This window comes from Pristiophorus japonicus, chromosome 9 (genome assembly GCF_044704955.1).
Source record: "Pristiophorus japonicus isolate sPriJap1 chromosome 9, sPriJap1.hap1, whole genome shotgun sequence".
NCBI lineage: Eukaryota > Metazoa > Chordata > Chondrichthyes > Pristiophoridae > Pristiophorus > Pristiophorus japonicus.
Window position 1 is genome coordinate 96,845,371 of NC_091985.1, and position 72,089 is coordinate 96,917,459.

A 72,089-nucleotide genomic window follows, 5' to 3' on the forward strand; every position below is an offset into this window, starting at 1 on the left:
AAAGCCTTCTCGTTCTTCCTTAAGCCATGAGATTGGGGTATTGTGCCCTCATCAATGGCTGTCTTGAATGGCACTCTGTGGATGGTTGGCATGTGGCTTGCTTTTGTAGGGCATGGCTGATCTTGCCAGTCTCCCTTGAGACTACAACAACAACAACTTGTATTTATATTGTGCCTTTAATGTAGTGAAACGTCCCAAGGCAATTACAGGAGTATTATGAGATAAAAATTTGACATCGAACCGCGTAAGTAGAAATGAGTGCAGGTGAGAAGTATGTTTTAAGGCGCATCTTGAAGGAGAAAAGAGAGATAGAGAGACGGAGAGGTTTAGGCAGGGAGTTCCAGAGCTTGGGACCTCGGCAACAGAAGGCACGGCAACCAATGGTTGACCGATTATAATCAGGGATGCTCAAGAGGGCAGAATTAGAGGAACACAGACATCTCAGGGGGGGTTGTGTGGCTGGAGGAGATTACAAATATAGGGAGGGGCGAGGCCATGGAGGGATTTGAAAGTAAGGATGAGAATTTTGAAATCAAGGCATTGCTTAACTGGAAGCCAATGTAGGTCAATGAGCACAGGGGTGATGGGTGACCGGGACTTGGTGCGAGTTAGAACAAGGGCAGCCGAGTTATGGATCACCTCTCGTTTAGGTAGGGTAGAATGTGGGAGGCCAGCCAAGAATGCATTGGAATAGTAAGTCTAGAGGTAACAAAGGCATGGATGAGGGCTTCAGCAGCAGATGAGCTAAGGTAAGGGAAGAGACGAGCGATGTTCTGGAGGTGAAAATAGGCGGTCTTAGTTATGCTGCAGATATGTGGTCGAAAGCTCATTTCAGGATCAAATATGTGAAGGTTGTGAACAGTGTGGTTCAGCCTCAGATAAAAGTTGAGGAGAGGGATGGAATCAATGGCTAGGGAACGGAGTTTGTGGCGGGAACCGAAAACAATGGCTTCGGTCTTCCCAATATTGAATTGGAGAAAATTTCTGCTCATCCAGAACTGGATGTTGGATAAGCAGTCTGACAATTTAGAGACCGTGGAGGGGTTGAGAGAAATGGTAGTGAGGTAGAGCTGGGTGTCATCAGCATACATGTGGAAACTGGTGCTGTGTTTCCGGATGATGTCGCCGAGGGGCAACATGTAGATAAGAAATAGGAGGGGGCCAAAGATAGATCTTAGGGGGCATCAGAGGTAATGGTACGGGGATGGGAAGCGAAGCTGTTGCAGGTGATTCTCTGGCTGTCATGTTTCTTACATTATTATATATAACTGTATCCTAACATGCTACACATGACTGTAATAAGATATGACCTGTAACCACCAGCATACCTTACCACCAGGGGTGCACTTGCAAGAGACAGGTATATAAGGACAGGTCTCAGGCAAGTGCAGCATTCCAGAGCTGTGAAATAAAGGTGTAGGTCCAGAGTGACCTTGACTTCACTACCTGCCTCGTGTGAATCTGTACTGAGGGGACAGGACTTTACAGTGGCGACGAGTTACGGGATTACAGAATGCACAGAATGGCGAACAACGGATCAGATGAAAAGTACAATGCGGGAGACAATTGGGAGGATTTTATAGAAAGGCTCCAGCAAAGCTTTGTAACCAAAGACTGATTACGCGACGATAAGGCAGGCAAGAGAAGAGCCCATCTCTTGACCAGCTGTGGCTCGAAAACATACGCTTTAATGAAGGATCTGTTGGCACCCGAGAAACCAGCAAGCAAGTCGTTTGAAGAACTGAGCACACTGGTAATAGACCACCTGATGCCAGCGAGCAGCCTACACATGGCCAGACACAGGTTCTACAACTATAGACGCTGTGTGGGCCAGAGCATAACCAACTTCGTGGCGGAACTTCGGAAGTTGGCTGGTTTATGTGAATTCTCCGATGAACTGAGGAGAGAAATGCTGAGAGACTTTTTCATTGAAGGAATACACCATGCAGGCATATTCTGAAAGCTCATAGAGACCAAGAACCTGACCTTAGAGGCAGCAGCACTGGTTGCACAGACATTCTTGGTAGGGGAAGAAGAAACGAGATTCATTTACAATGCAGGAACGACAACTAACGAAATATCGGAACAAGAAGTTCACAGCACTAAACAAGCTGCTACCCCCACACATAGACAAAACCGGGAGAACAGGCTCTTGACAGCAGGCAGAAGCCATCAGGGGCCACAGGAACGGCTGTTCACAACTCATCAACCCACAATGCGAGCAATCAACTACAAACTGAGAGAAGCTCACGAGAGATCAGCCAGACGCAGCTCATTCTTTGGGAACACTTTGAACAATGGAACAGGTCTGTGCTGGAGATGTGGGGGTGGGCACTCATCAAGAGGATGTCGATTTCAGCAGGCTGCTTGCAGAAATTGTGAATATACAGGGCATTTGGCCTGCATGTGCAAAAAAAGGGCAGGTTTTGCCATTGTCCATTTGTACTACCAGTAGCCTGATTCCTTCCTTGCCGTTACTGTCCCTGCAAGCCATTTGGGACCCCTGCCATAGTTTAGTACAAACACTTTGTCCCCTATCTCAAAAAAAAAAGAGTCCACAGGTTCGCCCATGACGGCTCGCCAAATCAGTGCCTGGATGGCCAGCGAGCCCACGTTATCCTTAGTAAAAAGATGTGTCCTAACCAGTGACTGGGCAGAGGCTCGCGATGCCTGCCCTGAGGAATTAAAACCCTTTCACCGGCGCATGCATGAGCTATCACTACAAGCAGACTGCCTGATGTGGGGCAGCCGAGTAGTCATGCCTCTGCGAGGCAGAGAGGCATTTGTCCGGTAGCTCCACCGCGAGCACCCGGGGATCGTTCTCATGAAAGCCATAGCCAGATCCCACGTCTGGTGGCCTGGTATTGACGCGGACTTGGAGCTCTGCGTCCGAAGGTGCACCATTTGTGCCCAACTCAGCAATGCCCTCAGGGAGGCTCCACTGAGCCCCTGGCCTACCAAACCATGGTCGCGGGTGCATGTAGACTATGCGGGCCCATTCATGTGCAAAATGTTCCTCGTAGTTGTCGATGCATTTTCAAAGTGGATCGAATGCACCATTTTAAACTCGAGCACAACCTCCACCACTGTGGAGAGCCTCGCAACCATGTTTGCAACGCACGGAATCCCTGACATATTGGTCAGTGACAATGGTCCGTGCTTCACCAGCGCAGAATTCCAAGACTTTATAATTGACCACGGCATAAATCACATCAAGACGGCACCGTTCAAGCCGGCCTCCAACGGCCAGGCGGAGAGAGCAGTGCAAATCATTAAACAAGGCATGCTTAAAATCGAAGGTCCCACGCTGCAGGGTCACCTGTCACGACTGCTGCTGGCATACAGATCTCGTCCGCACTCACTGACTGGGATCCCCCCTCGTGCAACTGTTGATGAAAAGGACTTTAAAAACAAGGCTCTCATTAATCCTCCCAGACATGCACGAAATCGTTGAGGCAAAGCGTCGTAAGCTGACTGAGTACCATGACCAGAAATTAGAGGGGGAGATGTAATGAGATAGGGGACAAAGTGTTTGTACTAAACTATGGCAGGGGTCCCAAATGGCTTGCAGGGACAGTAACGGGCAAGGAAGGAAACAGGCTACTGGTAGTACAAATGGACAATGGCAAAACCTGCCAGAGGCATGTAGACCAAGTCAAAAGCAGATTTACCAACAACACTGCGGAACCATAGGCAGACTACAATGTGGAACTCGCACCACACCTGGTGGACAGACAGATGGAACAACCTGAGGAAAGGGCAATCTCAACAGACAGCCCAGGCGAGTCAACAACAATCACACCAATGGAAGCAGACAGCCCAGGCGAGATACCAGCAACCACACCCAAAGAAAAACAGACACCAAGGCAAACAATTGAACCACAACTCAGACGCTCCACGCGAGAGCGTAGACCACCTGAGAGACTGAACCTATAAAGACAATAAGACCTTGGGGGAGGGTGATGTCATGTATCTTACATTATTATATATAACTATATCCTAACATGCTATACATGACTGTAATAAGATATGACCTGTAACCACCAGCATACCTTACCACCAGGGGTGCACTTGCAAGAGACAGGTATATAAGGACAGGTCTCAGGCAAGTGCAGCATTCCAGAACTGTGAAATAAAGGTGCAGGTCCAGAGTGACCTTGACTTCACTACATGCCTTGTGTGAATCTGTACTGAGGGTACAGGACTTTACACTGGCTATAATTTGATAGATAAGAATGGAACCAGGCAAGTGCAGTCCCACCCAGCTGGACTACGGTGGAGAGGCGTTGGCGAAGGATAGACTTGTCAATCGTGTCAAAGGCTGCAGACAAGTCAAGAAGGATGAGGAGGAATAGTTTGCCTTTGTCACAGTCAAAAAGGATGTCATTTGTGACTTTGATGAGAGCCATTTCGGTACTGTGGCAGGAGTGGAAACTGGATTGGAGGGATTCAAACATGGAATTGCAGGAAAGATGGGCACGGATTTGGGAAGTGACAACACGTTCAAAGACTTTGGAGAGGAATGGGAGGTTGGAGATGGGGCGGTAGTTTGCAAGGACGGAGGGATCGAGCACAGCACTTCTGCAAATGCAGCCCCTGTCGCACTTTAGCTGGAGAGCTGGTGAGATTGGTCATTGAAAGGTTTTTCTACTTTGACTGTCTATTGAGGCAGGTCTTCCAACTGATGGCCTCTGGAAAGGAATTACGGACTCCATGGCTAGAGCTATAAGATCTAGCAACTCTGAGATGTTATATATAGGCCTAGAAATTGGGCCACGTAGTGCCCGTTTTTCAAGTGCTGCACAGCCATCTAAGGACTGAAAATAGCATCTAAGATGTGCGTGGCATGCCATTTTGGTGAAGAACTTAATGCTCATGTGAGGAACGCACACCAGCTGAAAGTAAAGGAAGCAGAAATTATTCAGGTGGGTGTTCCAACCTATGTTCAGCATGTGCCCACCATTGTTGACCACTCATACAAATTGGACGTCATGTGCTGCCCTCACTCAGTAGAACGTGATACTAACTGGCACAAAGGCCCCCTCTTCAGTGCTATTTAAAGGGATCATGCAGGGCCTGCGGGTTAGTTGCTGGTTTAATACTTTTGGCTGCTGTTTGATTTCTCGGCGTTATTTTGCAGAGTTCTACCACTCTTCAGAGTTCACTTTATCTGCACAGGGAAAGATTTGTCTGCTTTTTTACTGTTGTTGTTTTCTCCACAACTTATCTGACTGCAAACATGGGTGGCCTGATTGGGCTGCCTTTGGTAATACAGCACAATTGGCAGTAAGAAGGAAGACATCTTAGAGCAGGACAAGCTGCCAGAAAAAGGAGGAAGAGCAGGAGGAGGAGCAATGACCAACAGCTCCCTTTCGGCTTGAGCTCGAAGAAACCAGCTTTTTGAGGAATGGTTCAATTAAGTCAGAACTCTAATTCTCCATTCACCAGGAGTCCCATACTCCTTACTTTTCTTCTTACAATCACCCTTGTCCTCTTTCACTCAACGCAATAGCCTTGGCCTCATTTGACGACAAAGATTAAAACTAACACCAAATCCAAAACAAAATTTATCAAATAAATAATCTCATCCTTCACAATAAAATACACTATTAACCCCATGTGCATTCCCTTTGTGCCTGTCTTAATCCTTTCCCTAACCTGATGCACCTACGTGGTGCTTTCCCAGTGCCTACAGCTTCGGAGGTGGAAGGCTGCTGAGCTTCCATTGAGGACAAGGCAGGCAGCCTTGGAGGTTGACCTTTAGCAGCTCTGTGCCTAGACAGCACCATCTCAGCCCGGACTACAGCAGTCTGGGCCAGTTGGCTTGACAGACAACAGCCAGAGCAGTGGCAGAGTGGCTGGTGGGGGAGTAGGCAGGCTGTCATCCTGAGAAAGGACAGCAGGTTCCTCTCCCATGGAGCCAATATCACCCTCTTGGGGTGGTGCCTCAGCGCTCCTGGTATTCTGTTGAAGAATAGAGTGCTGGAATGATCTGACACCCTGGAAGCCCCTTTCAACAATGCCACCCAGGGCTAAAATGGGAGCTATCAGGTGCATCACGAGACACTCTACCATGGTGGGTTCCACTGCAGTGCTGATGGAGATGAGCACTTGTTCCATGTTGGAAAGGATAGGCACTCTGCTCTGCGCTGAGCCTTGCGCCAAATTGGAAGTAGACTATTCCATGCTCCATGGCAGTGCGCGCAAGCTCTCCGGCAAGTTACCCAGTGCACCAAGCATTTCCCGCTGTACGCCCATCAACTTTCTTCAGCAGTCTGGCCCGTCGAAGTCAGCGTTTGTATGCAACCTCACCCTCCTGATAGCTGTCACCTGTAGCCTCCTATCCCTCTGCCCTGGCTCCTGCACACTTGTGCCCAGTGCATCACCACATGCAGCTCCCTCCTCTAATGTCTGCCTAGAGTTAGATCAATTGATGGTGCATCTTTATGATCACCAACAACTCAGGTACTTCCATATTCTGTCAAGCTGAAATGAAAATGGGACCAGGGTTAGGATGTGGTGTGAGGGAGCGCAGGGAAGAAGAAGTAGGTGCTGAAAGCATCTGCAGCATGTCATACAGAGTGTGTGGGATGAGGGAGAAGTCAGCAGAGAGAAGGAGGATTAGGTATAATGAAACCCTGTTCGATGCATTCTCCAGTGTCGCCAGTGGTCAAGGACTCCACTCTGCCCCATTCCCATTACTGCCAGCACCATCTCCTCAATGGGGGATAGGATATGACAATGTGCTGGTCCTCGATTGGTGACAGCCTCTTCACTCACATTATTCACCACCTTCTCCTGCAAGAAAAAGGTAAGTGTGCTAATGCTAGTCTTGCTGTGTGGGTAATATGGCTGTCATGGTTAAATAGGTGCCATTGTATGTGAGAGCCGATTTCAGGGAGTGAAATTTGCAATAGTGCTGAGTGTGTGAGGGTGAGGTAAATAATATTAAGTGAAGTGTGCTGTACTGTTTGCAGCTGAGTGTAAGGTGGTGGGGGAGAGGAGTTCTTTGAGTGTTGCAGTCATTGAGGCTGTGAGTTGTGCAACTGTGATGAGAAACCAATTGAACAGTGTTCTTACCTTGAGAACTCTTGTCAAATCATTAACCTTCTTCCGGCACTGTCGGGGAGCAATGCTCCTGGAATACACCTTGTTCGCAGCCTCCTTCCACTATCTGTGCATAAGCCCAGATGGCTTCCTGCCCCCTAATTTTTAGAGGTGTCCCTCTTCCTCTCCACTTCCTGGCCTCCAGTGCAGCATCTGAGAACCTTGGTGCATGTTCTCTCTCATCTTTAGCCATCTCATGCAGCAATGATTAACACCACTTCCTGAAACCACAATGCACCTCGCATTTAAGAGTTGCGTTGTGGCCTCCCAAAATCTGGCCCATCATTCATGTGTGTAGCCAATGAATATTACGGGTGGCATGGCTGCACACAGCAATCATTTTAATGTGCAGGCAGCACGGATTTTGTATGCTCGCTGCAACGTTATCAAGTGGCGCGGGTTACTTTTGCACCACAATCCCAGTGCACGTTCTCCTGCGCTATTGAATTTTGAGGCCATATTATTTTAATTTGGCTCAGAAATATTACCATAGCCTTTAGTTCTCATAGATATTCTTAACTTATATATAGATAAATACCACCCACAGTCTCAATAAATTTACTTAGATACTTTCTGGGTAAACAAGTTGGAATATTTTTGGTTTGCGTAGAGCACCGAGTGCAGCCAAACTACTGCTGTTAATTCAAATTGGTTTCTGGACACATAGCTGTAACAGCAGCAGTAAATCTTGGGCATCAGCTCTACATCAGAACTAACCCCTGAGCGCACTAAAGCTGCGACTAGTCTACACTGCATTTGCTTTGCTTTGGGAGTGGTATAATTCCAGTCTGTTGCAATGCCATATTTAAATAGGGGGTTAAGATGGTTTTCAGCAATAGCACAAAGCCCAAAACAGGTGATAGAGAATTAGCAGCTCATTTTACATCTCACCCAACATTCTTTTCTATTGAAGTCAAAAGGTGGCATTTCCAGGAGTACAGCACTCCTTCGTACTCTGCTGGAGTGTCAGCCGAGATTGTGTGCCTAAGTCTCTGGAGGAGGGCTTGAACTGATGATCTTCTGACTCAGAGGCAAGGGTGCTACCATTGAACCAAGGCTGACACCACGAAGTGGTGAATAATTGGATCAGTGAGCACCGATTTTACAAATGCACAATCCTGGCATTGAGATTCACGTTCTGGGATCCCAGAACAGGACATTAGGTGCAGAGGTCAATGAGCCCTGCATGATTTCTGTCCATTTATTTTACAAATTAAATTCATTAATTTGATGGAATAAGCTTTTTGCTATGCAATTCATGGCCTAGAATTTCCAGTTTTAACACCAGTGGGTAACCTTTTTAAATAAATGGGCTATTGTTGGTGTTACAATAGGAAAATCTAGGACCAAAAATCTCTACTTGTGCATAAAAATTTATAAAGTTTTTTAACTCCAATTTAACAATGTCATATGCTCACAGTTTTACCAATGACTTAAGATGCAAGTGCATTGCCATACCATTTAGTAATAAATCTTGCTTTGAAGTTTGATTGGAGGCAATACAACAAATAGAATTAAGATGCACCATCATTTTATGTCTAAACATAAGTGTTACCTAGTTTGGGTGCAGCCTTGAAGAAGCTTATCAGGACTGTGGCGTGTTTTTCTGCCAATGTCAATGAATTGATTAAAATAAATATTCTAGAGACTATCCTATCAGACTCAGTGTTCTGTGTCCTTACGTAATATGCTCAGAATATCACTTAAATTACTCAATTAAACTGGACATTACTATCATAGACAGACAACAGCCGAAAAAACCAATTGGCAAACCTCTCAGATTAAAGCTGAAACTTATTAATGATTGAATCACAAAATGTAGCTTAGCATCAATTAAGATTGATATTTATATACTGGGTGGGGTGAGATTTGTTCTGCATTCCCATAAAGGTATTTTATGGTAGTTGTGGCAATTGTAACAATGACTTGTATTACAATTCATACTGCTCATACCAGCAATTCTGCAGTGATCTCAGTTTTTGTGGTCTGCATCCTCATAGTTTAAACGTTGTAACTGTTTGGTAATATAACATCTATCTATTACATTTTAATTTCGGAATGTGGGATGCCATTTCATTGAAAACCTAATTTGTCCCGGATTTTGCGGTCAGTGGCAAATAAACTGCGCTTACCATTCATTACACTTACACTTGCACACAGAATTTCTGTGGGCCTTTACGCTGTGATTTGTGCTTATCAGACAGTTAAAACAGCGTGGCACCCTCTAGGGGGGATCTGGGACCTGTGTGAACAGGGCAAACAACAGCAACCAGAACTATCACAGAAACAAATGGGTGGGTTGGAGACAGTGGGAAGTGAAATTTGTAAAAATCTAAAACCCGACCCTAATGCGCTTCCAACCCGTCCACTTTCAACTTTTACTCAGATGGGATGGTGGGGGGGGGGGGGGGGGGTAGCCAACCCACAGCCAGGAGGCGGGTTGGTATTTTAAATTTAGGTACGACCTCCCAAATCCGGAGTTCCAAAATCCGAAATGTTCCGCAATCCAGACATCATGCAGATCGGTGAAGGGGTCATCCAAAATCTGTAAAAAAAAAGTCCCGAAATCCAGACATTTTTTTCCCAACAGTAAATAATCCCCCCGCCCCCCGCCCCACCCCACGCACAGGCACACATGCATCAAAAATAAATTGTAAAAAACAAAAAATTAAAAAAATCATAAAACATTCACAAGACACTTAACTATCGAATCGCTGCAAAAGAATTAAAAAATAAAAACTTTAACTTACCTTTTTTGCAGGTCTTCATACCTACCGCTGTCCCAAGGGCTGCAACGCAGGTTTTTCCCAGGTATTTTTTTTCTTACCAACGACGGGTTACCGTTGAGCCAAATAGGTTTCCAGATTTGGGACGTCGGATTTCGTCTATGAAATCTGGAAATACCCGAACCTCGGCCCAGGCGTTTCTGCATTCGCGACGTCGGAAATATGTTCCGAAATCTGGAAATATCCAAAATCCGGAATGGCCTCAATCCCAAGGTTTCCGGATTTCGGAGGTCGTACCTGTATTATAAGCGAGAGCAGAGACAGGGCTCCTGTGAGGGACCAGAGCTGGGATAAAGGAACAACTCAAAATAGGTAAAATTTGAAAGAGTGAGATCAGAGTAAAAAATCTAAAGTGACGTCAGCACAAGGGAAGGAGCCAATTGGTAAGTAGCTGGTGAATGATTTTTTTAAAAGTTTTAAGTTCATTTCTTCTAAGTTAGTTCTTACAGCAACAATGACAACAACAACTTGTATTTATATAGCACCTTTAACGCAATGAAACATCCCAAAGCGCTTCACAGGAGTATTATGAGACCAAAAGAAATTGACACTGAGCCACGTAAGGAGAAATTAGGGCAGGTCACCAAAAGCATGGACAAAGAGGTAGGTTTTAAGGAACGTCTTTGTTGTGTATCTGTAAAGCATGGACTCCCATGTTCCGCCACCAGGGAGCTCATCCTCTGAAGTCCCAAGGGATCCCAGCATCCCTTGGGAGCACTGTATATAAGCCGGCCCCTAAGGCCTGTTCCTCACTCTGGAGTGTGTTATTAAAGACTGAGGTCACTGGTACTTTAACTTCCCTGTGTGCAGCCTCATCTGTGTTCGGAACACAATAACTGGCGATGAGAATACGAATCCAACGCAAAGATGCAGTAAACTGTGGGCATCCTGGAGAAGTTCTCGGAGGGTGAGGACTGGGAAGCCTATGTCGAACGGCTAGACCAGTACTTTGTAGCCAACGAGCTGGACGGAGAAGGAAGCGCTGCAAAAAGGAGAGCGGTCCTCTTCACGGTCTGTGGGGCACCGACCTACAGCCTCATGAAGAATCTTCTGGCTCTGGTGAAACCCACAGATAAGTCGTATGAGGAGCTGTGTACACTGGTTCGGGAGCATCTTAACCCAAGGGAGAGCGTGCTGATGGCGAGGTATTGGTTCGACACGTGCCAGCGATCTGAAGGTCAGGAAGTGGTGAGCTACGTCGCCGAGCTAAGGTGACTTGCAGGACAATGTGAGTTTGATGGCTACCTTGAGCAAATTCTCAGAGACTTTTTTGTACTGGGCATTGGCCACAAGACCATCCTACGGAAACTTTTGACTGCAGAGACACCGACCCTCAGTTAGGCCACTGCGATAGCACAAGCGTTTATGTCCACCAGTGATAACACCAAACAAATCTCTCAGCACACAAGTGCGAGCAATGTTCATAAATTAACTGGAACTGTGTTTGCGAGCAGAAATGTACAGGGCAGAACTCATGAGTCTGCAACTGCCAGCAGGCCTCAGGTGACCCAGATGACTCAAAATGTCCCGAACAAAGGATGAATGCAAGGCAATTCACACCTTGTTGGCGTTGTGGAGGCTTCCATTCAGCCTATTCATGCCGCTTCATAGGGTATGTTTGCAAGAGCTATGGAACAATGGAGCACCTCTGCAAAACCTGCTAACCACCACATGCCAGAGGAAGATCGGTCCATGGTGGATCAAAGCAATTTCGAGCCTCAGAGAGAGGAGGCAGATGCTGAAGTACACGGGGTGCACACATTTTCGACGAAATGTCCACCTATAATGCTAAACATAAAATTGAATGGCTTACCCGTAGCCATGGAACTGGACACTGGCACTAGCCAATCCATCATGAGTAAAAAGATGTTTGAGAGACTGTGGTGCAACAAGGCATTCAGACCAGCCCTGAGCCCCATCCACATGAAACTGAGAACGTACACCAAAGAGCTTATCAATGTCCTGGGCAGCGCCATGGTCAAGGTCACCTATGAGGGCACGGTGCACGAACTGCCACTCTGGATTGTCCCGGGCGATGGCCCCACACTGCTTGGAAGGAGCTGGCTGGGCAAAATCCGCTGGAACTGGGATGACATCCGAACGCTATCATGTACCCAGGTTCTAAACAAATTTCCTTCCCTTTTTGAGCCAGGCATTGGAAACTTTTCCGGGGTGAAGGTGCAGATCCACTTGATCCCAGAGGCACAACCCATTCACCACAAGGCGCGAGCGATACCTCACATGATGAGGGAGAGAGTGGAAATCGAGCTGGGCAGGCTGCAATGCAAGGGCTTCATCTCCCCAGTGGAATTCAGCGAGTGGGCCAGCCCGGTTGTTCCAGTACTCTAAAGTGATGGCACGGTCAGGATTTGTGACGATTATAAAGTAACTATTAATTGTTTCTCACTACAGGACCAATACCCGCTACCTAAGGCAGACGACCTATTTGCAACGCTGGCAGGAGGCAAGGCGTTCACCAAGCTCGACCTGACTTCGGCCTACATGACGCAGGAGCTGGAGGAGTCTTCAAAGGGCCTCACCTGCAACAACATGCACAAGGGACTGTTCATCTACAACAGATGCCCGTTTGGAATTCGGTCGGCTGCAACGATCTTCCAGAGAAACATGGAGAGCCTACTCAAGTCGGTATCACACACGATGGTCTTTCAGGACGACATATTGGTCACAGGTCGGGACACCGCCGAGCACCTACAAAACCTGGAAGAGGTCCTCCAGCGACTGGATCGCGTAGGGCTGCGGCTGTAGAGGTCGAAATGCGTCTTCATGGCAACAGAAGTGGAGTTTTTGGGGAGAAACATCGTGGCGGACGGCATTCAGCCCACAGACGCCAAGACAGAGGCTATCAGGAACGCGCCCAGGCCACAGAACGTCACGGAGCTGCAGTCGTTCCTGGGACTCCTCAACTATTTTGGTAACTTCCTACCAGGGTTAAGCACCTTTTTAGAGCCCCTACATGTGTTATTGCGCAAAGGTGAGAACTGTGTATGGGGAAAAAACCAAGTAATTGCTTTTGAGAAAGCCAGAAACATTTTATGCCTCCAACAAGCTGCTTGTATTGTATAACTCATGTAAAAGACTTGTGCCAGCATGTGATGCGTCGTCGTACGGAGTCGGGTGTGTATTACAACAAGCTAACGTTGCGGGAAAGTTGCAACCTATCGCCTATGGTTCCAGGAGCTTGTCTAAGGCCGAGAGGGCCAACAGCATGATTGAGAAAGAAGCATTAGCGTGTGTGTTCGGGGTAAAGAAAATGCATCAGTACCTGTTCGGCCTCAAATTTGAGCTGGAAACCGATCACAAGCCCCTCACATCCCTGTTCGCTGAAAACAAGGGAATAAATACTAATGCCTCAGCCCGCATACAAAGGTGGGCACTCGCGCTATCAGTGTATAACTATACCATCCGCCACAGGCCAGGCACCGAGAACTGTGTGGATGCTCTCAGTCGGCTACCATCGCCCACCACGGGGGTAGAAATGGCGCAGCCTGCAAACTTGTTGATGGTGGTGCAGCCCGCAGACTTGTTGTTGGTCATGGAAACATTTGAAAATGATAAATCACCTGTCATGGCCCGCCAGATTAGGACTTGGACCAGCCAAGATCCTCTGCTGTCTCGAGTAAAAAACTGTGTACTGCATGGGAGCTGGGCCAGCATCCCCGTTGAATTGCAAGAGCTAATCAAGCCATTCCAGCGGTGAAAGGATGAGCAGTCCATTCAGGCAGACTGCGTGTTGTGGAGTAACCACATTTTGCTACCAAAAAAGGGCAGGGAGACGTTCATCTTGGATCTCCACAGCACACACCCGGGTATAGTAATGATGAAAGCGATAGCCAGATCCCACATGTGGTGGTCCGGTATCGACTCTGACTTGGAGTCCTGTGTACAGCAATGCAGCGTATGTGCTCAGTTGAGCAATGCGCCAAGAGAGGCACCACTAAGTTTGTGGTCCTGGCCCTCCAGACCATGGTCGAGGATCCATGTCGACTATGCGGGCCCGTTTCTCGGTAAAATGTTCCTGGTGGTGGTGGATGCTTTTTCAAAATGGATTGAATGTGAAATAATGTCGGGAAGCACCGCCACTGCCACCATTGAAAGCCTGAGGGCCATGTTTGCCACCCACGGCCTGCCTGACATACTGGTCAGTGACAACAGGCCATGTGTCACCAGTGCCGAATTTGAAGAATTCATGACCCGCAATGGGATCAAACATATCACCTCGGCCCCGTTTAAACCAGCCTCCAATGGGCAGGCAGAGCGGGTAGTACAAACCATCAAACAGAGCCGTAAATGAGTCACAGAAGGCTCACTCCAAAGCCGCCTGTCCTGAGTACTGCTTAGCTACCACACGAGACCCCACTCGCTCACAGGGGTGCCCCCGGCTGAGCTACTCATGAAAAGGACACTTAAAACCAGACTCTCGCTGGTTCACCCCAACCTGCATGACCAGGTAGAGAGCAGGCGGCAGCAACTAAATGTAAACGATGGTCACGCCACTGTGTCACGGGAAATTGACCTGAATGACCCTGTGTATGGACATAGTCCCAAGTGGATCGCGGGCACGGTGATAGCTAAAGAAGGGAATAGGGTGTTTGTAGTCAAACTAGACAATGGACAAATTTGCAGAAAGCACCTGGACCAAACGAGGCTGCACTTCACAGACTGCTCTGAACAACCCACAGCAGACGCCACCTGTTTCGAGCCCACAACACACACCCAAAGGATCAACAACACCACGCCGGATCAGGAAATCCAACCCATCACGCCCAACAGCCCAGCAAGGCCAGGCTCACCTAGCAGCCCTGCAGGGCCAACAACACGCCAACCCAGCGAGGGCACAGCCAACACACCAGAACAGACATTTGTACCGAGGCAGTCCACCAAGGAAAGAAAGGCTCCCGACTGCCTCATCTTGTAAATAGTTTTCACTTTGACTTTGGCAGGGGGAGTAATGTTGTGTATCTGTAAAGCATGCACACCCATGTTCCGCCACCAGGGAGCTCATGCCCTGAAGTCCCAAGGGATCCCAGCATCCCTGGGAGCACTGTATATAAGCCGGCCCCTAAGGCCTGTACCTCACTCTGGAGTGTCTTATTAAAGACTGAGGTCACTGTTACTTTAACCTCCCTGTGTGCAGCCTCATCTGTGTTAGGAACACAATAGTCTTGAAGGAGGAAAGAGAGGTAGAGAGGCAGAGATGTTTAGACAGGGAGTTCCAGAGCTTCGGGCCTAGGCAACATAAGGCACGGCTTGGTGCGAGTAAGGACACAGGCAGTCGCATTTTGGATCATCTCTAGTTTAAGTAGGTTAGAATGTGGGAGGCCAGCCAGGAGTGTGTTGGAATAGTCAAGTCTAGAGGTAACGAAGGTATGGATGAGGGCTTCAGCAGCCGATGAGCTGAGGCAAGAGCGGAGACGTACGATGTTATGGAGGTGGAAAGAGGGGGTATTAGTTATGCTGCAGATATGCGGTTGAAAGCTTATTTCAGGGTCAAATATGACACCAAGGTTACGAACAGTCAGGTTCAGCCTCAGACAGGAGTTGGGGAGAGGGATGGAGTCAGTGGCTAGGGAACGGGATTTGTGATGGGGACTGAAAACAATGGCTTTGGTCTTCCCAATATTCAATTGGAGAAAATTTCTGCTCATCCAGAACTGGATGTCAGACAAGCAGTCTGACAATTTAGAGACCAAGGAGGAGTCGAGAGAAGTGGTCGTGAGGTAGAGCTGGGTGTCATCAGCGTATATGTGGCAACTGACACTGTGTTCCCTGATGATGTCGCCAAGGGGTGATATGTAGATGAGAAATAGGAGGGGGCCAAGGATAGATCCTTGGGGGATACCAGTGAAGCCGTTGCAGGTGATTCGCTGGCTACGATTAGATAGATAAGAATGGAACCAGGCGAGTACAGTCTCACTCAGCTGGATGACGGTGGAGAGGCATTGGAGAAGGATAGAATGGTCAACCGTGTCAAAGGCTGAAGACAAGTCAAGAAGGACGAGGAGGGCTATTAAATAGAGGCATGGCATGGCATCTCAGACCCGCGGAGTTCACATCCTGTGCCATGTGGGAACTTCAGGACACTTTGCATGTCCTGGACAACCACATGTGCAGGAAGTGTTGTCAGCTGGAAGAGCTTGAGCTCCAGGTTTCTGAGCTTGAGCAGCAGCTGGAGCCATTGCTGTGCACCCGTGAGGCTGAGAGCTTTATGGATAGCACGTTTCAGGAGGTTGTTACCCCGCAGCTTAAGAGTGTGCAAGCAGAGAGGGAATGGGTGACCTCCAGACAGAAGAGGAGGATCAGGCAGGGAGTGCAGGAGTCCCCTGAGTGCAACTCACTCTCCAATCATTATGCTGTTCGGGGTACTGGTGAGGGCGATGGTTCCTCTGGGGAGTACAGCCAGAGCCAAGTCCACGGCACCACGTGTAGCTCAGCTGTACAGCGGGGGAGGAAGAAGAGTGGGTGAGCAATAGTGGTAGGGGATTCGATAGTTAGGGGAGCAGACAGGCATTTCTGCAGCTGCAGACGTGACTCCAGGATGGTATGTTGCCTCCCTGGTGCCAAAGATAAGGATGTCTCTGAGCGGCTGCAGAACATTCTGAGGGGGGAGGCTGAACAGCCAGAGGTCGTGGTCCATATCGGTACCAATGACACAGATAGAAAGAGGGATGAGGATCTGAAGGCAGATTTTAGGGAGCTAGGAGGGAGATTAAAAAGCCGGACCTCAAAGGTAGTAATCTCTGGATTACTCCCGGTGCCACGGGCTAGTCAGTATAGAAATACGTGGCTGGAGAGATGGTGCAGGAGGGAGGGTTTCAGTTTCCTGGTTCTGGGAGAGGTGGGACCTGTATAGGCCGGATGGGTTGCACCACAACGGGGCCGGAACCAATATGCTCGTGGGGAGGTTTGCTAGTGCTGTTGGGGAGAGTTTAAACTAATTTGGCAGGGGGTTGGGCACCAGGATGTAACATTAGAAAGGGGAAATTAAGTGCTCAAAGGATTTGGAGAGGCAAAGAGCACTAAAGTAAGAAATAGTAAGGTATTAGGTGGGGTCAAACTAAGAGAGAATACAGGATGGTCTATGATGGGTTTACAGTGTATGTATGTGAACGCACGAAGCGTAGTAAACAAGGTTGGTGAGCTGCAGGCACAAATAGCCACATGGGAATATGGTGTTGTGGCAATAACTGAGACCTGGCTCAAAAAAAGGCAGGATTGGGTATTAAATATTCCTGGTTATACGGTGTTCAGGAAAGATAGGGAAGGAAAGATAGTAGGTGGTGTGGCAGTATTGGTTAAGGAGAATATTACAGTGCTGGAGAGGAATGATGTCTTGGAAGGGTGAAGGGCAGAATCTATACGGCTAGAGTTAAGGAATAATAGAGATGCCATTACACAACTAGGTGAATTATACAGACAACCAAATAGTGGGAAAGATATGGAGGAGCAAATTTGCAGAGAAATTACAGATAGATGCAAGAACTATAGAGTAGTTATAATGGGGGACTTCAACTATCCTAATATAGAATGGAATTTTAATGGTGTTAAGGGCAGAGAAGGGAAAGAATTTCTGAAGTGCATTCAGGATAACTTTCTTGAGCAGTATATTTCCCGCCCAACAAGGGAGGAGGCATTGCTGGATCTGGTTTTGGGGAATGAGGTGGGTCAAGTGAAGCAAGTGTCAGTAGGTGAACATTTCGGGAACAGTGAAAAGGACAGGGAGTAATCTAGAATAAAAATGTTTAACTGGGGGAAGGCCAATTTCAGTGGGATGAGAACGGATTTGGCCCGGGTAAACTGGAATCAAAGATTGGCAGACAAAACTGTAATGGCTGCCTTTAAAGAGGAAATAGTTCAGGTACAGTGAGGTACATTCCCACTCGGGGGAAAGGCAGGGTAACTAAAGTCAGGGCTCCCTGGATGATGAAACAGATAGAGAGTATGATGAAGCAGAAAAAGAGTGCATATGACAGATGTCAGGTTGCAAATACATCCGAAAATAAGGCTATATATGGAAAGGTCGGAGGAGAAGTGAGAAAGAAAATAAGAGGGGCAAAGAGAGTGTTTGAGAATAGACTGGCAGCCAACATAAAAGGTAATCCAAAAATCTTCTATAGGCATAAAAATAGTAAAAGAATAATAAGAGGAGAGATGGGGCTGATTAGGGACTGAAAAGGAGAGCTATGCATGGAGACAGAGGATAAGGCTGAGGTACTAAATGAGTACTTTGCATCTGTCTTCACCAAGGGAGAGGATGCTGCCATAGACATAGTGAAGGACGAGGTATTAGTGACAATTGACAGAATAAAAACTGATAAAGAAGATATATTAGAAAGGCTGGCTGTACTTAAAGTGGATAAATCACCAGGAGGTGATGGGATGCATCCTGGGATGCTGAGGGAATTGAGGGCGGAAATCGTGTAGGTACTGGCCATAATATTTCAATCCTCCAAAGATATAGGGGTGGAGCCAGATGACTGGAGAATTGCAAATGTTACACCATTGTTCAAAAAAGGATGTAAAGATAAACCCAGCAACTACAAGTCCGTGTCAGTTTAACCTCTGTAGTGGGGAAGCTTTTACAAATAGTGATCAGGGACAAAATTAACAGTCACTTGGATAGGTGTGGATTAATTAAGGAAAGCCAGCATGGATTTGTTTAAGGCAAATTGTGTTTAACCAACTTGATCGAGTTTCTTGATGAGGGTTGATGAGGGCAATGCAGTTGACATGATGTACATGGATTTCCAAAAGGCGTTCGACAATAGGCTTGCCAGCAAAGTTGAAACCCATGGAATAAAAGGGATGGTGGCAGCATGGATAAGAAATTGGCTAAGTGACAGGAAAAAGAGTAGTGGTGAACGGTTGTTTTTCGGACTGGCGGAAAGTATACAGCGGTGTTCCCCAAGGGTCGGTACTAGGACCACTGCTTTTCTTGATATATATTAATGACTTGAATGTGGGTTAACAGGACACAATTTCAAAATTTGCAGGTGACCCAAAACTTGGAAGTATAGTGAACAGTGAGGAAGATAGTGATAGACTTCAAGATGACATAGACAGGCTGGTAGATGAGCAGACATGTGGCAAATTAAATTTAATGCAGAAAAGTGTGAAGTGTTACATTTTGGTAGAAAGAATGAGGAGAGGAAATATAAACTAAAGGTTACAATCCTAAAGGGGGTGCATGAACAGAGAGACCTAGGGGTATATGTGCACAAATCATTGAAGGTGGCAGGGCAGGTTGAGAAAGTGATTAAAAAAGCATACGGGATCTTGGGGTACAGAGTACAAAAGCGTGGAAATTATGATGAACATTCGTTCGCCCTCAATCATAGAATCACAGAATCATAGAAATGTACAGCACAGAAGAAGGCCATTTTGGCCCATCATGTCCACGCCGGCCAACCAAGAGCTATCCAACCTAATCCCACTTTCCATCTCGTGGTCCGTGGCCCTGTAGGTTACGGCACTTTAAGTGCACAACGTATTTTTTAAATGTGGTGAGAGTTTCTGCCTCTACCTCCCAGGCAGTGAGTTCCAGACCCCCACAACCCTCTAGGTGAAAAAGTTCCCCCTCATATCTCCTCTGTACCTCCCCACTATTATGTTAAATCTATACCCCTTGGTTGTTGACCTCTCTGCCAAAAGAAACAGGTCCTTTCTATCCACTCTATCCCGGCTCCTCATAATTTTATACATCTCTATCAAGTTTCCCCTCAGCCTCTTCTATTCCAAAGAAAACAAACACAGCATCTTCAATCTTTCCTCATAGCCAAATTCACCAGTCCAGGCAACATTCTTGTAAATCTCCTCTGTACCATCTCTAGTGCAATCACATCTTTCCTGTAATGTGGTGACCAGAACTGCACACAGTACTCCAGCTGCGGCCTAACCAGTGTTTTATACAGTTCAAGCAAAACCTCCTTGCTCTTTTATTCCATGCCTCGACTAATAAAGGCAGGTATTCCATATGCCTTCTTAACCATCTTATCTACCTGGCCTGCTACCTTTAGGGATCTGTGGACCTGCACTCCAAGGTCCCTTTATTCCTCTATACTTTTCAGTGTTGTACCATTTAATGTGTATTCCCTTGCCTTGTTAGACCTCCCAAAATGCATTATCCCACACTTATCCGGATTGAATTCCATCTGCCACTGTTTCGCCCACCTGACCAGTACACTGATATCTTCCTGCAATCCGCAGCGTTCTTCTTCATTATCAACCACACAGCTTATTTTAGTGTAATCTACAAACTTCTTAATCATACCCCCAACATTCAAGTTCAAGGGCTAGATTTTACACCAAAAATGAGCGTTATTTTCGGTGTGGGTGGTAAAAATGGGTTTTCATATCGCCGGCTTCTAGCCCATTCTCAAAGCACCTAGTTTCCATTTTTGAAATTGGGTGTTACCGCGAGTGATATGAAATGGGTGGCAGCATTAAATCTCGCTGACCTTCTGCCATAAAGTGTTGCCGTCCTTAGCAACGACATGGCAATGCTCAATTCCCACGATTCAGGAGGTCAAGGGTCATCATGGGGAAGTCTTGCTACAGCTATATAAGTTATTGGTGAGGCCACACCTGGAATACTACGTGCAGTTTTGGTTTCCAATATTTACGAAAGGATATACTTGCTTTGGAGGCAGTTCAGAGAAGATTCACAAGGTTGATTCCGGAGATAAGGGGGTTGACTTATGAGGAAAGGTTGAGTAGGTTGGGCCTCTACTCATTGGAATTTAGAAGAATGAGAGGTGATCTTATCGAAACGTATAAGATTATGAGGGGACTTGACAAGGTGGATGCAGAGAGGATGTTTCCACTGGGGGGAGATTAGAACTAGAGAGCATGATCTTAGAATAAGGGGCCGCCCATTTAAAACAGAGATGAGGAGAAATTTCTTCTCTCAGAAGGTTGTAAGTCTGTGGAATTTGCTGCCTCAGAGAGCTGTGGAAGCTGGGACATTGAGTAAATTTAAGAAATAGACAGTTTCTTAAATGATAAGGGGATAAGGGGTTACGGGGAGTGTGCGGGGAAGTGGAGCTGAGTCCATGATCAGATCAGCCATGATCTTAATGAATGGCGGAGCAGGCTCGAGGAGCCGTATGGCCTACTCCTGTTCCTATTTCTTATGTTCTTATGTTCTTATCATGACATGCGCTGAAGATGAGACAGAGAGAGAGGGCGCGGCGAGGGACTGAAGGCGTGTGTGGGTGTGGTGTGACTGCTTTGGGGGGAAGGAGGGAGACTTTAGAGCTTTACAGCAAATAGGGAAACAAAAGTTGGCTGTTACCAGCCACATATTTGCCCGAATTTGGCCTATAATGGAGGGAGACGAGGAGGCATCACAGCACGCTGTGGAGACTGATGCCGGAGAGAGCAGTGAGGTGGGAGAGGAGCACATTGGAGGGCGAAAAGAGCGAGGAAGTTCTCAGACGAAGCAAATGCCTCCCTCCTGAAGGAGGTCGAGTTATGCTGGGCTGATTTGACATAGGGAGGGCATGAGAAGCCCACCTCAAAGGCCTACCAGAAGATATGGACCGAGATAGCAGAGGTGGTCTCATCGGCGACCAACGAGGTGTGTGAGGGCAACCAATGGCGCAAACAATGGAACAACCTTGTGGGATCCGCAAGAGTAAGTATTACATTTATTTACATGTACTTATGCATTTATATAATTTGCTTTGTAACAGTCATGAGTGACTATCAGCAGATGTGAGGTGTTTCACTTTTACCAGGAATGTTTTACTCAAAGCCTGCAGTCACGGTGCACGTCTTTAGGTAAAGAATGATAATTATCATAATAAGCATGATTACATCTGTCGGTTATGTGTTATATCGGTTTCTGTGACAGTACCGAGCAATGATATCATGCAATGATCTCATGCTATGTCGTCCTGTCACCTTTTACAGAAGAAGCTATCGACGATGAGGTCCGTGCAGAGGCGAACGGGTGGGGGGCCACCTGTCTCCAGCGACATCACTGAGATGGAGGTGCGGGTGCTTGCACTCATGGGGAAGCACCCCCGGATAGCCACAGAAGCATCTGCAGACGCTGAAGTGATGCCACGTGAGTAAAGCGTACACCATTGCATGATGTAAAGTCAATAGATACCACACCCACTCATATCCGAACAATTATATATGATAGATGATTTCTAAAATTGTCCTAGAAATACTGCTGGCCTAATGAAAATCATTGCAATGTGTTGATTGTCATGAAATGTGATATCTGTGATGATTTTGATAGCGGTGGTGCTTTTGTCATGCATATGCTGTGTGTAGCGCTGGACTCACCTTGTGACCCTAGCACCCCCTTCTCCTCTAATAACCTCATTTGTGTTTTGCAGCTCAGCCAGCAGCGCGGCCCCAGGCAAGACCACAGAGGCCAAAAGGTGGGGGCATGGAGCCTGACTCTCCGGGCAGTCCTACATCTGGTGCTGAGGAGCTCCGATTCTCGCCCGTCAATCCGCTGGGTCTGTTCTCCACGGATGAGAGCGCCGACTTCGAGGAACCTGCATTTCCATGCTCCAGAAGCCATTCCACCCCAAGGCCATCAAGTGGTCCTCTGGTTATTCCCGCCTCCACTCTGGAGGTACTGGCCCCAAGCACCTCACCACAGTGCACTCCATTTGTCCCCAGGATGGTGCCGACCCCACGGAGGCCTCGTGGATGCAGCAGGTCTGGCCCACGAGCGCCGCATGAGAGCGGAGAGATGGTACAGTTGTCCAGGAGGACTGTAGACTTTAGTGACCAGCTCATCGAAGCATTGGGGGGCAAATCTCGACAGCTGGCCACCATGACCGAGTACATTCCGCGGGATGGCAGAGGCTCTGGATGCAATAGCTAGGAACACTGCTGCCACAGACCTCCCAGTGGTCCCAGAGCATGGCACTCCACCCCAAGGTTCCGCACCACCACTGTGAAAGACAGATGAGAGCAAGGACTAAGATCCCGCTTCCGCATCAGAGAATGTTGCCCCCTCAGCACCCCCCGCTCTCGTACCCGTGCAATCACTGCCTCTGCCTTCATACCCCGCAATGAGGCACCACCCGAGGAGCTCCTCAGCCAGGCTCCATGGAGCGAGGAGGGGAAGAGGTAGAGGTGGGGAGAAGAAGGGGAGGGGGGGAAGGAAAATGAGGTGCATGTCTGCAGATGATGGCTGTGTTATATCTCCATCTGGTTGCATGCAATTTGTTGCAATGTATGGAGGGAGGGGACCACCCTTCTGCTTTGCATTTGTATTTCGCGTTGCTGGACATGTTGAACATTTGATTGATGTCAATGGTGGAAAAAGTGGGGTGTGGGCGGGGGTTGGGTGTTTTTGCCCGTGATACTTATGATTTCAGGCCAATGTTGGTATAAAACATTTTTTATTGAACATAACCTTGTTGCGCATTGTCTCAGATAGCTGCACCATTACACACTGGTGATTCATTAACATGAAAGGGTTAAATAAAACTTAACTTCAATCAACGTAAACTTTAACTGACATCAAGGTGATGGGCATCATTGATGCCTGAGCTGCGCACACACAGCAGTGTGTCAGCGTTGTCACTCACAGCAACGTTCTTTCAGGCAAATCATTCAGATACCATAAGAGTCTTGCAGCTGCATAGCCAGCCTGATTGTCTGGCCCTAGGTCAGCATCCAGCCCCTCGTCGTCCTCTTCCTCTCTCTCCTGAGGTGGAGTATCAGTCCCTTCTGGCAATTCTTGGCCACTCCTGATAGCCAGATTGTGCAGCATGGAGCACACGACCATGAATTTACCTACTTGCTCAGGGTTGTATTTTAGCTCCCCTCCTGAATGGTCCAGACATCTGAAGCGCTGCTTAAGCATAGTTATTGTTTTGTGGACCACATTGCGTGTGTCTCTGTGGCTCTGGTTGTATCGTTTCTCAGCCTCGGTGTGGGGGTCACACAGTGGGGTCATCAGCCAGGTGGCTAGGCCATATCGGTTATCACCAAGCATCCAGCATTGTCCCTGTGTCTGAATCTTAAAGATGTGAGAGATAGCACTCTCAAGCAGGATGTGAGCCTCATCGAAGGTGCCCGGACATTTGGCATTCACTGCCATCATGATCTGGTTGTGGTCGACAACTAGTTGGACCTTCAGGGAGTGAAATCCTTTTCTGTTACGAAAACGCTCCTGGTCCTGAGAAGGTGGCCGCATGGTGATATGAGTGCACTGTATAGCTCCCTGCACCCTGGGGAACTTAGCAATGCGGTAGAATGCTCCAGCCCTGTCAGTCTGAGCCTCCATGGTGATGGGGAAGCTGATAAAGTCCATCTTTCTCGCATACAGCGCCTCCGTGACCTGTCTAATGCAGCGATGGGTTGCATGGTGAGACAGAGGGCAAATCTCGACCGCGGAGGCCCGAAAGGAACTGGGACATGTAGAAAGACAATGCCGCGGTGACCTTGACCTCGACCCACACTGATGTCTTGATGGCAGGCTGCATATGTGGCCTGATGAGCTCACGTATTTCATTGATCACCTCCTTGTGGAAGCGCAGTCTCCGAAGGCGGGTGTGGTCGGACACGTCGAGGTAAGACCTCTTTTCCCTGTAAGTGCGGGGTGTGTATGGTCTGGCCCTCCTCCTCATTCTTGCACGTCTTAAATTAGGGCATAATGATGTGCATCACACATTGAGCCATTTGCACTCTGCAGCATCTGCGTATTAATCGATGCAGGCTGAGAATTGGCTGGCCCCATTGTAATGAAAGTATAATAGCGATTGATCAGAAGCAATAATTTCCTCACTAAAATACACCTAGAGTAAACCCCCAATAGTCCAGGGTCTGAAAATATGTCTGTTGAGATGGCCACTTCACCTGAGAAGAACTCCAGAGTCAATGCAAACTCCCCCGAAGTTGAAGCAGCCTTTTGAATGAAGCGAACTGCGATTTAAAAAATGGCAGCCACACCATTGGCTTTAGTTCAGAACAGTTCCACTTTTTCTGGGCAGTTTTTTGGGTGAGCGATATTGTGGGTGATATGTGTGCGAGGTGGTGAAAGTGATGCTGGGCAATCTCTTGGCCATTAGTTTCGCCAAATGTGCTCTTTACGACAAACAAAAATGGATGGGCGGTGTTATTGAATCTCGGCGTTAATTCCGTGCGGAAAGCAACGCTGGGCGATATTATGGGTGTTGATTTCGCCCATTCTGATGATTCCGCCCCAAAAAAAGTGGGCGAACGGCATTATTTTTTCCCGCGCTACGCACATGGGAAAAGTAATGCTCAGTGATAAGTTTCCGAAAAATGCCCGTCAGTTTCCATTTTGTGGCTAAATTGGCGATATTTGGGCGTTTTATGTCATTTCAGCGGTAAAATGGATATTAAGTGGGTGTTAAGCATGCAAAAAATGAGGAAACTCTAGCCCCAAGTCATTGATATATACCACAAAAAGCAAGAGACCCAGAACTGAGCCCTGCGGATCCCCACTGGATACAGCCTTCCAGTCACAAAAACACCCATCAACCATTACCCTTTGCGTCCTGCCTCTGAGCCAATTTTGGATCCAACTTGCCACTTTGCTCTGGATCCCATGGGCTTTTACTTTCGTGGCCACTCTGCCATGTGGGATCTTATCAAAAACCTTGCTAAAATCCGTATACACCACATCATACGCACTACTCTTATCGACCCTCCTGGTTACCACCTCGAAAAATTCAATCAAGTTAGTCAGACACGACCTTCCCTTAACAAATGCATGCTGACTGTCCTTGATCAATCCATGTCTTTCCAAATGAAGATTTATCCTGTCCCTCAGGATTTTTTTGAATAATTTTCCCAACACCGAGGTTAGGCTGACTGCCCTGTACTTACTCGGTCTATCCCTTTCTCCCTTTTTAAACAAAGGTACAACATTAGCAGTCCTCCAGTCCTCTGGCACCACACCTGTAGCCAGGGAGGACTGGAAAATGTTGGTCAGAGCCTCTGCTATTTCCTCTTTTTCTTCTCTTAACAGCCTGGGATACATTTCATCCAGGCCTGGGGATTTATCCACTTTCAAAGCTGCTAAGCGCCTTAATACTTCCTCTCTCACTATGTTTATCTTGTCTAATATTTCACATTGCTCCTCCCTCATTGCAAAGTCTGCATTGCCCCTCTCTTTTGTGAAAACAGATGCGAAGTATTCATTAAGAATCATACCTAAATCTGCCTCCACAAACAGATTGCCTTTGTGGTCTCTAATAGGCCCCACTCTTTCTCTAGTTATTCTCTTGCTCTTAATATATTTATAAAATAACTTTGGTTTTTCCCTGATTTTACTTGCCAACATTCTTTCACGCTCTCTCTTTGCTTTCCTGATATATTTTTTAATTGCATCTCTGTACTTCCTATACTCCGCTAGAGTTCCTGCAGTATTGAACTCTCTGAATCTGTCATAAGCTTCCCTTTTTTTCTTTATCTTACCCTGTAAGTCCCTTGACATCCAGGGGGTTCTAGATTTGTTAACCCCATCCGTTTTTTTAAGGGAACATACTTGCTCTGTACCCTCAGGATCTCCTCCTTGAACGCCTCCCACTGCTCTGACACTGATTTACCATCAAGCAGCCGTTTCCAGTCCACTTTGGCCAAATCCCATCTCAGCTCAGCAAAATTGGCTTTAGCCCGATTGAGAACTTTTTTTCTTGGTCCATCTTTGTCCTTTTCCATAACTACCCTAAATCTTACTGATTTATGATCATTAGCACCAATATGCTCTCCCACTGATACCCCTTCCACCTGCCCCTCTTCATTCCCCAAAACCAAGTCCAGAACTGCCCCCTCCCTTGTTGGGTTTGTTACATACTGGCTAAAGAAGTTCTCCTGAATGCTTTTTAGGAATTCCACACTGTCTGTACCATTCACACTGCTTTTTTTTAACCAGTTAATATTAGGGTAGTTGAAATCCCCCACGATTACAGCTCTATAGTTTTTGAACTACGCAGCAATTTTCCCACATGTTTGTTCTCCTATCTCCCTCTGACTGTTTGGGGGTCTATTGTACACTCCCAGGAGAGAGATTTTTTGTTCTTCAATTGAACCCATATGGCCTCGTTTGATGACCCCCTCTAACATATCATCCCTTCTCACAAATATAATTCCTTTAATTAATACTGCAACCACCCCCCCTCCTTTTTTATCCCCCTCTCTATCCCATCTGAAAACCCTGTAACCAAGAATCTTGAGCTGTCATCCCTGTCCTTTTAGCCATGTCTCAATAATAGCTACAATATCAAACTCCCAAGTGTCTATTTATTCTCTCAGCACATCTGCCTTATTCCCTATACTCCTTGCATTGAAGTATATACCATTTGGTGGTGCCAAACTCCCTGGTTGTCTATTTTCCAGCCCTTGTTTCCTCTGTCTTCCAAATTCACTTTCTACTTTTCTGCTGCCCAATTCCAGCTTTGCTTCTCTTCCCACTGAATCTATTCTCCGGTTCCTGTCCCTCTGCCAAGCTTGTGTAACCCCTCCCCAACAACACTAGCAAACCCTTCCATGAGGATACTGGTCCCAACTCCGTTGAGGTGCAATCCGTCGAGCTGTACAGGTCCCACCTCCCCCAGAAACAGTCCCAACTGGAGCATTGTGTCCAATTCTGGGCGCCGCATTTTAGGAAGGATGTGAAGATCTTTGAGAGGGTGCAGGCAGCCGGGGATCCTCGGCAAAGGGATTCCCGGTAGCTGCAATGAGGCGGCCACAGCCTCGGGACCAATCCTTGTGGGCTGGGAGGAGCAGGAGTGCTTCCTCTCTGCTCCCGATGCTCCCCCACCAGCAGCCCGCAAACCGCCCCCCTCTCCAGGGTTGGGGATCAGACGTCCCCACCCCTGGAATGTGACTCAGCCCTGGGGACAGGGATCAGATACCCTCCGCCCGGGGATCGGAACCCACCCGGGGGATGGCTTGGAATTCCCCCCCCCCACCACAGCTTGGAACCCTTCCCTCAGCACTCTGGGCCCAGCTCCTACCTGGTCCTGCAGCCTCCCATTCCCTGCCCGACTGGAAGCCAACCTGCCAATCAGGAACCCGCCCTTTATTGGCAGACTTTCAATAAATATTTTGTATTGGTCTTCACGGTAGAAGACATTAAAAACATCCCAATAGTGGATAATCAAGGGACATTCGGGAGGAGGGAACTTAATACAATCACTATCACTAAAGAAGTAGTACTCAGTAAAATAATGGGACTAAAGGTGGACAAGTCCCCTGGACCTGATGGCTTGCATCCTAGGGTCTTGAAAGAAGTGGGTTGCAGAGATAGTGGATGCATTGGTTGTAATCTACCAAAATTCCTTGGATTCTGGGGAGGTCCCAACGGGTTGGAAAACCGCAAATGTAACGTCTCTATTTAAAAAAGAAGGCAGACAGAAAGCAAGAAAGTAAAGACCAGTTAGCCTAACATCTGTCGTTGGGAAAATGCAGGAATCTATTATTAAGAAAGCAATAGCAGGCATTTGGAAAAGCATAATTCAGTCAAGCAGAGTCAGCATGGTTTTATGAAAGGGAAATCATGTTTGACAGATTTTCTGGAGTTCTTTGAGGATGTAACGAGCAGGGTGGATAAGGGGGAACCAGTGGATGTGGTGTATTTGGATTTCCAGGAGGCATTCGATAAGGTGCCACATAAAAGGTTATTGCACAAGATAAAAGTTCACGGGGTTGGGGGTAATATATTTGCATGAATAGAGGATTGGCTAGCTAACAGAAAACAGAGAGTCGGGATAACTGGGTCATTTTCCAGTTGGCAAACAGTAACAAGTGGGGTGCCGCAGGGATTGGTACTGGGGCCTCAACTATTTACAATCTATATTAATGACTTGTATGAAAGGACCGAGTGTAATGTAGCCAAGTTTGCTGATGATACAAAGATGGGTTGGAAAGCAAATTGTGAGGAGGAAACAAAAAATCTGCAAAGGGATATAGACAGGCTAAGTGAATGGGCAAAAATTTGATAGATGGAGTATAACGTGGGAAAATGTGAGATTCTCCACTTTGGCAGAAATAATAGAAAAGCAAATTATTATTTAAATGGAGAAACATTGCAAAGTGCTGCAGTACAGAGGGACCTGGGGGTCCTTGTGTATGAAAATCAAAAGTTAGTATGCAGGTACAGCAGGTAATCAGGAAGGTAAATGGAATGTTGGCCTTTATTGCAAGGCAGATGGAATACAAAAGCAGAGAAGTCCTGCTACAAGACTACAGGGTATTGGTGAGGCCACACCTGGAGTACTGCATACAGTTTTGGTCTCCTTATTTAAGAAAGGATATACTTGCATTGGAGGCAGTTCAGAGAAGGTTCACTCGGTTGTTTTCGGAGATGAGGGGTTATCTTATGAAGATAGGTTGAGTAGGTTGCTCTTATACTCATTGGAGTTCGGAAGAATGAGAGATGATCTTATCAAAACGTATGATAACGAGAGGGCTCGACAAAGTGGATGCAGAGAGGATATTTCCACTCATAGCAGAAACTAAAACTAGGGGGCATAGACTCAGAATAAGGGTTAGGATTAGGTGTAGGGTTAGGGTTAGGGTTAGGTTTAAATGCAGCCGCCCATTTAAACCTGAGATGAGGAGGAATTTCTTCTCTCAGAGGGTTGTAAATCTGCGTAATTCTCTGCCCAGAGAGCTGTGGAGGTTAGGTCATTGAATATATTTAAGGCAGAGATAGACAGATTTTTGAGTGATAAGGGAATAAAGGGTTATTGGGTGCGGGCAGGGAAGTGGAGCTGAGTCATCCTCGATACGGGGGACCGCCTATGATAATGATGGAGCTGAGTCCATGATCACATCAGCAATGATCGTATTGAATGGCAGATCAAGCTCGAGTGGCCAAATGGCCTACTTCTGCTGCTATTTCTTATTTCACATAGAAACATAGAAACATAGAAAATAGGTGCAGGAGTAGGCCATTCAGCCCTTCGAGCCTGCACCACCATTCAATATGATCATGGCTGACCATTCCCTCAGTACCCCTTTCCTGCTTTCTCTCCACACCCCTTGACCCCTTTAGCCATAAGGGCCATATCTAACTCCCTCTTGAATGTATCCAATGAACTGGCATCAACAACTCTCTGCGGTAGGGAATTCCACAGGTTAACAACTCTCTGAATGAAGAAGTTTTTCCTCATCTCAGTCCTATATGGCCTCTCCCTTATCCTAAGACTGTGTCCCCTGGTTCTGGACTTCCCCAACATCGGGAACATTCTTCCCACATCTAACCTGTCCAGTCCCGTCAGAATCTTCAATGTTTCTATGAGATCCCCTCTCATCCTTCTAAACTCCAGTGTATAAAGGCCCAGTTGATCCAGTCACTCCTCATATGTCAGTCCAGCCATCCCGGGAATCAGTCTGGTGAACCTTCGCTGCACTCCCTCAATAGCAAAATGTCCTTCCTCAGATTAGGAGACCAAAACTGAACACAATATTCCAGCTGAGGCCTCACCAAGGCTCTGTATAACTGCAGTAAGACCTCCCTGCTCCTATACTCAAATCCCCTAGCTATGAAGGCCAATATACCATTTGTCTTCTTCACCGCCTGCTGTACCTGCATGCCAACTTTCAATGATTGGTGAACCATGACACCCAGGTCTCGTTGCACCTCCCCTTTTCCTAATCTGCCACCAATCAGATAATATTCTGCCTTCGTGTTTTTGCCCCCAATGTGGATAACCTCACATTTATCCACATTATACTGCATCTGCCATGCATTTGCCCACTCACCTAACCTGTCCATACACAAATAAACTCCACTGAGTACTGGCCGAACCTCCGGGTTTCCCGACATCTCTGGGACCCCCCACACCATGCGGATGGGAAACGGGAAAATCCGTCCAGTGTGTCCTTTCAACCAATCAGATTGAAAAATCCTGCCTGAGCAACGCAGGGTCTAAACCATGAAGTATAAGTTAGAATATTTAATTCAATGTAAAATCATGTAAACGAAGGAAAATAAAGAGCGAGAAAGAAATATGGGATTAAGAGAGAGAAATAAAAGAGTCAGAAAGAAAAAGTTAAATTTAATTTTAATTTATAAATGTTATTAAATTTCCAATAATAGTTACAATCTGATGGAATGAGACGCCACACTTGTAAAAGTTAATTTTCAGTGCTAGAGAGGTTGTTCGGCAGTAATTAAGACTCATCACGCCGCTAAAAATTCTCTTGCACTTGAATGCACATGCCCTAACTTTTTATGACATGTTTAGTGGGTATCTAGTGGGTAAGTACCATAACTTCATGCCCTTCATGTGAATGCCGAATCTCTCGGCGAGGTATCGGTGTAGCTTGTGGAGGAGCCAGATAAATCAGACAGCAACTTCCTGATCTCCACGTTTAACTGCGCATGCACAGACACCAGAAGTTGCCGTCTGATTTACCCCTGTATAACTGTGAGTGTTGATATCGTCACCGTTATTCATATCGCACAATCCATGCCATTATAAGGACCTGCAGTACTTATTACTCCTGTAGGTGGTGTTGTGATAGACATTTTCAGTGTTCAAGATATCACACTGTGTGACAGAATAGCTGTTTTTTTATTGAGAGTGTGCTCCTCTAAGATTGTGCAGACTGACCACTAAGTTCTCATAAATTGCTTATCATGCTTTCTGCTAATTATTTTCTAATACTTTTTTTTCCGCAGTAACTGAATTTTTTCTAACATCCAAAATAAGAGTTTAAACAAAAATTAAAAATTACATATTTCAATAAACAAGATTAAATATCCATTAATTGGTTGTTTGTGACTTTTAATGTCTTCATGAAAGTTTGTTCTTGGAGGCCTCAGCCTCTCTGAAATGGCTGGGCCCAGATATATGAGCCTATGAGTTGAATTTGGATTGTGCACCTAACTTCTGAGGCTGCATCAGTTGTGTTGAGTCAAATGTACCATGGGATATTTTTCTTTACTTTTTGGCACTTTCTGCCCTAGTAGGTTTTTTGAAGTAATTTTGATAAATAAAAGGGAAACATTTCAAAATCTTTACTATATATTGACTGTTAACCGAAAAACGCACAGAAAGGCTGTCTCATTGTGCATGTATGTTTGAGTTTGAGAGAATAAGAAAAATGACAGTGTTCAGATTACACAGCTGTTGTAGCTTTTGTTTTGTAAGCCTCAGAGAATGTATTAAACAGAAAGAGAGGAGAAGGAGGGATCAGAAAGAGAATTATTTGAGAAAAAAGGAAAGTGCAATCTTCAAATTTCAGAAAAAACACCAGTTACATTTGAAGCCAACTAATAATCTAATGCTCTGACAGTAAGAAAAGGTCAATGTTAAACATGTACACTCATGAGAGAGAAATTTTAGGGACAATTTTAACTCCCTCCTCCCACAATAGTGGAGTTAAAATTGTAGCATTGTGACTGCCTCGTCACCCGTCTGCCACCATATTTCGAGAGTGTTTTCACAGGTGGTCAGGGTGCCCGAATGAATCAGGCGAAGTCGGAATTCTATGACGTATATACTTTGAAGGTTTACTGAGCGGAGTGTCAGCTGTGATGCTCCACTCAGTAAAACATGGCAGAACAGCAGAATGGGCCAAAAAAGATAAGTGTTGAAATTAGTTTTGAGGGACCAGGAAGATCAGGAGTGCTCTTCTGGGCCCCACAAGAATAATAATGGCTGCTGCTGCCTCAGGTTTCTCTCCTTACATGATCACTAGGTGGAGTGAGGGGAAGGGCGGGTGATTTGGGGAGGGTTTCAGAAAAGAACCGCATTTGACAGCCACATTTTCCCTGCAATGGCCACTCCAAATGTAGCCTGCAGCTATTGGTAGCTCTTTTCCCCTTCATATTACACCATATCACCCACAGCCTCCCACCCAAAAGAAAAGAATAAAAAAGCAAAGAGAGAAGCAGAACCAGACAAAAAGAAGATATAAACAGTAGAGGAGGTTTAATGTTATGTTTATTGCATTGGGTGGGAGATGTATGATGTTCAACATGGTGCGCCACCGCGCTCATAAATGGTGTTGATTGCAGCACAAGGTAAAAGTCACGATCACTGGAGGCTGCAATGAGAGTCAAAATTTTGTCCTACCATTATTTGATATCTCAGATGCTGATTGATGGTTGATCAATTCTGAGCACCCCTGCCAGTGTGCAATATTTCACCTATTGCTGCTGACACCATCCACTGAGCAGTATGTGGGCAATGTCACCCCCTTTTTCCCTAAACCCTTCTCTTCATCCCTTCTTCCTCTCATCAACTATCTTTCTCTTATCTCCCATTCCCCCTCTCCTTTTTCCCTTCTCCTCCTCTCCTGATCACTCCATCCCTCTCCCACTTCCGTTCTCTCCCTACAACAACACAAAAGCAAAATACTGTGGATACAGTATTCTGAAATAAAAACAGAAAATGCTGGAACTTTCAGTGGGTCGGGCAGCATCTGTGGAGAGAAAAACAGAGTTAAAATTTCAGGTCGTTGACCCTTCATCAGCACTAGCGAATGTTCAAAAAGAACAGATTCTTAAGAAGCACTGAAAGGGGGTGGGGAAGAAAGAACAAAAGGGAAGGTCTGTGATAGGGTGGAAGGCTCTCCCTCTCCCTCTTCTCCTCCTCTGCTGGGCCATTATTCCCCACTCTCTTGCCCTGCTTGACCTAAATACTGTATTTAGTCACAACTCTCCGTGAGCAACACAGTAGGAGATCAACTAGAATATTATATTTGGCATGAGGGGCATGCTTTTTATTGAAGACTCTTATAAATATCTGCAGTAGCTGTTGCTCCTGTAGGTGGTACAGTGGTAGATCTTTTCACTATTACAGGTGTCATGCTGTGTGACATATACATGGCCTTCTTCGACCTTACAAAGGCCTTCGACACTGTCAACCGCGAGGGTCTATGGAGCGTCCTCCTCTGTTTCGGATGCCCCAAAAGTACGTCACCATCCTCCACTTGCTCCACGACGACATGCCGGCCGTGATCCTTACCAATGGATCCATCACAGACCCAATTCATGTCCGGACCGGGGTCAAGCAGGGTTGCATCATCGCCCCAACACTCTTCTCAATCTTCCTCGCTGCCATGCTCCACTTCACAGTTGATAAGCTCCCTGCTGGAGTGGAGCTAAACTACAGAACCAGTGGGAAGCTGTTCAACCTTCGCCATCTCCAGGCCAGGTCCAAGACCACTCCAACCTCTGTCGTCAAACTACAGTACGCGGACACGCCTGTGTCTGTGCGCACACAGAGGCTGAACTCCAGGACATAGTCGACGTATTTACCGAGGTGTATGAAAGCATGGGCCTTACGCTAAACATTAGTAAGACAAAGGTCCTCCACCAGCCTGTCCTCGCCGCACAGCACTGCCCCCCAAACATCAAGATCCATGGCATGGCCCTGGACAACGTAGACCACTTCCCCTATCTCGGGAGCCTCCTATCAACAAGCTCAGGCATTGATGATGAGATCCAACATTGCCTCCAGTGCGCCAGTACCGCCTTCGGCCGCCTGAGGAAAAGAGTGTTTGGAGATCAGTCCCTCAAAACTGTCACCAAGCTCATGGTCTACAAGGCCGTAGCAATACCCGCCCTCCTGTATGGCTCAGAGACGTGAACCATATACAGTAGACATCTCAAGTCGCTGGAGAAATACCACCAGCGATGTCTCCGCAAGATCCTGCAAATCCCCTGGGAGGAAAGACACACAAACATTAGCGTCCTTGTGCAGGCCAACATCCCCAGCATTGAAGCACTGACCACACTTGATCAGCTCCGCTGGGCAGGCCACATAGTCCGCATGCCAGTCACGAGACTCCAAAAGTAAGCGCTCTACTTGGAACTCGTCCACAGCAAACGAGCCAAAGGCGGACAGAGGAAACATTACAAGGGCACCCTCAAAGCCTCCCTGATAAAGTACGACATCCCCACTGACACCTGGGAGTCCTTGGCCATGGACCGCCCTAAGTGGAGGAAGTGCATTCGGAAGGGAGCTGAACTCCTCGAGTATCATTCACGAGAGCATGCAGAAATCAAGTGCAGGCAGCGGAAGGAGCGTGCAGCAAACCAGACTCCCTGCCCACCCTTTCCCTCAACGATTATCTATCTGACCTGTGACAGAGACTGTGGTTCTCGTATTGGACACCTAAGAACCTAAGAACTCATGTTAAGAGTGGAAGCAAGTCTTCCTCGATTCCGAGGGACTGCCTATGATGATGATGATGATGATAGGGGAAGAAATTCTGGCCTCCCTGGTCCGTACTGAGCGTGTACAGACCCGGGAAGGCATCGCAATACCCGGTTTTCAGTGCACAATGCGCATGCGCTGAAAACCGGCTTTTCCAATCTGTCAAGCTGGAGCTTGACAGATCTTCTGTATCTCAACAGCCAGGCCATTTGCAAGGGTAAGATTGCGGTACTTACCATATTTTGCCCAGCAAATGTTCTGAAACTCTTATGCCTGATAAATGAAGGCGCATAGCCTACTTTTATAGGCATAAAAGTTTTAAAATACACAAAAACATTTTAAAATAAAATTATAAAAACACATGTTATTGTTAAAAACCCTCCCCACTACGGTAAGTTTATTTTAAACCATAATTTTAAAAACTTTTTTTTTTAAATCGGATTTTTTTTAATAATACATAAATAACTTTAATTTAAATTAATAAAAATATGTGGTGAGTTTTTTCTATTTTTTATTCGTGTTTTGTGTGTTTTTGAGGGGAGGGGGATTCTCATTCATAATAATGGGAACTCACGGAGTTTCGATTATTATGAATGAGAACATACTTTACCTGATTGGCTGCCCAGAGCCATGTGACTGCAGCTCCAGCCCTGCGCACGTCCTGACGTGCACGCGTTGCGATTTGCAGTCAGTGGAGGCCTCAGGACCGGGAACTCGCGTGGGCGCAGCAGCTTCAGGTAAGTGCGCATCTTTTTAAAGTTTTTCCCTCGATCGCCCACGGGAAGCAGCCGACCGGGTTTTCTGGTAATATCTGCTACTTTACAGTGACAATGACTGTGCACTCTGGCCAACAACTTGACACAAATCAGTCAAAATGCATTTTTAATTTTTTTTTTAATTTCTCAATAACTGAAAACTAAAATCCAAAATAAGTGTTTAAAACAAAATTCCAAAAAAATGCTTATTTCAAAATGTCAATAGAATAAAAATCTGATGGGTTGCATAACAGACAGGCAATCTGCTCAACGACATTACAGCCCATACAGTGAAGACAAACATTTTCCCCAGTGAAAACAAACAGCAGTTGAGTTTTGAGCCAGCTAGTTGCTTTTCATTGGCAGAAAAGGTCAATGCTGTGAGACTGGGGTCATCAGTTCTAAAACCTATGAGAAGACAGAGAGAGATAGGAAGGTGGACAGACAGTTTATTTCCATCATTCTAATCTGATTTTGCTGATTTTGATTCCCGGGATGGCAGGACTGACATATGAGGAGCGACTGGATCGACTGGGCCTGTATTCACTGGAGTTTAGAAGAATGAGAAGGGATCTCATAGAAACATATAAAATGCTGACGGGACTGGACAGGTTAGACTGTGACCCCTGGTTCTGGATGTTGGGGAAGTCTAGAACCAGGGGGTCACAGTCTAAGGATAAGGGGTAAGCCATTCAGGACCATGATGAGGAGAAACTTCTTCAGTCAGAGAGTTGTTAACCTGTGGAATTCTCTACTGCAGAGAGTTGTTGATGCCAGTTCATTAGATATATTCAAGAGGGAGTTAGATATGGCCCTTACGGCTAAAGGGATCAAGGGGTATGGAGAGAAAGCAGGAAAGGGGTACTGAGGGAATGATCAGCCATGATCTTATTGAATGGTGGTGCAGGCTCGAAGGGCCAAATGGCCTACTCCTGCACCTATTTTCTATGTTTCTATGAAAGGGATGTTGAAATTTGAACGTAATCAATGCTTCTTTAAGAGAAACATATTGGAGGAGAGTATAGTAGGGGGGGAGGAGAGAGAGGGGCTTGAGATTGACAAGCAATTGAGAGAGGGAATTGTGAGAGAACAGGTTGAGAGAGAGGAACTCGAGAGAAAGAGGGGGCTTGAGAAAAGGAGAGGGAACAGGGCTGAGAGAAACTGAAACTTGCCTTGAGAAAGTGAGACTTGTTGAGAGAGAAGGAGAAAGAGAGTGATATTTGAGAGATAAAGAGAGATTGGGAGCTTGATAGAGAATAGGAAGTAGGCTAAGAGAGAGGGGGAAGATTAAGAGAGGGGGGAGATTGAGAGAATGACGGAGCTTAAAGAGAGGGGATTGAAAGAGAGGGGGTGAGAAAAAGTAGAGAAAGAAGATTGAGGGAGAAGATTCAGAGATGAGGTTGAAGAAGGGGGAAAGAGTGCAGGTTGAGAGAGTAGCGATTGTGGGATAGAGAGTGGTGATTGAGAGTAGTGAGAGTAGGCTTGAGACAGATGCTTCAGAGAGGGAATTGAGAAAAGGGGTTGAGAGAAGAAAATTAAGGTGGAAGTAGATTGAGGGTGATTGAGATGGAGGTTGTATGAAAGAAAGAGATTGTGTGAGTGAGGATTAGTGTGGTTGAGAGAGAGAAAGATATCGGGGAATGGGAGAAAGAGATGGGTTGAGAGAGAAAGAAAAAGACATTTATTTTTTTATTCTAATTTGATTTCTTTAAAAAAACAAGTTCAGTTTTGAAAGCAAATAAAACTTTGTTGTGGAAAAGAGATAAGAAGACACGGTAGGAAGGAAAGGGGAGGAGGGAAACAGAATGAAGGTGAGGGGCCTTCCAGCTTCTCACCCTCTGTCCTTTTGAGGAGTGAGTTCGGGGGAGTTCATGGAGTTTTACGGTTGAGAGGTGAGTGAGAGAGAAGCAAGGATAAGGGAGCAAACAGGAGAAGAGGGTGGAGTACTGGTGGGAGTGAGGAGGTGCTCGGAAGGAAAAGGGGTAGTGGGAAGGAGCAGGAGTAGGGGCCACAATAGGAACAAAGGATTGGGGAAGCATGAGTGATTGCAGGAGGGGAGCCAATGGGAAGAGAGCCGCCGAGTGCCACATTTTCCCTGTATCCCCACTCCAAATACAACCTGCAGCCATTGGTGGCACCTTTCCCTACCACAGCACACCAGACCCCACCCATCCCACCCCACACCATGCACCACCCAAAATCAAAGAAGAAAGTAAAACGTGAGAAAAGAAGAGGACAGAGAAAGAGAATCAAAAATATAAGTTATGGGGAAAGAAGAAGCAATGAAGAAAACGGGAAACAGAAGGGGAAGGGAAGAGACAGAGAGAAACAGCAATACAAAGGTACCAGAGACAGATAAGAGCATGACCATATTTTCTCGCATACTGGGGTAGATTTTACTCAGAATAAATTGTGAGAGGCTCGGACCATTTTGATGGTCGGGCCTCTTTATCATATCACAGGCGAGCTGCCCACAAGGTTTTCGGTTTTAACAGGCAGCTTGCCAATGAGGGGGTTGGGATTTCCGACAGGCCCATTGTCCTAAAACGAGAGTGCTTATACTCTAATGAGCAATGGGAACGCAGCCTTCTCTCCTCCTACTTGCAGCTGAACTATCAGCAGCTGCTGCTGCCCTCACAGCAAGCAAACGGTACTCGCTGCATATTGCTGTTACATGGATGCACCGGGAAAGCTAAGCACTCTTTTTTTGTCGTTAATACCACATATCACCCTCCTGTCACTTTCCTGCTCTGTGCCACCTCCCCATTCTACCCATTATTTGTTCAATGCCACACATCAGCATGCCTCATAACAAATCTCAAACCTTACACGGAGCCACTCCAGTCTCTGCAGGATAAGGTGGCACACAATGTTCCGGAGAGGCAGGAACAGGCAGAGGGCCCACTCATATCCCCGTCACTTCAATGGAGCAGGAATCCCTGGGCATTCAGGGCAGAGGCCTCCCTCTCAGCTTTGGAGATGGGGAGGTGGGAGGAGCAGGTCAGAAGTGTCTGCAATTGGTTCACTTCTATTTGTCCTTGATGTTCATCTCTTTCAAGGGAGCTGCCCGAATTGTGGATTCCATACCTTGTGTGAGACTCTCTAACCTGCCAATACTTGTTATTCATTCATCCTTATTTCTGCTTCCAAGTCTCTCTACAGAATTGGGCCATTTATCCAATTGTAGCGTAGTGGTTTTGTTACTGGACTAGGCTTGGATTAATAATCCATAGAAGGTGAGTTCAAATCGCATTATCAGAATTTTAATTTAGTTTTAAAAAACTGGAAATAAAGATCTGCCATCAATAAAAGTGACTATGAAGATGTCGGATAGTCTAATAAAAAAAACAACTGTTTCAGTAATGTCCTTTAGATGAAGGAAACCTTATCGGGTCTGGCCTATGTGAGTCCATTTATTGAATGTTCAGGAAGGCCTTTGGAGAGGTGCCCTGATGGCAATATGCAAGATGTCTATGACTCCTTGCACTTGGAAAAGCCTGCAATGGTTGCAAAGTCAATAGCCCACTCATGTTGTCCATTGCAAAGTTGATGAAATGGCCAGCCTTCTAAAGATGGCATCTGTAACCTGCTTGATGCAGGTGTGCAGACTGATATGTGCCATGTCACCTGCTACAGCCTGAAATTACCCAATAACGAAACAAGTTAGAGCCATCGTGACTTTGATGGCAATAGGCAAGGCATGGCTACCTGTCATTGTGGGCTCCTGTTCTAGCTGCAGCAAATGACACAGGGCAGTGACAGCCTCGCGACTAAACCGGAGAGTTTTAACACAATGTTCCTCAGTGAAAGTGAGGTCTGTTATGTAATCTCTGTTGCGTGGATATTGACACCTTTATTGACCATCCCCTTTCCTTGGCATTCTTGTAGCAGCCTCCCGTGCACCTTGCCCCTCTTTGGCCTGTTGCTCATGTTCCTCCTCCTCCACCACCACCTCCCATAATCAAGAGGACTCAATTGTTTCAAAATGCTCAGAAACACAAAAGAAACATCTCTCCTAAATTTGCAACTGTGCAATAATCAAGGCTTACTTACACATCTCCTCAATGATGCAGCAAACTTTAAAGTGTCACTTTAAATATTCCCAGTTTACTTCCTTAATTGCTCACTTTCCCGTGCGGATCCTTCACTGAGTGGCTGGCCGTGATTTTTCCTGTGAAAATTTCAGCGGGGATACTATGTATGATATTTGAATTGTGTTGTCGCTTGATAAAGGTGGACGCCTGGACTGCATGGATTCTTCTGGCAGTCAAAATGGTTGCAGAGCCAACAGAGGTGTGATCAGGGTGATAAGTACTGCAACATCATTTTCACTGTCTTAAGCACTACATTAACACCAGGCAAAGTCAGTAAAAACTGATCCCACTGTGTGCAACACCACAGTACATATGAAAAGTTTATACAATCATATTCCTGTACAAAAAGATTTTATTGCTATTGAGCTAGATTTTGCTGAAGCAGGGCTTCTAACGGCATCTGCCGTTAGTTAGACTTACCCTTGTGCCCTTCAGCTCAAAATATTTTTGCCCACTAATTTGCTGAAAGTGCTACCTGAGAATGGTGCAGCGAGGGAAACAGAGTATCTGGGATCTGAGTGAACATCACAACAAACAGAGTATCTCCTTAACCAATGAGATTTAAAGACTAATAAACAACAGAAGGACTGAGAAGGAGGGGAAATGGATGAATTAAAGGGGGTGAATTCAAAATCAAATCAGGTACAGAATTAGAAAGCGAAAGAAAGAAGGAATTAAGAGAGAAAAAAAAGACAGAAAGGAAAAGTAAGAATTTTAAAAATAATTTACAACTTTATATTTTAAAAATCTTCTAAAACAGTTCAAAGCCTGAATGAATGAGACTCCACATTTGTAATAGCTATTTTTTGGTGCCAGAGAGCTTGATCAGCAGTAATTAACACTTTTCACATTATTATTACTAGCCCTAAATATCTGCAGCGGGTTTAGTTTGTATTTACCGTGCAAATACTGCAACTTCATGAAATGCAATGTGTACCAATGTTGAGTCAGACAGCACAAAGCTAACAGTGGAGCAACGCAACTCGGACAGTAACTTCTGGATATTCGCGTTTAACCGCGCATCTGCTCCTTGCTTGAAGTTGCTGTGTCATTTACACATAAATAACGGATAGCGCCCTTAGCTTCACCATTATTTTGACAGCACAATCTGGCCCAATATCTAACATTTGATCATATTAAATTATAAGCTCATCCCCAAGTATTGGATTTATAAATGTAGCATAAAATCAAAATCAGAAAGCTTTTTGAATTCAGCTCAGCAGTAATAGCTCCCACTAATTTCATTTAGGAGCTAAATTTAGCTTTAGTTCAAATAAAACCTTAAAATACATTTATGCATATAAAAAATAGATTATTCTCTGCAGTAAATTCTAGTGCTAGCTCCAACCTTATTCCTGTCAGTAGCTCTGAGCTTAGGAATACTGAACAAATTCTAAATTTGAGGCCCAATTCTTACTGTAGTCTATTTAGATGGAATGCAGATATTTATGACTGAATAAGAATTACATGCACATTCTGGTTACCAACAGACTTATTGTTTGGCTTTCGATGTATGGCATGCGTATCACTTAGACTATTTATGTGGCATCACTAAATGTCAAATTAATTTCCTTTAAATCAGAATCTCAGTAGTTTTCACCTTTTTAGATAGCTTGCAATAAGGAATTTGGCCAAAAATGTCAGTATTTTTTCACTTCCTGTCATGTTTAGCAAGTTCTCGTACAATGAGAGTTTTCTCAGGAGTTTGTTCCTCAAAGGTGTTGCTGAAGTGCTATGCCCTGATGAAGTATGGCAGATAAATCTTTGCTGTCCAACACTTTTCAGAATGTTATTACAAAGCACGTTTTAGTGTGCATCATCGGGCAACAATATCAAGTAAATGAGAATATAATTTCTCTGAAATCCAGGTGTTAATGAATAATTCACCAGTGCCCCAAATTTTTTAAACTGTGCTAATCTTTAGCAAACTCTTCCTCAACTCTTACACAAAACAATGATCAAAATAACATCAATGTACCACTACAAGTAGATCCATTGATAGCTCTCAGATGACCAGTTTCCTTTGGTGCAAGATATGCTTTGTACAGGTGATCAGCTAATTACCGAGAGCAGATTGAACCCTGAAAAATATTTAACTGTAAATTTGATTACTATTGCTTGTATTGCAAAGAAGCAAGTGTTCCATATTAGCTGCAACACTATTCATAATACATTGCAGACAAATGTGCTGATAAATTAAAAGTGGTATTGAAGTATTCACTGCTCAACTCTACAGATGATTAATACCTTTGAAGTAATTAAATTCCATTAGACTGGGTTCAGATGCCCAAGGAATTGGTGCCAGGCTTTAGCAGTTCTCTAGCGAGGACAAAAGACTAATGCCTTCTAAAGCCGTGTTTCACAATTAAAATCCCAGGGAAGTCTGCATTAACTTAGGACATCTGCTTGTTGTGATTGTTTGAGCTATTGATGCATTGGATCATTAGCAGGGCAGCATGAACTAGTGTTTTCCTGTTGACAAGGATCTCTCACCAGGAGCTGGAGCTTTTGCAGGGAAAGAAGCAAAGCAGAGAAGCCAAGTCATATCTTACACACTCGCTTTGACTCGTAGAATTATTGCTAACTACAGTCTCTGATGGTAGGAAACAGCATTTTGCCCCCAGCCATTTTCACCAAGATCAGAGCCAAAGTACCTCTGGCTCCTGCTGCTTTGTAGCTGCAGAATCTTTAAGGCTGGCATTAGTGTAGTCGATGAACAGTTTGCCCCTTCAGATGGCCACAGTAATGACCCACATGGGAGTTGACAGTAGGGCTGCACTATCAATGTGACCAGGTGCTGCAACATAAGCATTTCATTAAATATTGAAAGATTGGTTTCTAGTTACAGTGACAAAAGGAAATTTGGCCATAGTCCAAAAGCAACTATAAATATGTGTGTCTGTTTTTTTCCTTTGGCTTCTTCTAATCACATTCTGGTTTGGTGTGACCTTTTTTGCTGCTAATTAGCTGCCTTCTTGAAGAGCATCATGGGTAATGTGTCCTAGGTATTACATGCTGCCACTGTATGTGTTGTTAATCATTCATAATGTATTAATGATTTATTTACCATAATACTTGTGATTTTTAAATACACTGTAAAATAAAATCTCTATTTTGATTTACTGACATGGTATTCATATAGAATAGACACATAGCTGTAAATGCAAGGAAAAATGAAATTATTAACATTTTAAAAATATTGTTCTGCCTAATATGTATCTATAATTCATCAAACCACAATAGCTCTGTCCTATTTTAAAATGTGCTGCATTTCCGATCTGAAATAACTCATCTAAGGCACACAAGGCTTTTCTTCGGCAGGAGTTAAAAGGACACAGCAACGCATCGTGATTATATACAACTCATTGTATAAACTAGAACAACCAGAGACCTACTGCCTGACTATACCTTCCTTGTGGTGTGTGCCATGGAGAAAGGGACTTAAAAGAGGAAGGAAATAACTTGCAAGAAAAATGGAGGAGGAAAAATTTAACTGAAAAACACAGCAATGCTACTGATTGATTACAGTTCTACAACATTGTCCTTGACATTAGGAGACCTGGACTTGAATCTAGCCCAGTGAGAGGAGCTGAAGTTTCCTTTTCATTGATGTCTATTAGGGAGCCCAATAATTTATTTTAAATAGATATAAATGGTTACTATTCTGTTGGGAAATTAATAAGCACCTTAGTCCAAAAGACAGTAATGAGTAGATGGATTGTGTTTGATCAAAGTGAATGCCATAGGCATGACGCTGATGTAACAGTTTATCTGTACGTCCCATCTGTCTCTTCTGGTCTGTGTAACATAATTATCATTCAGATGTAAAAAATAGTCAATGTATTATTATTATTATTTATCAATGTTTTACTTTTCTAAATATGTCAGCTTTGCTTACTATTCAATCGCACAATTATACCTGTGACAATCTAGGTCAATTTCTTGCATTTCTTCCTGGCTGTATCACAATGGTGGAAGAATATTTAAAATACTGAAAAGACATCCTACAATATCCCTGTGGGTTTTAGCCTGTAACTGAGAATAATGGATGAGAAGTTATTATTAGTGTGTCAGGGATTATCTGTGTGAGTGTTTACCTAGTATGTAACAAAATCTGCTACATTTTAATAGACAGGAGCAAGTTATGTGGATTACCCCTGCACAAGAACGCACAAGTAAGATATTTCTAAGTAAAAGTATCGATGAGTTTGTTTCAGAAGGGTTGTTTTCACTTAATCAACACAAGGTGTTCAAGCCACACGATGGGACAGCCACCATTAATTATCACAAGTTTTCTGCAGTGATAGTCATGGTACTGACCTCAAATCATGGCATCTCAAGAAGGAATTAGAAGTCCGATTGTATGTGTTGGAACTAGTGCATGCAGATAAGCAGCTGTCTTATTCTGATCTAAATTCTATCAGATGGAAAAAAGTTAAGGTCATCACAGAGACAGGTTGTTACTTGCACCAAGAGTCGATTCTCAGCTAAACATTGTCCAGCTGCAGCTAATAGTAAGGTAGTAAATTACAGCAATGATTTCCTTCATCAAGATTGCAAAGTTATGCTTTTGGCCTGTTGGCCTTTTGGGGAGGAATTATTAATTCAATGTGAAGGAGATAAAAATGAAATGAGTTATTGCTAGTGGGATTATTTCAATTTGCTAATACTTTCTAGCATTTTACCTGCTAAGATATATCTAGTTAACATTGTAATTTTAATAACAATGAAAATCTCCACATGAAGATCACTAGTCATACTTAATTGCAATAATGAATGATTAGAAAAATATACTGCATTGTTACTTCACATCATTTTTATGATTAAAACTAACAATATCAAAGAACTCTATGAGATGCTTAAAACATGTTCAGTTTTTTAAATAGCAAACTAATGCAAAGAAACCCTGAAATATTGATTCATAGATGGGGAAGGTAAATGTTTGCCAAAAGCAACTATTTATTGGGAGAAGTATCTGCATAATGCCATCAAAGCAGCACTGACGACTTTTCAGTGATGATGAAATGCTGCTATACAAGAGGTAGATGGCACTGTTAAACACCGTTTTGACCTTTTCAATATACTGTACTTTTATCTTAATTGTGTACAATGGAACGTGATCTAAATAAGAATAGCATTTCAAAATTCTTCAATGATTTTGCCCCAAAAAATTGAATTGTGTCACCATTATATCGGAGAAAGAAAAATATATTTTTTTTTTCAGCAAACTTGTAAACAGCACTACGGTTTGGGACTCATCCCAAGTGAATCTGTTGATATCATTTGCATGAGAATGAATTTATATAACAGTAAAACAATTTTAAAAAACAAGTAACAATAAAATTATTTCATAATTTTTAAAGTAATTTCTAACAAAATACACCTTTTTACAGGGAATTAATTTTCACATTCATTTGATCTGTTGGGATATTTTGCACCTATTTATTTTTCTAATGGTCCGTATAAAAGGTTCTATTTAAAGAATTTACAGATAAAATATTGGTATGATTAGTTTCTATTGGCGAATAATATTAATGTTTGCTTATGTGGACTAAACCTAAAGATACAACTTTAAACTTACAAATTAATGTCACAAGATTGCAGCTATCTATTACATGCACCAAATTAAACCCATTTGGGACAAACAGTAACTCTCAATATGACACAAAGTTTGGATTGTGTAGCTATATGTGATGCTTTTGTCTGTTAATTGCTGAGAATTGTTTTGTAATTTGAATAGCTAAAATTTATACTGGGTTCCATCTGGTGTATGTGTGTATTTTATTCCCAGAATACTTAGCAGGTTTGAAATGTTAGCAATTGAATTAAAAAAAACTCCAAGTGAGCAGAAACCTAGGTTAATGTCATTCACAAGTGAAGCTATTCAACTTAAAATAGGCGTCTGTCATAAAATGGGTTAACATACAAATGTTTTGCTTTATTAGCTTAAACCTTGTTTATATATGGATGGTAACAAATGAGTCATTTCTGTGCATATCAATTTTTCACAAGTCTCGTTGACCAATTCACAAGACATTTTGATAGTTCTGAAATAGCTGGATACTTTACAAGTTATTTGACAGAATGTTTCCATTCAGAAACTTGTAACATTATCACAAGTGACAATTAAAAATGAGGTAACAAGAATTGGATAGAAACTATGTAAAAAAATTTGTGTGGACAAATGATCTTTCATGTAAAATATTCAGTCTAAAATTTGTCCAAACTGCACGATAAACTGTTAAATATGATGTTGATTTTATTTTCAGGATTAGCTGATATATCAGATACTTTATCAATGTCTAACAACAAATAATTTAATGATTATCTTTAAAAAAAATTGAATTAAAATGGAACACAATTTCTTGTCATATAATTTGATATAAATAAATAATACCATGGGGCAACGATAGATGTTGCACATATTCATGCAAATGTGGAATAAAACATTTACATTTTTTATATTGCCATGCAATAAATATAACTAGAGAGACAATGTTAATGTATGTTCAGATGTGTTTGTTTACAGATGCTGCAAAAATCCAAGATTATTGTGACACTCAGCAGGGCTTCTTTTGTACCGATTTAACAGTACATTGTGAGAAATAAATTAAACAATATGAAGTCGGTAAAACGTGTCCATTTTCTCTCCAGTCCCAGGGATTATTAGCAGCCCATGATGCATACTAATCATTAAGTTGGCAGAAGCATGCTTTCACAATCATGCATTCATTTAAAGAACTCTTTGTTTACTATCCCTTTCTGTAACTATAAAATTTTAATTATGCCAGTGACAGGAACTGTGTGTGATACAGTGCTCTACATTTATCACTGGGAGAGGGCCAGTTGCATATCTGTTTGACTTTGGAGAAATCCTGATGTGTCTGCAATGTTGAGCAGCAGGTGCCACATTATTATGTACAGAAAAGCAATTAGGAAGCATATTGGATGAGTGGGGAGTGCATTAATATTAGCAAGTACATTTGTCAGTGGTTTTGATGCAAGTCTTTTCTTTTCTTTATGCAACATTAAGATTGTGGCTATCATAAATTCTGTCCTTAAATTGCCATCTGTTCACTTGTCATGCAGCAGTGAGATGGAGAAAAGTTTTGTTGACAAAAATGTATTTAATTAGTTTTATTTGAAGTACATGCAAGCAAGCATGTAAGTAATGCAGAAGCGTAGTCATGGTGAGTGAAGTGGTGGATATAAAGAGATCAGCATGATGTACAGGATTTTAGTTTCTTTTCAGATATTAACAGCAATGTATCTCGGAGAGCATTTTTATGCTGTAAAACCTCATAAAATGATGCTTTACTTTATCATGAGGCGACTGGAGAATGATGACTAAAGGAGACAGCATGCACGACAAAGCAAGGCAGTTGATTGCCTTAAGACATGGGTTTGAAAATTCTGTTATATCTCTCAGTCTTCTCAAAGTGGCACTTTTCTCTGTTACTTAAAATGTACGGACATAATTGAAATGTGTTTTTTGTTGAATGCCAAATTGTTAGTGGAAAAATCCTAAAAACAGCCAATCATGAAACATCTATAATAATGATCTTTCAACAGTTCTCAATGCAATCAAAGAAGCACTTAACCACTACAAATGAGGTTTTCTTTTTAATCCAGTTATTGGATGTGCAAAATTTTTCAAAACTGTCTGGGAAATAGTTTCCCAGGGCATATTATTCCCATGAGATCCTGCAAGTGCCTATCAACAGTGAAATGTAGAAATGGGAAGATCTTCTTGATAGGAGATGAAGCTCATCCTCCTTTCCTTGCCAACATTTTGGTGAGTCAATACTGTGGCAGAATTGACACACAATATGAACACGGGCTGGAAATTAGGTTGATGGTTTTTTGCGGCGTTAATGTCGGGCAGAGGATAAATTTAGCGGCGGGAAATGGTTTACATCGGCAGCAACAAAATTCAGCCGCTGTGCCGACAGTGGAGCGGAGCGCTAAGGGAAACGTTCCACACTTCTCTTAGGGTGCGAGGCCGGGTGAGCAACTGAATATCCATTGCTAAAGAGCTGGCTTCATTGCGCTCCAAGATAGGCCTCACTGCAAAAAAAAACAGAACAAAAAAGAAAAACTTGCATTTAATACAGCGCCTTTCACAACTACTGGACGTCTCAAAGCGTGGTTCTATTATGTTGATTGAGGGATAAATGCTGGTCAGGGGACCAGGGATAACTTTCCTGCTCTTCTTTGAAATAGTGCCATGGGATGTTTTACATCCACCTGAGAGAGCAGACAGGGCCTCAGTTTAACGTCTCACCCAAAAGACAGCACCTCTGACTGTGCAGCACATCCTCAGTATAAAATGAAACAAAATGGAGCTAGTGATAAAATAAATTTGAGGTAGAAGTAAATCTGAACCTTACCTCAATCACTCTTACTGGTTATATTATATATAAAAACACAAAAAAATATTCCCTATATATTACTCACCCCAAATAAACTTAAATCGCAAAAAGAAAAAAAAACAATATCACTTACCTCATGCAGTCATTCCTTCCCTCACTGCCGCTGGGACAGCTCTGCACGGCAGTTTTCTCTGGCGAGGTCACTGTGGGGCGCTATGGGTTCAGCGCAAAACAAATTTTCAAAGCGGGTCGAAAGCGGGGGCGTTGTACACCGGCGCGACGCTCCCATGCAGTACTCCTCTGCGCCACTAGTACCGGCACACTGAAATTGCGAGCGGCGCGAATGCTGGCGCTCGCGGCTGCCAACCCTTTACCGCCCCTGTTCCGACCCTCACGAAGGGCAGTATCCCAGCGAATTTCCAGCCCAATGTGTACTCTAGTGTCAGAATCTAACAGGTGCTATGGAAGAAGTTAATCATTTTTTTTAAATTATACAAAATTGAAGGAAAATGACATTACTATAGAGTAACAGCTCAGTACGTTTATGGAAACAATAGAAGGTAGTACTTGTTAGAGATACATGTAAAAAAAGCTGCTCAAAGTGCAGTGTTTGCAAGGATTTAAGATGGTAAAAATCAAAAAGTCAAGGTTATGCAAATTACATTACAAATGCCTTGATATCGAAGAGACTGTATTGAAGAACGGATTTTCCATTGTCCAAATCACCGTCTGCCTTAATCCACATGGCTCTTGTGGCTCTATAAAGGCTAAGTCTACTGTGAATGTGCCGTCTTTGCCATCCATTCTAATAGGCTACCCTCTTCCTTGTCTCCTGCTGCACTGCAAGATGCCTTGCAGTGATCGTTGTCCTAATATACTGGGCAGAAAATTCTTCTGTACTATTAATTTCTATCAGTGGTGATACTTCCAAATGTTGTCCTTTCTCGAGGTGACTATTTCCAGGTCAAACCTATAGTTAAATATTCCTTTATGTTTTTGTTTCCCCTGTGTAATTCTGCATGCGTTTTTCGTGATTGATATTTAAAAGGGTCATAAAAATTAAAAGGTGCTTTTTGTCTCTCAAATTTTGTTACGTTTCATAAACCACGTTTGAGAAGGAGCAAATCTTAGAGCAAGACTAAACATAACAACTGTTGTGTATGGAGAAAGAGTCAGACTGAACACTGTGAGCTCAAAGTAAAGTGTGACCTTAATCTTTTATTGCAGGTCTCCAGAGTGCCTCAACAACCTGTGAAGCCTCCTTAAACACCTGTGGTCACAAGGGATTATGGGATCCCCTGGGACTCCAGGGGATCAGCACTCTGGTGGCTGTACAGAGTAAATACAAGGCCACATATAAAACAACACTCCCCGCAAAGTCAATCATGTAACTATTTACAATGTGAGTCGATCTGGGCCCTTCTTGCCCTGGTTGATCGTCTCGGTGTGAAAGCTGGTGTTGTTAAATCATTTGTTGGGCCCTCGCTGGGCTGCTGTGCAGCTGGCCTTGCTGGGCTGTCCGGTGTGTTGGGCCCTGCAGGGCTGCTGTGGATGATGGGTTCTGCTTCGTGGTCAACCGTGGTGCTGGTTGCTACTGGTGTGAATTGGGGGATCGAAAAAGGTAGGGTCCAAGGTGGGTTGCTCAGGATAGTCTGTGAATCTGAATTTGATTTGGTCCAAGTGTTTACGGTGAATGAGTCCATTTGAAAGTTTGACCCGAAACACCCTGCTCCCCTCTTTGGCTACGACAGTGTCGGGAAGCCACTTGGGAACTTGTCCATAATTTAATACAAAAACAGGATCATTGATTTCAATCTCGCGTGACACATTTGTGCTATCATGGTATGTACTTTGTTGAAGCCGCCTGCTCTCTACCTGTTCATGTAGATCAGGGTGAACTAACGAGAGCCTTGACTTAAGTGCTCTTTTCATGAGCAGTTCAGCAGGTGGGATCCCAGTGAGTGAGTAGGGTCTCGTGCGGTAGCTAAGCAGGACTCGGGATAGGCGAGTCTGCAGTGAGCCTTCAGTTACCCTCTTCAAACCTTGCTCAATGGTTTGCACTGCTCTCTCTGCCTGACCATTGGACGCTGGTTTAAACGGGGCAGATGTGACATGTTTGATCCCATTATGGGTCATGAATTCTTTGAACTCAGCACTGGTAAAACATGGCTCGTTGTCGCTCACCAGGACATCGGGTAAGCCCTGTGTGGCAAACATGGCCCGCAGGCTTTCAGTGGTGGCAGCGGATGTGCTAGCCGACATTATCTCACATTCAATCCACTTGGAGTACGTGTCTACAACCACAAGGAACATTTTACCCAAGAACGGGCCTGCATTGTCGACGTGTACCTTAGACCACGGTTTGGAGGGCCAAGACCATAAACTTTGCGGTGCCTCCCTGGGTACATTGCTTAACTGCGAGCATGTATTACATCTGTGAACGTAGGACTCTAAGTCCACATCGATACTGGGCCACCACATGTGGGATATGGCTATCGCTTTCATCATTAAGATGCCTGGGTGAGTACTGTAGAGGTGGTTGATGAAGGTGTATCTGCCCTTCTTGGGGACCACTACTCGATTGCCCCACAGAAGGCAGTCTGCCTGTATAGACATTTCATCTTTACGCCACTGGAACGGCTTTATCTCTTCCTGCATTTCCATTGGGACACTGGACCAGCTCCCGTGAAGCACACAACTTTTGACTAGAGATAATAAGGGGCCCTGGCTTGTCCAGGTTTTGATCTGCCGGGCAGTGACGGGTGATTGCTCACTCTCAAATGGCTAGATCTGCGGGCTGTGCCATTTCCATCCCCGTGGTGGGCATTGGCAGCCTACTGAGAGCATCGACGCAGTTTTCTGTGGCGGATGGCGTAGTTGTATGTGGACAACGTGAGCACCCATCTCTGGATGCCGGCCGATGCATTAGTATTTATCCCTTTACTCTCGGAAAACAGGGATATAAGAGGCTTATGGTCAGTTTCCAATTCGAATTTTAGCCCAAACAGGTATTGATGCATTTTCTTTATCCCATAGACACACGCTAACGCTTCTTTTTCAATCATGCTGTAGGTTGTCTCAGCCTTAGACAGACTCCTGGATGCATAAGTAACCGGTTGCAGTTTCCAAAATCATTAGCTTGTTGCAGTACACACCCGACACCATATGACGATGCATCACATACTAGTACCAAACGCTTACATGGATCATACAGCACAAGCAATTTGTTTGAGCAGAACAATTTTCTCGCTTTTACAAAGGCATTTTCTTGGCTTTTGCCCCAAACCCATTTGCCCCCTTTTCGTAGTAAGACATGTAGTGGTTCTAATAGTGTACTGAGACCCGTTAAGAAGCTACCAAAGTAGTTCAAGAGTCCCAGAAATGACTGCAGCTCCGTCACATTCTGTGGCCTCGGTGCGTTCTCGATTGTCTCCGTCTTCGCATTGGTGGGCCTGATGCCATCCGCCGCAATCCTCCTTCCCAAGAACTCCACTTCCGGCGCCAGGAAAACGCACTTCGAGCGTTTTAACCTGAGCCCCACATGGTCGAGTCAACTAAGAACCTCCTCCAGGTTCTGCAGATGCTCGACTGTGTTCCGACCTGTGACCAAGATGTCGTCCTGGAAGACCACGGTGTGCGGGACCGACTTCAGTAAACTTACTATGTTTCTCTGCAATATCGCCGCCGCTGATCGGATTCCAAACGGGCATCTGTTATAAGCAAAAAGGGCCTTGTGCGTGTTGATGCAGGTGAAAGCCTTCGATGATTCCTCCAGTTCCTGCGTCATGTAGGCTGAAGTCAGATCCAGCTTTGTGAACGTCTTTCCTCCCGCTAGCGTTGCAAAGAGGTCATCGGCCTTTGGTAATAGGTATTGGTCCTGCAGGGAGAAACGATTGATAGTTACTTTGTAATCGCCACAGATTCTGATGGTGCCGTCTCCCTTGAGGACTGGGACAATAGGACTGGCCCACTCGCTGAACTCATTCGGTGAAATGATGCCCTCTCTTTGCAGCCGGTCTAGCTGGATCACTACACTTTCTCTCATCATGCATGGCACTGCTCTCGCCTTGTGATGGATGGGTCGCGCCCCCGGAATTAGGTGGATCTGCACTTTTGCTCCCTGGAATTTCCCGATGCCTGGTTCGAACAGCGAAGGAAATTTGTTTAAGACCTGGGCACACGAAGTGTCGTCAGTGGGCGATAGCTCTCGGACGTCGTCCCAGTTCCAGCTTATCTTTCCCAACCAGCTCCTGCCAAGCAGCGTGGGACCATCGCCTGGTACCACCCAGAGTGGTAGCTTATGCACCGCTCCATTGTAGGAGACCTTTACGGTAGCACTGCCGATTACAGGAATCAGTTCTTTAGTGTAAGTTCTTAGTGTTGTGTGAACTGGAGTTAAGACTGGCCTCGAGGCCTTGTTGCACCACAACCTTTCGAAAGTAATTTTGCCCATGATGGACTGGCTCGCGCCCGTGTCCAGCTCCATTGACACCGGGAGACCATTTAGCTCAACATTCAGCATTATCGGGGGACAATTCGTGGTGAACATGTGCACCCCATGTACCTCTGCCTCCTCCATCTGAGGCTCTGGTTCGTCGTGATCCTCCGTGGATCTGTCCTCCTCTGCAACATGGTGGTTTGCAGGTTTAACAGGCTTAACAGCTCGCCTGCACACTCGTTGGAGGTGTCCCATTGTTCCACAGCCCTTGCAAATGTATCCTTTGAATCGGCATGAATGGAAACGATGATCACCACCGCAGCACCAACAAGGTGTTAATGGCCTTGCCTTGATGGTGGACCCTGAGTCATCTGCGGACGTGCAGCTGCAGGTATGTGTGACCTGCCCTGTACGTTACGATTCGAAAACAACATCACTTTGTTCACACTACTTGTAGCAGCACTTGTGTGCTGAAAGATTTGCTTCGTATTGTCGCTGGTGGCAATGAACGCCTGGGCTATTGCTATGGCCTCACTCAAGATTGGGGTCTCTACAGTCAAAAATGTGCGAAGTATGGTTTCGTGGCCAATGTCAAGTACGAAAAGGTCTCTGAGCATGTGCTCCAAATATCCTTCAAATTCACAATGTCCTGCAAGGCGTCTTAGCTCGATGACATAACTTGCCACTTCCTGGCTTTTTGTAGGTGTAGAACCGGTACCTCGCCATCAGAACGCTTTCCTTTAGGTTCAAATGCTCTCGGACCAGTGTGCACAAATCGTCGTATGATTTCTTCGTGGGTTTCGCTGGAGTGAGCAGATTCTTCATGAGGCCATACATTTGGTGCCCCACAGACAGTGAAGAGGATCGCCCTTCATTTGGCAGCGCTCTCTTCCCCATCTAGCTCGTTGGCCATGAAGTATTGGTCAAGTCGCTCCACAAAAGTTTCCCAATCATCTCCCTCCGAGAATTTCTTCAGGATGCCCACTGTTCTCTGCATCTTTGGGTTCGCTATCTGTATCTGTTGTTGTGTATGGAGAAAGAGTCAGACTGAACACTGAGCTCAAAGTAAAGTGTGACCTTAGTCTTTTATTGCAGGTCTCCAGAGTGCCTCTCCAACCTGTGATGCCTCCTTAAATACTTGTGCTTCCAAGGGATTATGGAATCCTTTGGGACTCCAGGGGATGAGCCCTCTGGTGGCTGTACAATGTAAATACAAGTCCACATATATAACCACAACAATCTCTGGTCAACTCATCATTTCAGCCTGTTCTTGTCCCACAAAACTTATTTTTTCTTATTTCAACTCTATTTTTTCTCCCCTTGTCCAGTCTCTTTCCACCTACATCCGCAACTCTTCCAATGCGCTCCGCCACTTTAACAGTTTCCAGTTTCCTGATCCCAACTGTCTCCTTTTCACTATGGATGTCCAATCCCTCTATACTTCCATCCCCCACCAGTATGGCCTGAGGGCGCTCCACTTCTTCCTTGAACAGAGACCCAACCAGTCCCCATCCACCACCACTCTCCTCTGCCTGGCTGAACTTGTTCTCACATTGAACAATTTTTCTATTGATTCCACTCACTTCCTCCAAATTAAAGGTGTTGCTATGGGAACCCACGTGAGTCCTAGCTATGCCTGCTTTTTGTGGGATATATGGAACATTCTTTGTTCCAGTCCTACTCGGGTGCCCTCCCTCACTTCCTTTTCCAGTACATTGATGACTGGATTAGTGCCGTTTCCTGCTCTCGCCCTGAACTTGAAAATTTAATTAACTTTGCTTCCAATTTCCACCCTTCCCTCACCTTCACATGGTCCATCTCTGAATCTTCCCTTCCCTTTCTCGACTTTTCTCTCTCCATTTTTGGGGATAGGCTATTGATAAACATTCACTATAAGCCCACTGATGCCCACAACTGCCTTGACTATACTTCCTCCCACCCCGCTTCCTGAAAGGACACCATTCAATTCTTACAGTTTCTCCATCTCCATCGCATCAGTTCTGACGATGACACCTTCCATACTAGTATTTCCGATATGACTTCCTTTTTTCTCAATTGAAGATTCCCCTCTAACGCAGTTGACATGGCCCTCAATCATGTCCATTCTATTTACTGCACTTCTGCTATCATCCATTCCCCTCCCTCACAGAACCACGATAGGATTCTCCTTGTCCTCACCTTTCACCCCGCCAGCCTCCGTGTTCAACAGATCATCTCCACCATTGCCGCCAGCTCCATCATGATCCCACCACCAAACACATCTTCCCCTCCCCTCCCCTTTCAGCATTCTGAATGGTCCACTCCATCCACGACACCCTGGTCCACTCATCAATCACTCCCAACACCCCCTCCCCTTCCCACGGCACTTTCCCGTGCAAGCGCAGGAGATGCAGCACCTGCCCTTTTACCTCCTCCCCTCCCACTGTTCAGGGCCCCAAACACCCCTTCCAGGTGAAACAGCGATTTACTTGTACTTATTTCAATTTAGTATACTGTATTCACTGCTCACAATGCGGTCTCCTCTACAGTGGGGAGACCAAACGCAGATTGAGTGACCATTTTGTAGAATACCTCCGTTCAATCCGTAAGCGTGATCCCGAGCTTCCAGTCTCCTGTCACTTTAATTCTCTGCTCCACTCCCACTCTGATCTCTCCATCCTGGATCTCTTATACGTATTCAATGAAACTCAATGTAAGCTCAAGTTACAGCACCTCATCTTTCATTTAGGCATTTTACAGCCTTCTGGACTCAACATTGATTTCAACAATTTCAGACCATAACCCCTGTCCCTATTTTTTTTCTGTTTTTATCTCTCTTTTCCATGGCAGTTGTTAATGATTCTGCTTTTTCCGTTAAAACCCTATCTAGACTCATCTTTTGAGCTGGATTTGGGGCTTTTTGTATTTCGGAGCATTAATCGTGGTGGGGTGTTAAAGTTAGTGCTTGAAAATAGTTTGCGCCTTCGACTGCAAGTTTTGGCGAAAAAGTAAGTTGGAGGAGGGTTGGCGTTATGTCAGGCATTGCACAACGGACTTTGTGCGCCCGAGCCGAAACTTGTGCTGTTAAAGGAGGTGGCCATTTTGCGCATGCGCAGTGTTTTTTAAAAAAAATTCCCAGGTCGCAAAGGCTAATGCAGGGCGCGGCAGCTTCCTATGCACATACGCATATAAACCATCCCACTTCTGCAGAGATGGAGGAGCAGGAGGGAAGGCAGCATGCCAGGCGCTTCAACAATAAGGCAAGTGAGGCGTTAGTAAATGCAGTGGAGAGGAGGTGGTCCGCACTCTATTTTGCTGGGGGAGCCAGATCACTCCCACCTGTTTTTAAGAGACTGTAGAGGGACATTGCACAGGAGATGTCTGATGCAGATACTGTGCCCAGAACTGCCACACAGTGTCGAAAAAAGTTCAACGACCTTACCAGATTTAACAGGGTGAGTACCGTTTGCATTTATGTATGCCTCCATGACTTCTAACATGAATCTCACACACTATGTGAAGTTTTTCATGCATATGGTCCCTCTCAACAGTCTGTGTGGTGGCCTTCACAATGCATAAGAAAGATGACGGCTTACTTCTGCACCCATTGGCTTCTAATGATGGATGCACATAAACTCAATCATTTACATCTTTCCTCACAATACACGCCCACTGCTGCTATGCCTTTCGGAAAGATTACCTAAAGCCCCCATGTTACATCCCTCTAACCTCCTAACAATTCCTCATGAAGCACATGCAACATCCAGTAGATTGAACAGAAGCCTTTAGAACATTCACACAGTATCACCTATTGTACTATGGTAGGCACTATAGGTACTCTGTATGCATCACAACAGGAGATAAACCCTTTCTGAAACCTTCCTATTTTTCTTGTTGCAGTCGAAGCACTCCCACAACAGGAGGCAGCAGCTGCGCAAGGGGGGGAGGGGGGGCTGCCTCAAATACTGCAACTTAATTATGTCGAGGAACGCATGTCGGCCCTCATAGGTGTACCAGCTCGGGCAATTGCCAGGGCGATGCTGAGCCCCCTTCGAGTAGTGAGGGTATGTAAATGGATAGAGCGACTGAAAAGACTCCATTGAGACATATAATGAAGTGGCGGCTGGCCTTCAAATGAACACATTGCAATGCCACCTTCCTGCTATCACCCTGCCCACGTCCCCACTGCTAACCACACGTCTTGTTTTCTGCTTGCCGATAACCAGCCACAAGTGCAACATTCTTCAAGGGAGCCATCTACATCTGGCCATGGGGGAGACGATGAGGGAGGGGAAGAGAGTGTTCTGCCTGAGCCTCAGAGCCCACCAGTTGCCCTGTCGGGCCTCACTACATCTGGGGACATTGCCGATTTCCAGGGGTTTGAGGAGTCAGAGACTCCTGGCCCCAGTCGCCTAAAGCAACGCAGTGCGAGAGGGTAATCCCGCAGGCCAGCTCTCCGGAAGGTGAGTCAGCAAAGTCAGTCTGCTCAACGACAGGCAGACATGGAACTAGACTTGGTGGAAATGTCCAGGGAAACCACAGGAATGCACTGTGAGCTTATGAACGCATTGGGATGGATCCCAGACAGCATCGACAAGCTTACTGCAACTGTTGCGGAGGCAGCGTCACAGATTGTCATTGCGACTTGGGAGTCTAGTGAGGCCATCATTGCCCACGCAGAGAGGCTGGTGGCCTTGAGCAGTGACAGTGGAGTTCCAGACTGTGTGGCGCATGCCATTGATCACGCCGCAGACTCGGGCGCATCACAGGCACAAGCTATGCTTCAGCTTGGTCAAGTGATGCAGTCAATGTCTGCTATTATTCTCTGCATTCTCCACTGTCCAAAGGGGAAGGGAAGGTGCCAAAGCAGACCAACAAGTTGTGGAGGCACACCATGCTCTGAATGCTGAGGCCAAGTCGCATCGGAGAGTCAGTGACTCCCAGGAAATGGAAGGTGCTGTCCTTCCTCAGGATGACAGCATTCTGGCTCCCACCACTGACTCGCTAACTATGCACCATTCAAGGTTGCCACCCCAGCCACCTGTGACTGCTCCCACCGATGATGAGGCGCAGCAGCCCGCAGCCGGGTCTTCCAGGCTAAGAGCTGGCCCAGGGCATCCTCAGATGCCATCTCCATTGTCTAGCCCCCCAACATAGCAGCCCTCTAGCAGCCTTGCTGCAGGCACTGAGGCCTCATAGAGGAGGAGCAGCAGGCATGGGAGGGGGTTGAAGGAAAGGGGGGGGGGGAAGTGTGGCTAAGAGCCATTATGGATGCATATAGAATTGTAAAAATTGTAAATAGTTGTGTGATAGCAATGAACTCATCTTGAATTGACTTGCTGCAGGAAACAGTTTATTGTTTATTAACGTTTTGTTGACTGCAGGTAACGGTTTTGTCTTTAATTGTGTTTTGTTGACTGGAGGACGCAGATTAGTGTTTATTTACATTTTGTTGTCTGCAGGAAGCAGTTTTGTGTTTATTTTCTTTTACTTCAACCATTGTATCATTTGGGTTTTTGGAGGTGGAACATTGTTAATTATTCATATTTATAAAAATGTTTGTTTGACCTTTGCCATTGGTGTCTTGTGTCTCATTGCAGAATTTAGTGTAGATTAGCCGAAATGGTGGCATAGAGTAGCGAGTCAATGCTACAAACGCTCCCTCCCCATTCAGTCAATGATGAGCTGCCTTCATAAGGATCTTTCTGTGGCCACATCTCTACACTGTCTCCCCTGTGGTTGTGGTGGTACCGCAATGGATTCCTCACCAGGCTCCTCTTCCTCGTCCTCCTCCTCTTCCTGGGGTGGTCCTGCAATTCCCACTGGCAATACCTGGCACCTCTTGATGACTAAGTTGTGTAGCATGCAACACATGACAATTAATTCGAGACCTGTTGAGGGGAGTATTGAAGGCTGCCTCCAGAGCGGTCCAGGCATCGGAAGCACTGCTTAATGATGGTGCGAGTGGTTGCATGGCTGTCATTGTAGCGCTGCTCCGCTTCTGTGGTGGGGTTGTAGAGGGGGATCATGAGGCAGGTGGCCAGGCCATATCCTTTGTCCCCAATCAGCCAGCCCTGCCCTTGTTCTTTGTCGTTGAAACATTTGTGAGACACTGCTCTCATGCAAAATGATAGCATCATGTGTGCTCCCTGGGTAGCAGGCATTCACTGTGTGGTCGCAGATCAGCTGTATGTTTAGGGGGTGGTATCCCTTTCGATTTTTGAAAATCTTTGCATTGTGTAATGGTGCTCGCAAGGCGACGTGTGTGCAGTCAATGGCTCCTTGAACCTTGGGGAAGCCTACAAGTCATCCAAACCCTAAAGCCCTCTCATTGTGGCTGTCCCTGCTCATTGGGAACGTTATGAAGTCCACTCTGTGTGCGTACCCTTGTAACTTGACGAATGCAGCAATGTGCAGCGTGCTGAGAGATGCTGTATATGTCCCTTGCTGCTGCAATGGACTGGTGGCATTGAAGACCATCGCCACAATCACCTTTACCTCGACAGGCAGCTCAGTCCTTTTGGTGCTGGTAGGCTGCAGGTCTGCCTGTCGGAGCTGGCAAATCTCTGTCAGTACTTCTTTTTGGAAGCACAGCCTTCTAACGCACTTCGCCTCAGAAATGTGGAGGTGTGAGCGATGTTCTCTGTAAACCCGTGGTGGGTAAGGCATCCCCCCCCATATGTCTGCGACCTCTTCAAATCCGTGGCCCAACATGGCCAAGAACCCTTCTTCCAGCTTGAAGCCGCCTACCAATAGCAACCAGCATGATACGCTGGTGAAATAGTATTGCCTCCATTGAAATCTCTCACAGACATTATAAGCACTGTAGCAAATGGTTATTAGGCCCCAAAATGGGGTTATTATAAGAAGTAGCAATTAGATCCAAAAATTGGATTTTAATTCTGGTATGAGGGTGTTTGGGGGCGGGGGGGTGGGGCGCAGGGGCTGTGGGGGATGGGGGGTAGCCAACCTGCTCCCAGGAGGTGGGTTGGCACTTTGAATATTGTAATGAGACTGGAGTGCCTCATTTTGAAGCTGTATTTTAAATTTAACTCTGGCTGGTCAGGTTTCCCAGGCCTCAGGGAACCTGCCAGCTAAAGGAAGGTGAGGACTGCTAGATTCAGGAGCTAAGTGCCTTTTTCACTTACCTGCTGGATCCAGTATTCCTGCCTCGCCAACCTCCTATGGTCAGACAACCCCGACACTTCTGATCTCCTAACGACCTCCCCTTGACCTCCCCTCGAGGCCTCTGATCTGCCCCCGCTCCCCCCCCACCACCTACATCCATGAGGCCACTGATCTCCGATCCCCCCTCCGACCTTCTGATCCATGGCCCCTGGTCCCCGACTTCCCATCTAACCTCTGATCAACCTTCTGGCCTTCCGGCCACCCCCGGCCTCCGATCTCCCATCTAGCTTCTGAACCCAGGCCCCCGATCGCCACCTCCAACCTCCAGCCTTCTGTGCATGACCTCCAGCCCCCGACCCCTCCGACGGCCTCCAGTCTTCCAAGTCTTCTGATGATCTCCAGCCTTCCGACCCCTCGATGATCTCCAGTCTTCCATGCCCTCCGACGATCTCCTGCCCCTGATCCCGGCCCCTCCGACAATTTCCAGCCTTCTGAGACCTGCGACGATCCCTGGCCTTCCGACCCACACCCCACCCCCAGTCCCTGATCTTCCAAACCCACCCCCGATCCCCAGCCATCTGAACCCCGACTGATCCAGGCTTTCTGAACCCCCACCTCCAATCCTACACTTCCTGCTCTCTGTGGCCTGGTGCCACAGGTCTACCCACCCGCCAGCCAGCCAGCCAGATGGACGGGAAACAGCGAAGCAAAATGTTAGTCAGACTCTGCTGCAAAATTCAGCAGGGCATGAAGGGAACACGTGCTCCCAGGTTTACAGACTACATTCCAACTGCACCACCCCACCCCCCCCAGATCCTTATCTGCCTCCAAGTTAAAATTCCGGCCTATGTCTTTAAATTGCACTAATGAACCCCATTGTCTCTAACTGATATGGTACCGAAGAAACACATTTCTCTTAACCACTTTGCCTGATCCCAGCTAATCAACATTGCCAGACAGTTTGTTGTTGGGATTTAACCCCATTGGGGCTGAATTTAACTTAATAGTATCATCATAATATAAATTGATCGAAAATCGTTCCTCGTCCAAGTAGACTAAACTCTTAAAATGGGACACAAGCCAAATCTTCTAGCAAATATCCAAGGAAGGCCAGGCAGAGAGAACTGAAAAAGTGGACATTTATTAAGGGCATGTGTTTAGAAACAGCAACCAGGCAATGTCCAAATACACTCATTATAGGCAGAATCTCTACTTTCAAAGGCAGAATGTCATGACATGGAGTAAAGTCAAAATACATTTTATCACTAATTTGAATTTTTAAAATTCCAATGAAACATAAGAGATGAAGTTCTGCAGGGGTTCTCCCACTCGCCCTCCGTAATTTAGACAGAAGAGTTGTGGAAACCTTGGAAAATGGCTGAAATGTTGATTAGAGAATAGAGAACCATATATTCAAGTTTGCTGATGATAGCAAGTTGGTAGCACAGTAAATAGTGTAGATGGGAGCAGAAAGTTGCAAAAGGCCAGCGATAGACTAAGTGAGACTGCAGCAGAGGGAGTTCAATGTGTGGAAATATGAGGTCATCCACAACTTATGTTACAGTTATATAAAGCTCTGTTATACCCCATTCAGAGTACTACATTCAGTTCTGGGCACGCACCACAGGAAGGATATATTGACCTTGGAATGGGTGCAGCGCAGATTCACCAGAAAGCTACCGGGGTTAAAAGGGTTAAATTATGAGGATCGGTTGCATAGACTTGGCTTGTATTCCCTTGAGTACAGAAGATTAAGCAGTGATCTAATTGAGGTGTTTAAAATGATTAAAGGATTTGATAGGGTGGATAGTGAGAAACTATTTCCTGTGGTGGGAGAGTCCAGAAAAAGGGATCATAACCTTAAAACTAGAGCTAGGCAGTTCAGGGGTGATGTCAGGAAGCACTTCTTCACACAAAGGGTAGTAGAGATCTGGAGCTTTCTCCCCCCAAAAGATGTTGAAGCTAGGTCAATTGAAAATGTCAAACCTGAGATCGAAATATTTTTGATAGGCACGGGTGTTATGCAAGTAGGTGGAGCTATGATCAGCCATAATCTAGTTGAATGGCACAACAGGCTTGAGGGGCTGAATGGCCTAGTCCTGGTCCGATGTTCCTATTATGCTGTTTTTTAGGGTTTCCACGGTTCTTCAGCTGAAGTTACAGTGGTTAAACAGGAGAAACCCCACTGAAATGCACCCCCACAATTTTTAAAACTACTTGATGGAGGAAAATGATAAGATTTGGTTTTACAAGGTATTATAAATTGTTTGTTATTGTAATACGCTCATTCCAGTAACTATTGTCTGTTCACAGTACAATGGTAGTTGAGAGCCAGGAGCCCTGTGAATATTATTTTGACAATGGCTTACTATTGCAGGCAATAAAAATATAATTTATGGAACTTGGATTTCATTATTTGCTGATAGTTCATTGTTTCTCAATTAGCACAGCAGTTGTAGTAAAAAGACAAAGATGAGAATTTTAAATTTGAGGCATTGGGAGACCAGGAGCCAATATAGGTCAGCGAGGATGGGTGCAATGGGTGATTGTGACTTGTTGTGGGATAGGATATGATCACCAGGATATTGAATATAGTGAAGTTTAGAGAGGGTGGAGGAAGGGACGCAGCCAGGAGAGCACTGGAGCAATGGAGTCTGGGGGTGACTAAGGGATAAACCAGGGTTTCAGTGACAGACTGACTCAGGTAATAACAGAGACAAGCACTATTACAGAAATGGGAGTAGGCGATCTTTGTAATAAGAAAGCATGTGCATTTGAAACTCAGCTCGTGGTTGAACAAACTGCCAAGGTTACGAGCAGTCTGGCTCAGTCTGATGGGGGGCATTGAGTTGTTGGCGAAAGTGTGGAGTTTGTGACAGGGATGGAAGATGATGGGACCGAAATTCAGACCTGCCAGAAAGCTAGTGCTTTTTCTACCTTTTTCTAGATGTTTTTACCGTCGGGTCCGACGAGGCGGACTCTTGATCCATTTTCACCTCTTTGGCAATTTTTTTGGAGCTGACCGGACACATAGAAACATAGAAAATAGGTGCAGGGGTAGGCCATTCGGCCCTTCGAGCCTGCACCACCATTCAATAAGATCATGGCTGATCATTCACCTCAGTACCCCTTTCCTGCTTTCTCTCCATACTCCTTGATCCCTTTAGCCATAAGGGCCATATCTAACTCCCCCTTGAATATATCCAAAGAACTGACATCAACAACTCTCTGCTGTAGAGAATTCCACAGGTTAACAACTCTCTGAGTGAAGAAGTTTCTCCTCATCTCAGTCCGAAATGGCTTACCCCTTATCCTTAGACAATGTCCCCTGGTTCTGGACTTCCCTAACATCAGGAACATTCTTCCTACATCTAACCTGTCCAGTCCCATCAGAATTTTATATGTTTCTATGAGATCCCCTCTCATCCTTCTAAACTCCAGTGAATACAGGCCCAGTCGATCCAGTCTCTCCTCATATGTCAGTCCTGCCATCCCGGGAATCAGTCTGGTGAACCTTCGCTGCACTCCCTCAATAGCAAGAACGTCCTTCCTCAGATTAGGAGACCAAAACTGAACACAATATTCCAGGTGAGGCATCACCAAGTCCCTGTACAACTGCAGTAAGACCTCCCTGCTCCTATACTCAAATCCCCTAGCTATGAAGGCCAACATGCCATTTGCCTTCTTCACCACCTGCTGTACCTGCATGCCAACTTTCAATGACTGATGTACCATGACACCCAGGTCTCGTTGCACCTCCCCTTTCCTAATCAGCCGCCATTCAGATAATATTCTGCCTTCGTATTTTTGCCACCAAAGTTGGATAACCTCACATTTATCCACATTATACTGCATCTGCCATGCATTTGCCCACTCACCTAACCTGTCCAAGTCACCCTGCAGCCTCTTAGCATCCTCCTCACAGTTCACACCGCCACCCAGCTTAGTGTCATCTGCAAACTTGGAGATATTACACGCAATTCCTTCATCTAAATCATTGCTGTATATTGTAAATAGCTGGGGTCCCAGCACTGAGCCCTGCGCCACTCCACTAGTCACTGTCTGCCATTCTGAAAAGGACCCGTTTATCCTGGCTCTTTGCTTCCTGTCTGCCAACCAGTTCTCTATCCATGTCAATACATTACCCCCAATATCATGTGCTTTAATTTTGCACACCGATCTCTTATGTGGGACCTTGTCAAAAGCCTCGAAAGTCCAAATACACCACATCCACTGGTTCTCCCTTGCCCACTCTACTAGTTACATCCTCAAAAAATTCTAGAAGATTTGTCAGGCATGATTTCCCCTTTCATAAATCCATGCTGACTTGGACCGATCCTGTCACCGCTTTCCAAATGTGCTGCTATTTCATCTTTAATAATTGATTCCAATATTTTCCCCACTTCTGATGTCAGGCTAAACGGTCTATAATTTTCCGTATTCTCTCTCCCTCCTTTTTTAAAAAGTGGTGTTACATTAGCTACTCTCCAGTCCATAGGAACTGATCCAGAGTCGATAGTGGAAAATGATCACCAATGCATCCACTATTTCTAGGGCCACTTCCTTAAGTACCAAGCAAGCATAGTCTTATAGAGCAGGATATTGGACTAGAGGTGTTGGAGGAGGATTGTGTGATTAATTGTGTCAAAGACTGCAGAGAAGTCAAGTAGGGTGTGGAGGGAAAATGCACCTTAGTCACAGTTACAGAAAATGTTATCATAACTTTAATTAAGTCCATTTTGATAGGGATAGGAACCAGTTTGGAGGAATTGAAACTGGAAGTTGTGGAAAAGGTGGGAATGGATCTGGGAGGCAACAAATTGTTGAAGGACGTTGGAGAGGAAAGGGAGGTTGGAGATGGGACGGTAGTTTTTAAAAATTTGTTCATGGGATGTGGGTGTCGCTGGCGAGACCAGCATTTATTGCCCAGCCCTAATAGCCCTTGAGTAGGTGGTGGTGAGCCACCTTCTTGAACTGCTGCAGTCTATGCAGTGAAGGTACTCGCACTGTGCTGTTAGGAAGGGAGTTCCAGGATTTTGACCTAGTGCCGATGAAGGAACAGTGATATATTTCCAAGTCAGGATGGTGTGTGCTTTGGAGGGGAACTTGGAGGTGATGGTGTTCCCATGAATCTGCTGCCCTTGTCCTTCTTGGTGGTAGAGGTTGCAGGTTTGATAGGGGCTATTGAAGAAGCCTTGGTGAGTTGCAGCTTGTAGATGGTACACACTGCAGCCATGGTGCGCCGGTTTAAGGTGGTGGCTGAGGTGCCAATCAAGCGGGTTGTTTTGTCCTGGATGGTGTTATGCTCCTTGAATGTTGTTGGAGCTGCACTCATCCAGGCAAGTGGAGAATATTCCATCACACTCCTGAATTGTGCTTTGTAGATGATGGAAAGGCTTTGGGGAATCAGGAGATGAGACACTTGCTGTAGAATACCCAACCGCTGACCTGTTGTTGCAGCCACAGTATGTTATTTTAGATTTCCGGCATCCAAAGTATTGTGCTTTTGTAACAGTATTTATGTGGCTGATCCAATTACATTTCTGCTCAATGGTGACCCCCAGGATGTTGACAGTGGAGGATTCGGCCTTGGTAATGCTGTTGAATGTCAAGGACGGTGGTTAGACTCTCACTTGTTGGAGATAGTCATTGCACTTGTGTGGTGTGAATGTTGCTTGCCACTTATCAGCCCGAGCCTTAATGTTGTCCAGGTCTTGCTGCATGTGGGCATAGACTGCTTCATTATCTGAGGAATTGCAAATGGAATTGAATACTGTGCAGTCATCAGCGAACATCCCTACTTTTGACCTTATGATGGTGGGAAGTTCATTGATGAAACAGCTGAAGATGGTTGGAACTAGGACACTACACTGAGGAACTCCTGCAGTGATGTCCTAGAGCTGAGATGATTGAACTCCAACAACCACAACCAGTTAGTCGGGCGCATCTTTTGTCAATTTTATGCCTTTAAAAAATAGCGGTATTTTTAACGGAATATTTGGCGAAAAATGTCGAAAAAATACCACTCTCGCCAAAAGACCAATTTCTAGCCCTATGAGATAGATTTTCTATATTTTTGATTGCATACCACCCACTTAACATCCATTTTAACACTGAAATGTGGTGTAACACCCATATATCGCCCATTTAGCCACAAAATGGAAAGTAATGCCCATTTCTCGGTCACTTATCGCTGAGCGTTACTTTTGGCATATGCGTATCGCCGATAAAAAATAATACCGCCCGCCCACCTTTTTTGGGTGGAAAGATCAGAATGGGCAAAACCAATGCCCATAATATTGCCAGTGTTACTTTCGGCTCGTAATTAATGCTGAGATTTAATAATATCGCCGGCCACTGTTTTTTGTCATAAAGATCACATTTGCTGAAACTAACGCCCAGAAAATCGGCAGCTTTATTTTCGGCACCTCGCACACAGTTCACCGACAATATCGCTCGCCGAAAAATCCGCTGTGAAAAAGTTGAACTGACCTGAACTAATCACAGCGGTATGGATGCCATTTTCTAAATCGTAGGTCGCATCATTTAAAAAGCTGCTCTGCTTCAACTTCAGGGGAGTTTCGATGTACTCTGGAGGTCTTTTGAGGTGATGTGAATATCTGAAAAACCTCTTTTCATATTGTGGACAATTGGAATTTAATAGGTGTCTTAGTGGGGACATTTATTGTTTGTGAACAATTGGTGTAATATTGATAGCTATTGGAATGGGGCCTGTCATTTCTCAGCCTGTCTTGATGACCATGCACATGCTGCTGACTCGAGATGGCAGAACGTACATTCGACAGCATTATGTGCCCAATGTAAGATATGCCAGACTGATGAGGAGGACCAGACATTACACTCCCCCCATTTACAGGGAGAAGCAGTCTTACCTCAACTTGTCTGACACCACCTACCTTAGGAGACTGCGCTTCTACAAGGAAGTTATCAGTGAGATAGGTTATCAGGGGAGATGCGCAGCCTGCCAGCACCATCAGGACCGCACTGTCCATTGAGGTCAAAGTCACCGCGGCACTTTCGTTCTACGCGTCGGGTTCCTTTCAGGCCTCAGCTGGCAACATTTGCGCTGTATCTCAGCATGCCACTCATTGCTGCATTAGACAGGTCACTGAAGCCCTTTACGCATGCAGGATGGACTTTATCAGCTTCCCTATAACCAGGGAGGCTCAGACTGAGAGAGCTTTAGGATTCTACCGAATTGCTAACTTCCCCAAGGTGCAGGGAGCATTAGAGTGTATGCACATCGCGATGTGGGAACCTTTTCAGGATGCAGAGGTTTTTAGGAACTGTAAGGGATTCCACTCCCTGAATGTGCAACTAATTGTCGACCACCAGCAAATTATTATGGCAGTGAATGCTAAATTTCCGGGCAGCATCCAGCATGAGAGTGCTGTATCTGACATGTTTACCAGTCAGCCACAAGGACAGTGCTGGATGCTTGGTGACAAAGGATATGGCCTCCCTACCTGGCTGATGACCCCCCACTGCGTGACACCCACACTGAAGCCGAGAAGCGATACAACGAGAGCCATAGATCCACTCGCTATATCGTCGAGAAAACCATTGGAGTGCTTAAGCAGCGCTTTAGATGCCTGGACCACTCAGGAGGTGAGCTCCAATACCACTCTGAGCAGGTAGCTCAATTCGTAGTGATGTGCTGCATGCTGCACAACTTGGCTATCGGGAGGGGACAAGAATTGCCAGATGGGACTGACGGTCCACCTCAGGAGAGAGAGGAAGAGGAGGACGAGGAAGTGGACGCTGATCTCGGGCCAGACAATCAGGCTGACGCTGAAACCATGCCCCCACCCACCTGTAGACCGCATGAAAGGGCCCGTGGTGGCTACATAGCTGCAAGACTCTTACGTCAGCAGCTTATAAATGAGCACTTTGCTTGAAAGAACGTTGCTGTTATTTACAAAGCTGCAACACTGCTGGGTGTGCAGGTCATATATCAATGGTGTGCATCACCTTGGTGACAGTTAAAGTTTAAGTTGATTCAAGTTAAGTGTAATTATACCCTTTCAGTGTGTAACGGTGCAGCTATCTGAGACAATGCACAACAAGGTTATGTCAAATAAAAACATTTAATCTGACCATTTGTCTGAAATCATAAGTAAAATACACCCCATCCCACCTCCGCCCCACCCCACAACAAATTTATCACATTTCCATCATTACAATGGTCCCCATTTCCAGCAAAACAGAACACAAGTGCAAACCAACAAGGTAGCCCCCTCGCCCCTTGCCCTGGCCCTCCCACCAAAATAGCAGCAGCAACCTAAAAATATGCCCCAGACAACACCTGCGGCCATGCACCTCACTTTCCTTTCCCCCCCCCCCGCCCCCCCGCACCGCTTCTCCTCCCCACCTCTATCCCTTCCACTTCCCCTCCTGACTCCAAGCCACCTGGCCGAGGAGCTCCTCAGGCGCTGCTTCATAGGGGAGGATTGACGGCAGAACCGCTGCTTGGACAGATGCAGGAGAGGATGGTGCCAAGATGGGAACGTGCTCCGAGCCAGAAGCAAGATCTTCCTCCCGACTCTCATGTGTCGTTGGCAATGGGGGTGCGGCACCTTGGGGTGCAGTGCCACGCTCCGGGACCACTGGGAGCCCTCTGCCACCAGTGTTCCTGGCTACCAGCTGCAGGGCCTCTTCCATCCCTTCCATGTTTATATATTATTTGTTGGACAAAAACTCGGTGCCAACTACCTTCTTGGTGCTTAGTAGGCTTTTTGCTGCTGATGAATCTCCCTCCTGCCTCCCACAACAACCAAACAAGCACACACCACAGCCACACACGCTCTCAGTCGTTCTCTGCTCCCCCTCTCTCTTTCCTCTTCTGCGCATGTAATGATGACTCCGACCTCCTGAAACGCAGGAAATGAGAATTGCAATGCCGTTGCTATGGTCGGTGACACTTTACGACAGAAGATCAAAAAATTTTAATGCTAACGCCCATTTCAGATCGCTCGCGTTTACGCTCATTTTAAAAAATGGAAAGTTAGGGTTTTGGAAATGGGCGATAATCCGGCGATCTCAAAACCCATATTTACCTCCCACACTAGAAATAATGCAAATTTTTGGTTGATTTTCACAAAAGTGGAAGTTTAGCCCTATGTCTTTTATGTAAATTAGAACCAATAGTGGTCTCAGCACTGAACCCTGGACACTTTGCTTCATACTTCCACCTCACCCTAACATAGGGCCCAACTTTGCCCAACCCCTTTTTTTCGGCACACTTACCTTAAGTGCATCGACTTTGCACGCTGGAAACGCGCCGCAAAAACGGGGCGCCATCCTGGCCGCTCTTCTGAGTCCCCAGAGTCCCAGCGTGGCGTGCATTGTGAAGTGGGGGACAGAGCAACAGGCCAGCGCCGAAAGCAATGCCGGCACCTGCACGCATGTGCAGTGAAGTCTGCGCACATGCTCCTGCCCTCCCAATGTGTCCTGCGGGCTGTGAGCAGGACCCGATGCTCGCAGCTCCTATCCCCGGCCGAAGGGATGCCCCGATCTTGCCGTACCCTATCACCGGCCAAGTGGCCTTCCGCAGCGGCCGGTCAGCCCGCTGAGTTCCCGGGCAAGGTAGGACTTTGGTTTTACTTTTTATTTATTGGTTGTGCTTGAGAGTTTTGATTAGTGTGGGGGGGAGGGGGAGAGTTTTGGCGGGGGGAGAGAAAGAGTGTATTGCGCGGGGGGGAGAAAGTGTGTTTTGCGGGGCAGGAGGAGAAAGAGTGCTTTGGGCGGGAGTAGGGGGGGGGGAGAAAGAGTGTTTTATATACCAGCTTCTCTCTCTCTCTCTCTCTGGCTAGCCCCCCCCACCCCGGTGACATTGCGGCCAGCAGCTCGCATTTCTCCGGTCGCTCTGCATAACGGCCCCCCCCCCCAGTGACATTGTGGTGGAATCTACTTCATTTTTATTCATATTTTAATTGTTTGAACTTTTCCTTGCAATGTTTGGTGCTTGGTTGTTGAGGTCCTCGCCAGTTCCATTCCCTCCCCTATCCCTGCCCTATCTCTGCCTACAAGATAGAGGCAGAGAGGTTGTTTCCACTGGTCGGGGAGACTAGAACTAGGGGGCACAACCTCAAAATACGGGGGAGCCAATTTAAAACCGAGTTGAGAAGGAATTTCTTCTCCCAGAGGGTTGTGAATCTGTGGAATTCTCTGCCCAAGGAGGCAGTTGAGGCTAGCTCATTGAATGTATTCAAATCACAGATAGATAGATTTTTAACCAATAAGGGAATTAAGGGTTACGGGGAGCGGGCGGGTAAGTGGAGCTGAGTCCACGGCCAGATCAGCCATGATCTTGTTGAATGGCGGAGCAGGCTCGAGGGGCTAGATGGCCTACTCCTGTTCCTAATTCTTATGTTCTTATGTACTAATGTCTGCCGAATGTGCGCTGCTTTGTCTTCACTGTCCGCAAGGTTTTTCAGAGCTGGCCACATACGCTGACCTAAGTCGATTTGGAGTAAGTTTTTGCTAGCCAAAGTGGCATAAATGGCCAAGACTGGCACAAGTTGTGGGAACACCCACTTTTGAAAAAAAAACTGACCTAAAAAAAATCATACCTAACTGACTTACTCTGGAGCAAAATTCGGGGGGAAAATGGCATTTTTTAACTTACGCCAGAAAAAACAACTTACTCCAAAAAAATTGATGCAAGTCATGACTAAAGTTGGACCCTACATCTTACTCTCTAATGAGTATTTTTTGTTTCCTACCCTTCAGCCAGTTTCTTATTCATTTCCAGGGTTTACCTGGAATTCCCATAGCTTTGAATTTAACTAATAGCATTTCAAGGTGGATCTTTGTCAAATCCCTTCAGGAAGTCGAGAAAACCATGTTGTAATGATTTCCACAGTCTCAAAAGCCTGTGTTTATTTTGTGTCCTTTTAGAGTTTGACCTGCTTCCAATCTGTTGGTATCTTCTCAGTGTTCAGTGACTCTTGCATAATGGTTGTCAGTGCCTCACAAATCTCTTGCTGCGTCTCTCGGAGATCTCTGGTTAGATGTTAATCCACTGTGGCCATGTAGCAGTGATAAATAATGTGTGCCACTCCTTGAGTAATATCTAATTATCTTCTCAAACTTTCTATCAAAAAGGATGGGCTTGTCGCACCTAATGACCTTTTCCTGTTGCTATTATTTCTCATGTACTTATAGACAGTAGATTTAGAGGTTGTGGTTGAATAGCTCAGAAGCATACTGATTAAAATGCACTAATCACACAGGTCTGTTCACTGTTTTTGAGTTACAGACCTTCATGGTAGTCTGGCGATTGTGTCAATTCATGACCAAGCCACACAACAGAAAAACATCTTCTAAAAAGGACACATTTTCCCCTAAACTTGAGGTCATCCAAAACTTGGCTTCCCGTGTCCTAACTCGCACCAAGTCCCGTTCACCCATCGCCTCTGAGCTCGCTGACCGACATGGGCTCCCAGTTAAGCAACTCCTCAACTTCAAAATTCTCATCCTTGTTTTCAAATCCCTCCATGTCCTTGCCCCTCTCTATATCTGTAATCTCCTCCAGCCCTACAACCTCCTGAGATGTCTGCGTCCTCCAATTCTGGCATCTTGAGCATCACTGATTTTCATTGCTCCACCATTGATGATTGGGCCTTCAGTTGCCAAGGCCATAAGATTGGAGAACAAGACAATCTATGTCAGAATTATCCACCTGCTGGTTACAGTTCAAAAGAGTCAGGCTTATATCTGCTAGGTTAATAACCAGCATAATGCACTGTTACTAAAATTAACTCTAATTTGTTTTGTGCAAAGAATCAAGAAAGATGCACTTAGATACACATTACATTTGGTGGTTGGAGGTACTTGCCTTCAATCACCATTCGAATGATATAATGTAGGCCGTCTGTCAGTGATATATCTGAAGGCAAACACCACTGATAGAGCTGTAAGGAAATAAAGAAAACCTTGACAAGCATTTGAAGTTCACAAGCTGATTTGTGCCAGCTGCTCTCTAGCAGGTAGGACTAGTGCCAAGGCAGACACTGCCAGAGCAACACATGCCTGCTGGCATTGTCAACTTGTTAGTTTTTAATAGAGTTGTATTTTATACTGGAATAATTGGATTCTGATTCCTGATTAGTAATATGTTCTAATTATCAGTTACCGTTACTTGACCCTACAGTGTGTGCCTGCCATTAAATAAAAGATGAGGGAAATATTCTCAAACATGTTCATTGCCATAGATGTAAAAATCTGAAATATTTTTATATACTTATACTTTGACTCTGAAATCAT